The sequence below is a fragment of the Sebastes fasciatus genome, chromosome 2 (assembly GCF_043250625.1).
Source record: "Sebastes fasciatus isolate fSebFas1 chromosome 2, fSebFas1.pri, whole genome shotgun sequence".
Lineage (NCBI taxonomy): Eukaryota > Metazoa > Chordata > Actinopteri > Perciformes > Sebastidae > Sebastes > Sebastes fasciatus.
Window position 1 is genome coordinate 40,927,614 of NC_133796.1, and position 71,773 is coordinate 40,999,386.

The window sequence follows — 71,773 nt, forward strand, 5'->3', positions numbered from 1 at the left end:
AACAGCCTGCCTGTCCCCTGCCTTCTCCAGCGCCCTCACCACCTTTAATTATAATAAATCCACCTGACTTTCAACCACCATCCAGCTGTGTCTGTGTCTGCTTCTGGGTCCTAAACCAAAGCCCTCACAGTTTATTTCCTGTTACAGTGTATGCAAATAACATCAGCTGACAGGAAGTAAGCATCGACCCAAACTGTTGCCTAACAAAGCAATTCCGTTGCAATTTCGTTGAAATGCACTAAAACGGAGCGTTTCAGACAGAGGGTAAATACAGGTATATTCAAGCAGACAGTATGAGGAAAATATATATTTTTTTTACATTACAGCATGTAAACATGTTCTAGTAGAAACGCAAAGTACAAGTATGAACCTGAAAATGAACATAAAATGGGACCTTTAAAATTGTTGGAGGAATGCCTGAGAACAGAAAGTCACTGCTAACGACTGCTCCATTGTGATTGTTGTGCATATGACAAATAAAGACTTGTACTTGAACACCACTGAACACAGTTTACTCCTGTTTGAGTGACTACTTGCTAAAAAGCTACTAGTGAGCCGCTGTTTTGGGAAATTAGTGAGTCTTACTTAAAATTGAAACGTATTTGTGAGCTGTTTTTACAGATTTACATCCTCTGTATAGGAACCAACAGGCTTGGGGATGAGAGCCACAGACAGGGTGATGAGGAAGTCAGAAAGTATTTAGAAGCACACTAACCATTGTTGGTTTCGGCCTTTCATGAATGAACGGACAATAAGAAAAACATAAAATGACGCCAGGTTTATCCTTTAAGTAGTGTTTTACTTATAACCACATCCTGACTCCAGCTCTGCTCTTAACACACACACATGAAATCAGTATCAGTTCAATGTATCAGTTTAAAGCAGGGGTCTGCAACCTGCGGCTCCGGAGCCTCATGCGGCTCTTTAGCTCCTCTCCAGTGGCTCCCTGTGGATTTTTAAAAATGGAAATGTATAACTGTTTTTTGTTTATATTTTCATTTTTTATTTATCATTGTTGTAGGTCTATGGTACGACGGTACGACAGAGTATTAGGGCCACATTGAGGAATAAATAAATAAATATGAAATTTCGAGAATAAAATCATAATATTATGAGAATAAAGTCATACGTTTACGAGAAAAAAGTCGGAATATTATGAAAATAAAGTAATAAGTTAACAAGAAAAAAAGCCGTAGTATTATGAGAATAAAGTCATAATATTATGAAGTAGTAATTTTGCGTGTTATTTTCTTTTTTTCTCATAAAGTTATGACTTTATTCTCGTAATATCACAACTTTATTCTCATAATATTACGACTTTTTTCTTGTAAAGTTGTGACTTTATTCTTGTAATATTACGACTTTTTTCTTGTAAAGTTATGACCTTATTCTCGTAATATTATGACTTTATTCTCATAATATTACGACTTTTTTCTTGTAAAGTTATGACTTTATTCTCGTAATATTATTACTTTTTTCTTGTAAAGTTATGACTTTATTCTCGTAATATTAGGACTTTATTCTCGTCATATTGTGACTTTTTTTCTCGTAATATTACGACTTTGTTTCTCGTAATCTCTAATTTTTTTCCCTCGATGTGGCCCTAATACTCCGTAGTACATTTGCACTTTGGCCCTCACTGCATTAGACTTTAAAACTACGTTTTGCGGCTCCAGACAGATTTTTTGGGTTTTTTTTGCCTAAAATGTCTCTTTTGATAGTAAAGGTTGCTGACCCCTGGTTTAAAGGAATGTACTAAACGTATGGTGGTGGTGATGAGGAGGACTAAACCTTATGTTTCACTTTGCAAATAAAGAAAGACTCTCCCTGGGGTATTACTGATTTCTTTGAACCATTGTCCTGACTAACCCAGCAACAATCTCCCCACAACATGTCGAAATAATATGTTAAACAATATGTTAAATTGGTACTACTTGTTTAATTGTGTACTCCAGTTTAAACCTTAATATCTGCATGGAACTTCGGATGTGCGTCACCAATGCACGCAAAGTTATCTTTTTGATGTATCCAATAACTAAAGTGCAAAGGAAGGCTGAAATAAAATCTACATTTAGGATGAAAACAAGGCGCTCCTCTCTGATTACAGCACCAGACCATGAATGAAGAATGAAAACTATGAAATGTATCAGCAGTCCATAGAAATATGATACCATATAAAACAGGAAAAAGCTTGCACAAAGATTCATTAGAAGCATTTACAGCCTGATCTATCAAAAATAACCCAACAAGGTCCAACTTATAAGTGCAAACCACATTTGGAAATAAGGCTTTGGTCAGTGAACGTCTCCTTTCACAGTGTGCCGGCTTGGCTAGAGAGAATCATCTGCTTCCACTGGTTAATAATCTGCCAGCTGCTTTCCAGGGAAGGGGCTCATTTTCCATCACAGAGCCAAAAGCGCCGCACAACCTTCCATTTCCTCTGTCGCTCATTTCTCATCAACAGTGTCAATTTCTTGGCGGACCATAAACCACATGTTACTTTTTCAAACTGCTGTGGTAGTTTGTTTGGACTGTAAATTGTACTCAGAGGGTGACATTCACATTTCCACTCTCCTCATTTCCTCCCAATGAAAACATGAACAAAGCAAACATTTGCACAACACACATAGAGACACACTCTGCCCTCTAGTTAATGTATTCATTAATACCTCACTTACATTTCATTCCCAAAGTAAAGGACAGCTTCAGAGCTGATGTCAGCTCTCAGTCAATACAGTTTTCCTGCTCCATCTTGTTGTTTTCTTTCAGGGGACATATGAAAAACACTTCTTCAGTACTTGTGCTCATCACAGAGATGCCACTGAATTCATTCAGCAATTCCTTGACTACAACTGTGCCAAAGCAGATTTAAATAACACAAAGCACATTGATTCTACAAAGGTTTTAGTCAGGATAGGAGCAAGCGGACTCTCCATTTGGCCACTTGGATACCCAAAGTGTGCCAAATGGGTTTTCTACTTCTTGAAAGGGAATCTGGCTCTAAAATACTATTGATATCCACCAAAGGAGGCTATGTGCACACAATGGAGCCTTTGGCCATGACATTTACCCTGTGCATCATCACATTCTACCATTGTGCACAGTAAAAAATCAATAAAAAACAACTAAATTGTATAATTTTGACTCCAAATGGAGTAGTTTTATTATAATAATGAAATATGATCAAGAAAAACTTAGATAATAACAAACGAGATCAATAACATTGTAAATAAGATAACAAAAAAGAATCCAAAGTCAAGTATGAACGTTCAATATAAAAACGGTCAAAATTATTACAAAGCAAAAATACAATTTCTCGTGCATCTCGTTGATTTTGTAAGTAATATATTGAAATCATTACCAAACAAACATTGTTTGGACAAAATACACTTGGAGTGTTGTTTTAGTAGCGCTAAGGCCTCGTCTTTTAGAAACTATTCAGAAAAAAGAACAACACAGCATTTGATGAAGTTTTTAAAGGCAGTGTTCTAACACACAGCTCAGCAGAACCCGGTACCTCCGGGTTCGTGGGGTAAACGAGGTTAAAGCTCGGGTAGGTAACATTGGAGAAACCAGCAAGAGTACGCTATTTAAAGATTATCCAACCTAAAAACCCAGCTCGGTGTTGCCAACTCATTTCCAATGAAAGTAGCTAGCAGCATTAGTGCGGTGACGCACGATGGGTGCACGGGTAGAGTGCACACAGGTAGACAGGTAGGTAGGCCATCCAATCATTACATTCTGGTTGAATGAAATGATTGTACTGGTTTATAACAGCCCGGACACACCAGGAACGTCAGGAGCGCGTGGCGGCTGCGTGGCGTGGTAGCTACGTGATTCAGGCGTCGGGCGTTCACACCAGCTGCGTTTCTGCTGCTGCTGTCAGCTCTTTCTTTCTACATAGAGTTTGCCTTTTAATGGACATTTCATTTCATTATAAATATCATTTATATTTATTTTAGACAGAGAAAGGTTAAGAAACGTGTGGTAATTTGTAAATAATAGTATTAATCCACAATTAAAACTCCGTACTATATTCATTCATGGAGTCACTGACTCTCCAAGTCACTGCATGTTCTAGAACACTGTCTGGCATATATTTCAGAATAAAAGCCTCGTGTTAACAGATGAAGGAATTCTGTCCACAGAAAAAATGCTTGAGGGCTTTTATTTTTAAATGAAAGCAGAAAGTGTTGATTTAAAAAGAAGTCTTTACTTTTTTTTCATCTCCGTAACATATTCTACAGATAGACCTCGAAACTGTAGTAATGTAACTGATATGATGTTAATATACAGTCAATAGATCACTTTCACTGTCTGTTGCTGCTGTGAGACGCGCGGCACGCGTCAAAAATAGGCTTTTGAGGTTCAAATATTTTCAGTTCTATATTAGCGTTCTACATCCTTGGTCTCAGAGTGGAGCTGAATCCCAGCTGTGCCGCTGTACTAGTTTTGATGCTCATTAAACTGATGGTTTCTTTCTGTGGTTCCAGATGTTTCTGAACTCCCTGGAGCTGCTGCATGACATGATCATCCCTCCAAACCACAGACACCGACAGGAGCAGGGAAAATATGTACTCAGACATGCATGCAAATACAGCTGCACAAATGCATTAGGAAAACACACACACACGCACGCACGCACGCACGCACACACACACACACACGCACACACACACACACACACACACACACACAGCTGTCAACTCACTGAGCTAATGCAGCAATGAAATTCAAATTTCGAGTGCTTTTAGGAAGTTCATCCGAGTCTGTCGGTGCATTACAGCGCATCAGTAATGCAGACAGTCCAGAGAGCCAGAAACTCAGTATGAAATATCCAAACAGCCTCAGCTGCCACAGTAAGCAGGGATGGTTTTTATAGCTTACTGATTATTTATTTATTTCCTCTTGTCTACCTCCTGGTGTAAATGAGAGGACCGTGACAAATCCCCTGTGATGCAGACAAGAAAGTATCTGAAGCTGTCCTCCCTCTCTACCGGGGCGCCGTTGATCCTGAGGCAGCACAGGAAAAAATGACGGCATTGTACGTTTCAGCAAACCACGGATACGCTGAACATCATCGTTTTTGCATTCAGTCAGAGCAAGTGACAGCAAGCGTTATTGAAGGTATCGTGGTATGAAAGTTACGTAAGAAGCAAGAAAGTCCACAAAGGCTGGGTGGGAGTGTCCCAGCCACGGTCGTGCCCTCGTGTTGCCCTGTGTTCCTTTTCCCTTCTTGTCTTCCATGTCTCCATGTTTGTTTCTGTGTGTGTAGGTGTGTGTCTCCATGTCTATGCCGTCTACCTGGGCCTCAGTCTACCTACACACATTCGTGCTGACCATCACGAAAACAAATTTGAAATTCGTGTCTATGTACACGAATTGGAATAACGGACTGGGTGATGCCTTGTTTATACTCACACGAGACACCGTGGAGGCTCACTACGAGCCCGCACAAAGGCGTTTATGCTCAATGCTTCATTCGTTGCAGTATTCTCCGAAACGCCAGGGGGCGTACACACAAAATATTCAGTGAAGAAGCAAGAAGTCAATGAGTGTTTGCCACAAAATGCCTTAAACCAAACATGCAACTCCTCAGTGCCGGGGAGGAATTGTAATTAACTTCTTTCACCGCAGCATTCTATAAGATTGTGTACTCATTTGTATTCACAAATACAGTTGCTGGGGACTATTTTTGGACACATTTGGTGCTCTAGTGAGTATTTGTGGCAGCAGGACGGTGTATGTGAGATTGAATCCAAATAAAGTACAGTGTGTGTGTTCATGGTGATGAAGGAACATGTCGCCCAGTGCAGCAGTGTGACTCATTGGTGTGTTTTTAATGGATTTTGGTCATCAGTGGAGCTCTATGGCACAGAGGACGAAGATATATCAGGCTTTGAAACAATCACAAGGCTGGACAGGAATTGTTGATAAGAAAAAATATATATCACCAGACTTATATTATATACTGTATATGTTTCACGAAAGAGTCATTTCAGGAAGAAATTCTAAATGCAGCTGTGATTAGACCACATAAACATCAGGAAAACAAAGACACAGACACGGTGAGATTAAAAATGGATGAATTCATTATAAACCGGGAGCCAACACATATAAAACATCGATAACACTGATCCTGGCATAGCAGTAACAGTAGCAGTGAAGTGGTGTGGAAGCATCCCTCTGCTGGATGAATATTGCAGAGGATTTCTATAACAAGGTCACTGTACAACTCTACAGAGCTCTGAGACTACATCCATTCAATTATTAACTCAAGCTGGAAACACGTCATTTTAAGAGAAAGATGTGTGTGTGTGTGTGTGTGTGTGTGTGTGTGTGTGTGTGTGTGTGTGTGTGTGTGTGTGTGTGTGTGTGTGTGGGAGAGTGAGAGAGAGGAACAGTGTGTGAGCAGAGTTTTGAGTTGTAGTCGTCTTCATTCATGGACAGTGAATGTCACAGCAGGGTGAGATACTGTACTTCCAGTATTAATGCTCCACAAAAGGATGCCCACTTCTAGAACAGTAAGTGTGTTTCAGTGTTGCAGGGCAGGGAGGATGGTTCCCATGCAGGGACCGAAGCCCACTCTGTATCCACCTCCTTGACAGTAACCTAGACAGAGGAAAAGATGGGACATTACTAAACATGTGATTATGGACATGATAATCAGTATGATCGTATTATGTAAGCCCATTTGAAGCTTCAGTAGGCAACAATTTTTTGGCATCATTGAGCAAAAATTCCATAATAACCTTTCAGCATATTGTAATTCAAGTGTTCTGAGAGAAAACTAGACTTCTGCACCTCCTCATGGCTCTGTTTTCAGGCTTTGGCCAATCACAGGTCATTTCAGAGAGTTCCTATTGGCTGTGGTCCGGCTGATGGGCGGTGCTTGGTATTTCCTCAACAGATCTCAACATGGCTGCCGGGTCATAACAGAATATTGATTCATATTTGATCAACGCTGCCTAGTTTGACTGTTTAGTCAGAGTTCGAGAGTGATTGACAGCCGTCTCTCATAGACAGAAGCTGGACGGCAGACTCCAGATCAGCTCCGATTGTTTTTTTAATTTCTGTGAAATCTTGCAGATGCCGTTAGGAGCATCGGAGGACACATGTTTTGTTTTTTTCAGACTACCTGTCTCATGCAATATTATCAGGATATAGCAACCGTTTTATAAAAATAACTTTTTTTTAAAAATCATATTTGCTCCAATCTTGCCCACTTCAGCTTTAACTCTCCAAGACTCTGAGTGGGTGGACCAGTGCAGGGCCGGCTCTAGCCATTTTGGTGCCCTAGGCGAAATTTGGGATTTGGTGCCCCTGGGTTCAACCGCCCAGAACCCGTCACCCTTGCCCCGTAAACCGCAACACAACAGACATGGTTTTACACACAATGGTTGTAAGACAAAAATCAAGTTTGTTTTTTTTCATATATAAATGTATTTATTATAATATAAATACACAATTGGTCCCTGATATTGTTGGCTTAAAAGTGTTTAGTCAGTTTCACTACAAGTGCAGCCGGGCAGATGAAAAAGTGTGAGAAAGAGAGTTACAGGGGTTAAAAGTGTATTTCTTTCTTTCTTTCTTTATTTATTTGTTCATTTGTTACCTCAATGCAGGAAATGAGGAAGGCATTTTTTTTTTACAAGAAATGTTATTATTATTTTGTTTTAGACCAGCACCCCCCAGAAGGTGGTGCCCTAGGCGACTGCCTATATGGCCTATGCCCTTAACCATCCCTGGGCCAGTGTTTGAATGATAACTGGGCAGAGAGGGGCATGGAGAGGACTGTAGCTTACAGGCTAAGGACACAACATGTTTAGTTAACTGGCTGAAGGATAACCACATGCAACCCAGTCGCCAGAATGTTGGCGTTGTACGTTCCTGCAAACCACAGACACGTTGAATCTGAACCAAAAATATGCTTCATATCAACATTTCTGCATGTGTATATCAACGTTATAGTGTTTTACCTGCCTGTGGTGCTTTTGCTGCTTCGAAAGTGCATTCTCAGTTACGTTTAGGCAACAAAAGTACTTGGTTAGGTTTTGTAAAATATCATGTTTCGGTTTAAAATAAGTTCACTGGTACTCTGGTTTCACACAGGACACAAACACCAGTCTCATCCACCTATGTCTCCATGACTTCATCTTTTGTAAATTTTCAGTACAAAGTAAAAACTGACATCGCTAATTCTTCCTGCCCGTCATCCGCCACGTTTGTTTACACTAAAGTCACGTTTGATCACGAGAGATTTTGCCTGATTTCCATTTTTTTGGAGTCAGGCCTCTTGTTGTTCATGAATGAATCTGTCAGTGTGAGGTGTACTGTTTTGGCCAAATCGTTGCTCTCCACACATTGAAGGAACAACACTATTACATTTAACAGAACATGTCGTTATGTGTGGGCTCTCTCACATTTTCAACATTTGTTAAGATTTGAAAAATCTTTTAATGTGGGTCAGCCTTTACCAGTCATTGAGGATTCAATGAAAGATGACTTGCATTATAGGAAGTGTAGGATCAAACATATTTGGAGTTTGACCACAAGGGACCAAAAGTCAGGATATCTGCTTATATTCATGGTTTATACACCAGTACACAGACGTGAAAAGCATTTACCAGAAAGCACAATTGAGGTGAAACCAGATATTACCATTACTAGGATTTTGTACTTTTTACTACAAAATGTTATTCCTATAGTGTAGAATTTAGACCAAAAATATCCATAATGAATAAAACTTTTCGCACAAGCTGCTGTTTTTTGTCGTTTTCCTTATTGATAATATAGTTTGAGAGCCAATTTTAAAAGAGAATGATCCAGTTATCTGGCTGCTGTGCTGAAGGTTCAGTCTAACCTGTGATGGTGACTTCATCTCCATCCTTCAGGAAGGTTCTGGTTTCTCCTCCTCCCAGGTCAATGCTCTTAGATCCCCTCCATGACAGCTCCAGCATGGAGCCAAAACTCTCTGGATCCTGTTGGGATACAGAACACACAGTAAGCAGTGAACGCTGCAAAATGTACTGCACATGTAAAACACAAACACAGAGACGTAGACAAACATTTTGTCAACTCTTTTGTAGATAATCTCTTGGCGATCATTTAAAGCCTTCACATCTTATTTGATAACGGCATCTTTTCAGTTAGTCAGATCTTTGCTTGAAGAAAACACAAATTTATTCTTTGTGTCACCAGGGGTTGAACTTAATGCAAGAGGTTACAAAGTGCTTTACAGGAGAAAGAAAAACGAGACAGAGACGACAATATATAAAAGCAAGGAGATAAAAAGCACAAACTCCAGAGTAGACATTCATGGGGTTAGGGGTAAACTAGAGATCACCAAAATCCACAGTTTTAAAATGTTACCTATTTTAATTCAATTTTCAAGATCTGTCTTTCAGTTCAACAAGATTATTCTGCATTCAGTTCAACATTATAAGCATGAAATAACCACACAATTAACCACAGGGCCTCAGTAGAATCAATAGAATATGTATTCACGTGCACAGATACCCAATTAACAAAAATGATATCCATCTAAACTAGTAGTTATCAAGTACTGAGCATACTGTACATGCAGACACTCACAGGTCCACTAATGGTACCAGAAGCCAGCAGGTCTCCTGGTCTGATGTTGCAACCGTTGACTGTGTGATGGGCGAGCTGCTGCTTCATGGTCCAGTACATGTACTAGAGGCAGAGAGACAAATGGTAGAATATGAGTGAAGAGAGGCAGACTGCCAGACTGGAAGAAGAAATTGTTGTAATACAAAATACACAATAGGTATGGCCCTAATTTATCAACCTACCCAGTTTCAAAATAAAGTTAGGGACTTTAGTAAAATTATCAGGGAGGGAAGGAAAAATCAATTTCTTCTTTGAACCCATGTGAGGTGCTATTTGCAGGTGAACTGAGGACTCAGTTGTCTATTGTGCTCATACACTGCAGCTGCAGTATATTTTTGGCATAATTGGGCAAAAATTCCCAAATAACCTTTCAGCATATTGTAATTCAAGTGTTCTGAGAGATAACTAGACTTCTGCTCCTCCTCATGGCTCTGTTTTCAGTCTTTAAAAAACCTAGCCCGTGACAGGAGACTTTGACCAATCACAGGTCATTTCACAGAGAGAGCGTTCCAATTGGCTGTGCTCCGGTCATGTGACCGGTGCTTGGCATTCCTTCAGCAGATCTCAACATGGCTGCTGGGTCACAAACTTTCTCATTTTACAGCTAAACAGTACACTACAAGATGATTATGGCATTAACGTAACAGAATATTGATTCATATTTGATCAGCGCTGCCTAGTTTGACCGTTTGGTTGGAGTTCACGAGTGATTGACAGCCGGCTCTCATCGACAGCAGATGGACAGCAGACCTCAGATCAGCTCTGACTGCTTGTTTTCCTCCGGTCTGTGAAATCTTGCAGATGCCATTAGGAGCACCAGAGGACACAGAGGAACATGATTTTTTTTCAGGTTACCTGTTTCATGTACTACTGTCACGATATAGCGACCGTTTTATAAAAATAACTTTTTTTAAATCATATTTGCTCAAATATGGCCTACTTCAGCTTCAACAAGGTTTGGTTATTGGTTACATTTTTTCTCAAAATTAGCATCCCTAACAGCTCCCCCTTTGCGTTATGATGGTGTTGATGTTTGCTTATTAAAACTTTCAAGTAATTTCACAACTGTCTGCTTTATTTCCTGTTACCAATAGTTCTATCAATAAGCCATACAGGCTTAACAAATGTTCATCTTCAGTCAGATAATGTCACAGTACTAAGCACTATGTAAATAAACATGGACTTACATAGCGCTTTTCTAGTCTTCTGACCACTCAAAGCTCTTTACACTACATGTCAGCATTCACCAATTCACACACACATTCATACACTGATGGCAGAGGCTGCTAAGGAGCCAACTTTGCCCATCAGGATCTAATCTAAATACTCATTCACACACCGATGGCTATATAGCAATTTGAGGTTAAGTGTCTTGCTCGAGGACACGTCGAGCAGCCGGGGATTGAACCACGACCTTCCGATTGGTGGACAACCTGTTCTACCCTCTGAGCCACAGCCGCCCCTGTGACTGTGACCCTGTTATATTGGATCTGGCTCAGCAACACACAAGGTTATTACCTTAAAGTTGGACTTGCAGATGGTGGCTGCTTCTGTCATGCCCTGTCCTTAAAGAGCAAACAGCAAAGAGTAACATATTGAGACAGACATTCACTTCATCACATATTGCAGTATTACTGACACAAAGCAGTGGGTCATAGCAATAGTTACATCAAGGCTTTGAACACCGTGACCCTGGTAGTATTATTCAGCCAAAGTAACGAGGTCGCTCCACCTGGACCAGCTAGAAATATAATAACCAGCTAGCATCAGAAATAATAATCTAATAATATATAGAGATGTATAAGTTGCTAATGACACTTACTGTATGTACTCTTAAGGTGGGCATACACTGTATGATTTTAGAAATGTTTTTGTCTAATTCCTACTCCGACTGTACGAGTAGATGTAGGTGTAGATGAAGGTGCTCACACTGTACGGTCCGATCGTCAGCCATGTCAGCCCAATTGAAAGTACTACAACATAATACTACACATTTTGATCATAACCTGTTAATAGAGGAAGATAAACTCCTCCACATATGTGCTTGTGACATTGTACTGTCTGTGTGCACAGTGTGTCTGATTGGTTACAGGTACAGGTGGAAAGAACAGGTGGTAAAATATTAAGCAACATGGATGAGAGAGGGGGGGGGGGGGGGGGGTTACTCATTACCATGGATCACCTCAGGGCTTTTACTGTTGGGCTGTGTGTGTGTTAAACTGAATACATACACAGCGGAACCATTACAGTTGATTGGATGATAATCACTCGGTGTACAGTACCTTTAAGTGACACAAACAGGTTAATGTTGAGAGTGTAAGCATCAGGGTGTTGCAGGTAGGGGAGGGGCTCCGGGTCCTGCAGAAAGACGACAAACAGAAACAAAATGAACAAGAAACAAATATCCATTACTAAAAGAGAGACAAAACAGAGTTTTTATACTTAAATCTTTAACACTAATGAGACAAAAACATTTTTTTTGTTTGTCCTAGAGGTGGCACCAGAGTTAGGGGCATGTACTATAATAGCTGATGCAAAGGTCTTAAATGTGAAAGCTCGTCAACCCTTTCTGAAAACACAAAGTGAGGCCTGCAAGCAGTTTGGGTGGGCAGTTACTCAGAGCGGCTCTACATCATGGTACGGAAGCCCTGAGAAGCAAGTGAGAAAAAAAAGATTCTGAGGATCCACTTTCTAAGTCTGATCTAAATAGTTTTCTCTCCTGTGTTAATGACTGAAGAACAGATGAATAAAAGGTTTTCCCAGGATAATTTTTCCAAGTTCCTTCATTTTTTTTAATATCTGTGAAACAGGTGGGGAAATATGGAGGACGGAAAATGTGTAAAGAAATGTATAAAGAAAAGAATACATAAATAAATAAGTTTGGGGAAATAAATATGGGGTGAAATGCAAAGGGAAAATCGTGCATAATTAAATGTAACAATCAATAAAATAAATACATAAATAAATAAAAGGGAAAATTAAACAGAAGAGTAAATAAATAAGGGAATTCAGGTAACATATATAATAAGCAAATTAAAACAGAAATATCAATGTCACATTTTATCAATTAATTAATGGCTTCATTCATTTTGAATATTATTTTTGCTACATTTAATGACATTATTTATATATTCATTGAGTTCAGGCAGGTTCCTTCCTCCATAGCAAAAAAGTTTTGCCAAGTGAATTTTAGAAAGATGACCAAAAAAAAAGTTTCACCTGCCAAAATTTTTTTTTTTTCACCTGTTTTCACAGATGAAAAACAAATTAAGGAACTTGGAAAGATTATCCTGGCAAACCTTTTTTTCTTACTGGCCTCTCAGGGCTTCTGTATCATGACCTGTTGACTCAATACAAGATTTAACTCAGTGACTTTGAATTCAGGGTCACTATTGGACACTTCTGTGTAAGTTGTGACCCTTGTACTAACCTGGATGGGGTTGGGCTCTGCAAAGGGTAACAGCGCCTCCATTGGGATGACCCAGGGTGAGATGGTTGTCCCGAAGTTCTTCCCCAGGAAAGGACCAAGAGGAACATACTCCCACGACTGGATGTCCCTGGCTGAGAATAAACACAAACATTACTGCATAAGTAGGCAGGTTATGGTTCAGTGATGGTAATTAGCTACAGTCAGGCAATAACAGTGAGTCCAACAAGTCTACAGGAACGACCGGGAGACACAGAATTGTGGTGACTTTCTGCTCAGCATGGCAAACAAACAAATGACATGATAATGTATAAGCTCTTAGACTCATGTTTTCCATTACCTTGCAGATACAAAGGATTAGAGGATGCTAGAAGAAGAAGGACATTTATTTAATGAAGATCTGGTCCTGTGGGGAAGTAAGTGACAGGTGCAATATCTCATCATAATATTTATATAGAAAATACAGGATTAGAAAAATATTGTCTTTTCTTGTAATCATATAACATTTTTTAAAAGAGGAATTTCTAAACTAACTGCTAAGCGGGAATATGGGGCACCGGGGTCGCTGATAACGAGCCATCCGGTCCTTGTATAACCAAAGTGAGAGCTGTGTCCGTATACTCAGCACAAAGTCAAACACGTTTCCAGTAGATGTTGGCCTCGGTGGAAAGGACGGGGCCTGTGGACCCGTACCATAAGTACATCCAAGTCTTAGGCCATGGTACCCTCTGGGTGGGAGTGAGTCTTTGCCCCAAGCGAGGGAATTTAAGTATCTCGGGGTCTTGTTCACAAGTGAGGGTAAAATGGAGGGGGAGATGGACAGGTGGTTCGGTGTGGCGTCTGCAGGTATGCGGGCGCTGTACCGGACCGTTGTGGTGAAAAGGGAGCTGATCAGGAAGGCGAAGCTCTCGATTTACCAGTCCATCTACGTTCCAACCCTCACCTATGGTCGTGAGCTTTTGGTAGTGACCGAAAGAATAAGATCGCGGATACAAGCCGCTGAAATGAGCTTCCTCCGTAGGGTGGCTGGGCTCAGCCTTAGAGAGAGGGTGAGGAGCTCAGACATCCAGAAGGAGCTCAGAGTAGAGCCGCTGCTCCTTCGCGTCGAAAGGGGGCCAGCTGAGGTGGTTCAGGCATCTGATCAGGATGCCTCCTGGAAGCCTCCCTTTGGAGGTTTTCCGGGCACGTCATACTTGTAAGAGGCCCCGGGGTAGACCCAGAACACGCTGCAGAGATTATACAGACGTAGGCAAAGTTGTTGGTAACGTTCCGTTAAAGAGAGAAAAACCCACAATGGTCACTGAAATAACTTGAAACTGACAAAAGTAATAATAAATAAAAATTCACTGAAAATTAACTAATGAAAATCAGATATTGTTTTTGAATTATGGTTCAGCAGAATCATTTAAAAAAACAAACTAATGAAACTGGCCTAGACAAAAATGATGGTAACATTAACTTAATATTTTGTTGCACACCCTTTTGAGGCAATCACTGCAATCAAGTGATTTCTGTAACTCTCAATGAGACTTCTGCACCTGTCGACAGGTATGTTGGCCCACTCCTCGTGAGCAAACTGCTCCAGCTGTCTCAGGTTTGAAGGGTGCCTTCTCCAGACAGCATGTTTCAGCTCCTTCCAAAGATGTTCAATAGGATTTAGATCAGGGCTCATAGAAGGCCACTTCAGAATAGTCCAATGTTTTGTTCTTAGCCATTCTTGGGTGTTTTTAGCTGTGTTTTGGGTCATTATCCTGTTTGAGGACCCATGACCTGCAACTGAGACCAAGCTTTCTGACACTGGGCAGCACAGAATGCCTTGATAGTCTTGAGATTTCATTGCACCCTGCACAGATTTAAGACACCCTGTGCCAGATGCAACAAAGCAGCCCCATAACATAACCGAGCCTCCTCCATGTTTCACATTAGGTACAGTGTTCTTTTCTTTGGATGCTTCATCTCTTCGTCTGTGAACATAGAGCTGATGTGACTTGCCAAAAAGCTCCAGTTTTGTCTCATCTGTCCAAAGGACATTCTCCCAGAAGCTTTGTGGCTTGTCAATATGCATTTTGGAAAATTCCAGTCTCGCTTTTTTATGATTTGGTGTCCTCCTCGGTTGTCTTCCATTAAGTCCACTTTGGCTCAAACAGTGACGGATGGTGCGATCTGACACTGATGTACCTTGACCTTGGAGTTCACCTCTAATCTCTTTGGAAGTTGTTCTGGGCTCTTTGGTTACCATTCGTATTATCCGTCTCTTCAATATGTCATCAATTTTCCTCTTGCGGCCACGTCCAGGGAGGTAGGCTACAGTCCCGTGGACCTTAAACTTCTGAATAATATGTGCAGCTGTAGTCACAGGAACATCAAGCTGCTTGGAGATGGTCTTATAGCCTTTACCTTTAACATGAAGGTCTATAATGTTCTTTCTGATCTCCTGAGACAACTCTCTCCTTAGCTTTCTGTGGTCCATGTTCAGTGTGGTACACACCATGATACCAAACAGCACAGTGACTACTTTTCACCCTTTAAATAGGCAGACTGACTGATTACAAGTTTGAAGACACCTGTGATGCTAATTACAGGACACACCTTAGTTTAACATGTCCCTATGGTCACATTATTTTACATCTTTTCTAGGGCTACCATCATTTTTGTCTAGGCCAGTTTCATCAGTTTGTTTTTTAAAATGATTCTGTTGAACCACAATTCAAAAGCAACAGCTGATTTTCATTAGTTAATTTTCAGTACATTTTTATTTATTATTACTTTTTCAGTTTCAAGTTATTTCAGTGACCATTGTGGGTTTTTCTCTCTTTAACGGAACGTTACCAACAACTTTGCCTACGTCTGTATCTGGGCTGGCCTGGGAACGCCTCGGGGTCCCCCAGGAAGAGCTGGAAAATGTTGCTGGGGAGAGGGACGTCTGGAATTCCCTGCTAAGCCTGCTGCCCCCGCGACCCGGCCGCGGATAAGTGGAAGAAATGGATGGAATTTCTAAACGTCAAGACAAACCTAGTAGCCACATATATTCAGTTTCTACCTTTGCCTAAGGAAGGTTTGACAACCACCGAAGGGAATTCTTGTAAGTGCATATCTGCAGCTTATCCAGTGTCCAACAAGCTTCAGCCCCGCTTTGCAACAGATATAAAATAATTATGGCAGTTCATAGGAGCAGGCTCGAAAGAGAACAGAAAGGTAAAACAAACTGAGGGGAGTTTTCTTGCATTATCTTTGATGCTTAAGTGTATCTTAGTGGATTATTCTCTGTGCTGGTTAGGAAGGGTTAGTATAACTTATTTTCATTCTCTACCATTTCGCTGATTAATATTAAGTGCTCTCCATCCAATCGTCAAAACATGCAATTCTTGCAGAAATCTCCAAACGGGTTAGGTAAGACAATTGCATGTATGTTTGTATTTATATACTGTATGTATAAGTGTCAGTTACAAACTGAACCGAGGGCTAACTACAACAGAGTGCATCTTCTCATGTTGGTAGGAGGAGAGCTAGTTAGCTGTTAGCATTTAGCAGCCGCTAAGGGGGTTACGCGTCCGTGCCCGCTGGCTCATAATCCGCCTATGAAATTGGAACACACCTCATAGCAATGTGATGTAACTTTGAAAAGCACAATAATGCCAGTATCCTCCTACAGCCGTGTTCCCGTAGGTGTCCTCCACCGAGAGGCTGACGAAGCAACAGTGACCTAATCTTCCAGTGAAAGAGCTTTAATGGTGGTCTGCTTTCAGTATCTGTCCGTCTCTGTCCTCACACGAACACGGCTCATTGGCCGAGCCTTCCTCATCCCACTGTGAGCCTTTAACAAATGACTTCTCAATTAAACCACTGTGCACCACTGAGAACAGAGGGGGAGAGGAAGAAAGGGGAGCATTTAACTTAGCGTGCAGTTGCATGCCAGACATGTTGGATGGCAAATATTCACAGAGAGCCCGCAGTGAACTCTGCACAGACTGATCTCCTGAGGGCTTCAGCAAGTACTAAATGAAACCAATGTCAGTTTCCTTTCAAGCTGCGCATTCAGCAGAAATGTCACTGCCTGAAAAATCTCTCACACTGAGCTGTGGTGAGAAAAATAAAAACCTACTGAACAGAAGTATCCGTACAGAACCAGGGTGACGGGCTGTCCTTGAAATAGTCAGTGTGGAGAATGTGTTGCATTGTGTGCAAAGGCAAAACACTAACTCCCCGTTGATATTTTAGATTCCATTCACAGGTTGTGTGACTTTCCAAAAGTGTTGTACTCCATGCAATTCTCTGTCTGATGAATATCTTTGCCTGTAATGGATTTGTAATCTGTATGTAATGAATCAAAACACAGTTCATGTAACATGATACCCTAAAATATCATGTGAGATTATGAAACTTTTGAAAGCAGAAATAACAATCATTGTCTTAGTGGAGATGAGAAGAGAAAAGATGAATTTGTGAGCAATTAAACACACCCTTGTTTAATTCAATACACTCAAGTAGGGATGCACCAATACTGATACCAGTATCGGGTCCGATACTGTGCTCATGTACTCGTACTCGCAAAACGGCTCTGATACAACGGCACCGATACCACTTTACTTTCACTCCACCTCCCTGATGGTGCGGGCGAGTCGGGCCTAACTTTCATTGCGCCACGGGGTTTTGCTTGCACCTTCTGACTCTCGTGTGTGTTAGACTCCTTGGTCCGTGTTTCCAGACGGGTCGGGTGGGTTGCCGAAATCGGCGCAGACCCCTGGCGCCTTTTACTTGGGCCGAGCGCCGCCCTAGCAGCATGCATTGAGGACAGTTCGCCCCGGGCGACAGTTCGCCCCGGGCGACAGTCGCACCGGGAACCGGCGGGGAGAGAGGGCGCAGCGAGCCCTTTGTCCACGGTGCGGCCAGGTCCGTGTGGGAGCGCTGTAAAGCTGCAGCCGCGAGCCACCTTCGCCGCAAGCCTTTCCAAGCCGACCTAGAGCCGGTCATGGCGCACCGCCTCGTATGCGGAACTCCCCAGCCTGCTGTGTGTCGCTCACATCCTCCAGCTGGCTGTTAACGAGGGTCTTTTGGCACAGAGAAGTACTTGTATTGGTACTCGGTATCGGCGAGTACCCAAATGTAAGTACTTGTACTTGTACTCGGTCTAAAAAGTGGTATCGGTGCATCCCTACACTCAAGGGGTTATCTACTACAGCCTGTCTTGGTCTGGTATGACCAGTAGCTCATAGTAGCTAATGTTAGCTAATGTTGGCAAATCCTAGATACAGTATATTTTACTGTGTAACTGACATTATGTGATTCTGCCTGTGCACTAAAAGCCATATGAGTACAGCTGTGAAGATTTGTTATTGTTTTTCTTGCCCCACTTTTTACAAAAAAGCGTTATGCGAGTATAGTTATAGCTATTTTGAAATAAACCAATCACATTTGTCCAGTCACAGACCTGAAAATATTCCCTGGTGACTTTTAATAATGCATTTGTTTTAGGGCTGTCAATCGATTAAACTATTTAATCGCAATTAATCACATGATTGTCCACGATTAATCACGATTGAGCGCACATTTTTTGTATCTGTTCAAAATGTACAGCGATCTCTTGGGCGAAGGTTCTGTGTTTGTTTGACCCACCCATCACCATCCCACCCCTAGTGGATTTTCTTGCTTGTTATACTCGTTATTATATCATGTAAGTTTCAATGACATTATTATACCAGGTAACTTTCAGTAACGGTCGCTCAATATACTATGTTGCTCTGACCAAAGGCGAAAACGTCACCATTCAACGTATACGTGGTTTGCAGAAACATACAATGCCAACATTTTTCCTGGCGACTGGGCTGATATAAACTATCTTCTAGATGTATAAGTTTATTGAGCTTTCATATTTCCAACAGATACACATTGCATAGGCCTAATAATTTGGATTTGTTCGCTCCAATAATTAAGTTAGACAGGCAAATGTTGGTTTCCATCCAACTAAGAGGTGAGGCTCCTCATTTGAGGGTTTGATGTGAATATTAGGAGTGTTAATGCTCATGTAAAAGGAACATTTTGCTGTGGATATCAACAATCATCTATCTTTGTTATACTGCATATATAGCAGCAGACCCTACACATATCTTTTTCTCTATTTCCAATGTCAGTCCAGTTTCTCAATTCGAAGTTAATTGAGGATGAGTTGCGAGTCTATTTATGTGTGACTCCAGTACAACTTGAGTACCAGTAGCAGGGAGAGCTTTCTAAACAGACTGTAGCTGTAACTCTACTTTTGAAAGGAACAGTGTGTAGGATCTGGCGGTATCTAGCGGTGAGGTTGCAGATTACAACTTCTCCCGTGTTGCAAGCGTGTAGGATTGCTATGGTGGCCACCACGAAAACATGAATGTCCCTCTCTAGAGACAGTTGTTGTAAGAGTAGAGGGCTTGGAGCGTGTGTGTACATGGGAAGTGAGTGGTGAGGCAATAGAGAGAGAAAGCGGCGGCGACGACTGGAGAGTTATCAACTCCGGCCCAAGCAGAAAAGGTTTGGTTTGTCCGTTCTGGGCTACTGTAGAAACATGGCGATGCAACATGGCGGACTCCGTGGGGAGGACGCGCTCCCTATGTAGATATAAACGTCTCATTCTAAGGTAACGAAAACACAACAACTCTCTTTTTCAGGTCACACTAAAGACAATATACTTTTACTTTTATTAATATCATATTCCATTTCTGCCAATAGACCCCCCAGTGTGTAACAACTGGGGGGTCACATATCATGCTCATTTCCAGGTTCAGGAAATACTTTACATCATCATATTACTTGGTATCAAAGAACAGGAGGATAGGATCACTTGTTGAAAAAAAAAAACACAAATTAAGATTTCTCTGATGATATAATTAATATTTTGTTGTAATTGACTACTGCTGGCAGAGATGGTGGAAAGTGTTTGGCAGGCTACAGTATGACTGAAACAGGAGTAAATATTAGAGAGAACGCCAGTCAGAGAGCAGGAGCATCATCATGCTTGTCCTCTCCAGAGATTTCCAGCTGAATCTATAATACATATACCCACTCATGTTCTGATAAGGACTGACTCTGCCATTTAATCTAAAATCATTTCCATCCAACTAAATGTGAAGTGGCATCAACATGTATAATGCAGCTCTAAATTAGGGAACAAGTGTGCTTCTAAGTGAAACGTCACTGCTAATTCGAGCTGCTGATGTGGCAGCATACCTTCATAAGGATGATGCTGGTGTGATGTGTTGTGCGGAGGTTCTTACCACTCCAGTCATTCATGAGCACCATGCCAAAGATGTGTTCGTGGGCTTTCTCGATGGGAATGGGCTCCCCGAGCTGATTCCCTCCTCCAACAAAGAAGGCCTAATCATCAGAGTACAGGAGAAACACAGCAGCAATGAAATATTGATATATTACAATATTGAATATCACACAGACTGGCAGAAGGCAACAGAGAAAGACAACTCAGATGTGGAAATTAAGTTATTTCAACATCTATTCAAACGTTACAAACATACGGGTGATTGGACTAAGTAAACACTGTAATCACCATCTCCAGCTCAATGTCCATCTGCTTAGACGGGCCGAACACTGGAGGCTTTGCTAAGAGAAAGAAGGAAAGAGCAAACATGGTTATCATCAGCTGGATATATACACTATACCAGGGGTCAGCAACCGTTACTATCAAAAGAGACATTTTAGGCAAAAAAAATAAAAAAAATAAAAATCTGTCTGGAGCCGCAAAACATTTGAGCATTGTGATGAAGGTAACACAGTTTATAGTCTAAGTATATAGTATATAAGTCTAATGCAGTGAGGGCCAAAGAGCAAAATGAACTACGGAGTATTAGGGCCACATTGAGGGAAAAGAAAACATAGAGTTTCAGAATAAAGTCGTAATATTACGAAAATAAAAGGCATAACTTTACGAGAATAAAGAAAATAACACGTAAAATTACTACTTTATAATATTATGACTTTACTTTCATAATATTACGACTTTTTTTCTCGTAAACTTCTGACTTTATTCTCGAAATCTCAGATTTTTTTTTTTTTATCAATGTGGCCCTAATACTCCGTCGTACCATAGACCTACAACAATGATAAAGAAAAATGAAAATGTAAACAAAAACAGTTATTCATTTCCATTTTTTAAAAATCCACAGGGAGCCAGTCACCAGTCTTGAAGATATGTTTGTAACAAACTTACTCCTACATAAATGATATGAATAATGTAGCCCACCACTGGTGAATGTAAGGATCTTACTCTGGTCAGGTCTCATCTGGCCTGAGGGGCGGCGGATGGGGGTCCCAGAAACAACCACTGATGATGCCCTACCATGGTATCCCACTGGAAGCCTCAACCTGCATACACAATACTGACTGTTAGCACAGGGACCACAGAATATAAAATTAAGTTCAGTTCGTACATAGATCATTGTCGGTCTAATACATTGAATAGGAATGGGATTTCACTGAACAGCAAGTAAATAAACTAGGGCTATCAATCAATTAAAATATTCAATCATGATTAATCGCATGATTGTCCATAGTTAATCGCGATTAATCACAAATTAATGACACATTTATTATCTGTTCTAAATGTACCTTAAAGGCAGATTAGTCAAGTACTTAATCCTCTTATCAACATGGGAGTAGATAAATATGCTGCTTTATGCAAATGTATGTATATATTTATTATTGTAAATCAATTACCAACACAAAACAATGACAGATATTGTCCAGAAACCCTCACAGGTACTGCATTTAGCATAAAACAATATGATCCAATCATAACATGGCAAACTGCAGCCCAACAGGCAACAACAGCTGTCAGTGTGTCAGTGTGCTGACTTGACTATGACTTGCCCCAAACTGCATGTGATTATCATAAAGTGGGCATGTCTGTAAAGGGGAGACTCGTGGGTACCCACAGAACCCATTTACATTGACATATCTAGAGGTCAGAGGTCAAGGGACCCCTTTGAAAATGGCTATGACAGTTTTTCCTAGTCAAAATTTAGCATAAGTTTGGAGCGTTACTTAACCTCCTTCACGACCAGCTAGTATGACATGGTTGGTACCGATAGATTCTTTAGGTTTTATAATTTCAAAACTGAGCCCGTTACAACCTAAAAATTGCAAGTTGCGTTAATGCGTTAAAGAAATGAGTGCCGTTAAAATGAATCTGCATTAACACGTTATTATCGCGTTAACCTGAAATAATTACATTCCTGTTTCTGTTTTTTGATCACTTTCTGCCATTGAACCTCTACTGTATAGGGTACAAATATGATAAGATAGAACCAAAACAGTTAAATAAAGACACTGTAACCCAGTATATATAGTGGTGTTATCTATAATGCAAAGATTAAAAAACATTCAGTCCATCATTAAAGAACTATTGCTCAAAGCTATCCTGATCCCTGAAATGTGACATGGGGAGCAGGAAGAACAGGCCGCCAAACACCTGCTTACCCAAAGTGCATTGTGTCAGTTTCACCTTAGCGCTCCTCCCATGAGGGCCCGAGAACAAATGAAGGCTGTCTGTGCTGTGTGACTGAGGCGTGCTGCGGGGGGATGCTCACAGCGCTCTGCTGCACTGTTCAAATGCACACTGACGTTCTAGGTCCCAAATCAATTAGAGAAACCTTGTAGTGTCCCTCCACATATCACTGTTTGCAGAGAGCCTTGAACAATTTGTTGTAAGCTGCCTCTCAATATTTGCCCCCAATCCTGTGAATGTATCAAGGCCTTTTTGTTCATGCTACCAACTGCTGTTAGTCTCTTCTGCTGGTTTTGAGTGATAGCGTACCAGTTTGGCATCAGAGCATTCTCCTTCCCCCGGAACATGGTGCCAACGTTGGTGGCGTGGTCTCTGGAGGAGTAGAAGTCGGTGTAATCGCCTGTGAAAAACAGATAAGAGGAACAGGCTGAAATACTCTCATGTCTTAACCTGTACCCTTCTTTTATTAGTGAAGTCTATGAGCACAATCCTGACTGAATGAGCCAAGTAATAGAAATAGAATATGTTGTTAAACAGTGCCCCCTGGTGCTGATGTGCCTCAAATCCATTTATCTATACCAGGGGTCAGCAACCTTTACTATCAAAAGAACCATTTTAGGGGGAAAAAAACAAACAAAATCTGTCTGGAGCCGCAAAGCGTAGTTTTAAGTATTAGGGCCACATTGAGGGGGGAAAAAATCGGAGATTTCCAGAATAAAGTCATAATATTACAAGAAAAAGAGTTGTAATATTACGAGAATAAAGTCATAACTTTAAGAGAAAAAAAGTCATAATATTATGAGAATAAAGTCGTAATATTACAAGAATAAAGTCATAACTTAACGAGAAAAAGTCATAATATTACGAGTATAAAGTCATAACTTTACGAGAAAAAAAAGTATGAATTTATTCTCATAATATTACAACTTTTTTTCTCGTTAACTTATGACTTTATTCTCATAATATTATGACTTTATTCTCGAAATCTCAGATTTATTTTTTTCCCTCAATGTGGCCCTAATACTCCGTCGTACCGTCGTACCATAGACCTACAACAACGATAAATAAAAATGAAAATGTAAACAAAAAACAGTTCCACAGGGAGCCACTGGAGAGGGGCTAAAGAGACGCATGTGGCTCCGGAGCCGCAGGTTGCAGACCCCTGCTCTATACGAATTCTATTTCCTGCATTTATATCTATTTAGCAAGTGAGCAAATTACTATAAAACGCCCATTGTGCCTTCCATTATGAGTCAAAAATATTACCAGAAATCCAGATCTAGTGGGTCTCAGAACTCCTGCTGGAGGGAGTGTGGATCGGTTTCAGCGGACCATGCAGATACTGTATTTGTTGGTCTGTCTATATAAATAAGCCTTTTGGAAAGGAGTGTGTTTAGTCTCAGGGGTTCTGAACCTGAAATTTAATTTCTCTTTCAACTTTTTGTATCTTGGGAATATTATCAAGGTCTCAGTAAAAGGAATAAATATTGGGGGAAAATGGGGTTATTATAACCATCTAGACTTTTAACACATTGAACCCTTTTACAGTATATGCATTATAAAATGCAACTGTACCTGTGCCTTTCTTTTTTCTGTGAGAAGGACTGAAGTGGGATTTTGAAAAACTAGAGGGGAGTGTCCCTTTTCCCAGCTGACATTACACCCTTGGCCGACTGTTCACATTAACCCAGAGTGACGTGTAAAAAAGGATCTGTGGATGTTAAAAAGTGAGGCAAGTCTTTCAAATGAGAAGCTGCACTGACTCAAAGAAATGCATTATTCAGGATGTGTGATGGGACATCACTGCTGGAGGTGAGGAGGTCCCATCTCTGAGTGGACGCTGAAGGAATGGCCATTGATGAAGCAAACATTTCTGATGTGAGAGACTCACCAATGTCTGCAGGAAGGTGCATGGTGGCTGCACTCTGATGGACAAATGCTCTGCAGAGACAAGGACAGAAAGACAAAAATCTCAGATGAAAAAAGCTGTCCCAAGAATCAGCCAGCAATTATAAAAGACTTAAATATAAGGCTGGGTTCCACCACTCTATAAGAAATTATTTTTCCAGAGCATTTCCAATGACATTAACTTATGTATAGCTTAGCTGTAAGAGGAGAAAGTTTGTGACCCGGCAGCCATGTTGAGACCAGTTGAGGAAATACCAAGCACCGCCCACCAGCCGGAGCACAGCCAATAGGAACGCTCTCTCGATAAAATGTACTGTGATTGGTCAAAGTCTCCCGTCACGGTCTAGATTTTCTAAAGCCTGTAAACAGAGCCATGAGGAGGAGCAGAAGTCTAGTTTTCTCTCAGAACACTTGAATTACAATATGCTGAAAGGTTATTATGGGATTTTTGGCCAACGATGCCAAAAACATACTGCCTACTGAAGCTTTGAGTGACAGGAAATTAATAGCCACAGAGACGTGTTCCTAGATCGGTCAAATCACTTTGTTTACCACAATAATTATGTCGGCATGGAAGAAATGGGTTTTGTTTTTTGCACAACCAGGTTTCCACTTTGTGTTTAAAACAGACTTGACAATATGATGGCATCCATATTTACTACGGCCAAAGTGTCCCAAACTTTTGGAATCGCAATCCCCAAATAGCAAACACTTTCATTATCTGTAACTGCTTTTCCTTTAAAGGGCCGCAGTGGACTGGAGCTGATCAGCCCAGCTGACATTGGGTGAGAGGCGGGGTACACCCTGGACAGGTCGCTGTCAATCACAGGGCTGATACATAGAGAGAGACAACCAGTCACACTCACATTCCTGCCTACAGGGGAGCCAGTATTAACAGTTTCATCTTATCTTATCTTATCTTATCTCTGCTCTTGATCTGTCGATATTGCATGTAAATGGCTTGTTATCAAGAATTTTGAGAAGATGTTTAGCATTTTTACACCAGAATATTTATAAACCAAAATATGATTAAATGTCCTCTGAGATTTTATTTTTGCCAGGGTAAAAAACCTATGTATGACCATTTTTATTTTAATATTTTTGTATTGTATTTCCATAATAACATAACATAACCACAGAAAGCAATACTCTGATGAAGACTATGTAAGCCAGTGGAGTACTACCTAGACCTCTGCATGTACGGACTACACAGACTGACCTGCTCCGAAGGCTGACATCATCTCTCAGTGTGCTCTCATTGGCTGACAGCAACGCCTGCAAGGTCCTCCTGGCCTCCCTCCAGGCCTCATAACCAAGAGCCATGAAAGCATTCAGTGTGGGCTTGAAGGGAGACACAGACAACAAGTCAATTATGATACATAAAGCAGATCTTCCTATAATCACTTGACGTATTTCTAGAATGCAAAATGACAGGTAGTATTATCATTCTGCATAGGGATGCTCATTTTGAAAAATTTTCTTAACCGATAACCGACCCTCGTTAACCGATTATTAACCGTTAACCGACAAGATTTGTGCCTCGCATGCAGCGGTGTACCAGCTGCAGGAGCACAACAGATATTGGTTGACGGGAGTCCCCAGTTCACCGTCCGGGAGCGTTAACTTAGCAGCTACGTGTCATCACTGCCGTGATGAACTAGCAGTAAAGTATCAGACGGCAGCATATCAGGAAATTAATTATAACGTGCACATTGTGAACTACATTTAAACGCATAACAAAACAAATCCTTTTTATTTACGTCTGTTTATTGAGCTGTAGCTAGCTACTAGTGTTAGCTAACGCAACAGTTATCTTGTTGGAGCAGCCCTGAAGGACCCGTACAGCAGTCCGTCGATGCGCGGGTAGAGGGGACGCGCTGCACTCCGGTATCCGGAATGCAGCGCGTCCCCTCTACCCCTTCACTCAACCCCAACATCTTAAAGCCTCTGAATCAAAGTCAAAAAGTGGCAGGAACGTTAAGGCCACAAAAACCCGACTCACTGGACTTATTACTATGATAATACTACTAGTTTGATACTATGATGTTGCACATGCAGTACATTTTATTGATGTTAGGTAAAAAGCTGGACTGACTTATGGTGCTTCTTCTCTCATTACTATAAGTGATTCAACTCACCTGGTCAAAGACATCTTGATGTTTGGAAATCACAGGCCCTCGAAACAAAGACTTTATCACACTGAGGTCCAGTATCTGATCTCCAATGGCAACACCGATGCGCCGTTTGGTCTGGGGAAATAAAACACATTCTGACATAAATACAGATGATCCACAGTATAGGCCAACACTTCCACTACCCTGCATCTATCAAGTGCTTCTAAATATGTTCTTTCTTCTTTTTAAATATGTTAGCAATGTTTCACCCAGCAAGCCACAAGTTAACCTGAATCTTTTATTCCTCATCCTACCTATCACCTATTTCACATACAGGGACCACTGTCTGGGGTCCCTTAGAATAAACTACTGTAACAAACAACCATCATAGCAAAATATTAACTTGTTTATACTCAAAACATTGTTAGTTATGTCATTTATGTCCACAATTATTATTTTAGGCAAGTTATAGTTCATTTGCATATTGTGTAAAACAAAAATAGAAAGAACGCATGAGGAGATCTGTGACTGTCTCCTTCAAAATGACTGACAGAGTGCCCCTCAGGAGGTCGTGTTGCTTTGGTTCTACCTATCTGGCGTTGAGAGGAGGTTGTGTTGCTAAGGCTCTACTCTATCTGGTTGGCGTGGAGAGGAGATCGTGTTGCTAAGGCTCTATCTGGTTGGCGTGGAGAGGAAGGTCGTGTTGCTAAGGCTCTATCTGTTTGGAGTGGAGAGGAGGTTGTGGGTTGGCGTGGAGAGGAGGTCGTGTTGCTCTGGCTCTATCTGTTTGGCGACGCCAGGATGCTGCTTGACATCCTCCTGGATCCACCTTCGCACTTATATTCACATTATACATATACATTTTTTGTCATATGGATTATCTATGTAGTATTTTTGTTATGTTGTTACTCTGTACACACAACATCTATTACACGTCTGTCCATCCTAGAAGGGGGATCCCTCCTCTGTTGCTCTTCCTGAGGTTTCTAATGTTTTTTCTCCCTGTTAAAAGTTTTTTTTTAGTTACGTTTTTCCTTATCCGATGTGAGGGTTGCACTGTCAAGGACAGAGGGTGTCGTATCCTGTACAGATTGTAAAGCCCCCCCGAGGCAAATTTGTGATTTGTGATTTTGGGCTATACAAATAAAATTGACTTGACTTGATTTGACCCTTCCCCCCTGGCAAACATGAACTCAATAAACAGTTCCATTGATTAAAACTGCAGAGGCTGCGATTGGGTGCTCTTTGGACTGGGGTCTCACAGGACCCCTATACATCAGTATTTAAAATTGTAATGATAGAATAAAGCACCTGTGAGATATGACACAAAGTAGACATCTGCTGGGCTCTGCTGGCACCCCAGTTGGTAGAATGAGGTTTAAAGTCCGTTCTTCCCTCGTCAACAGCTAATACTTTTTTTTTTGCATTTTCATTTGCATTTGCATTTGCATTTGCATTTGCGGTTATGCAATTTATATTCTGCCTTTAGTCATTTTCTCTCTATTAATTCTGTTTGATGGGTGTAAGATTTGTACTGGCTTTGGTATTTGGGGATGTCATGATGAGAGTGGAGAGGCCCAGGATCCTCAGTGCTCTCACAGCTGCCAGACACAATTCCTATTCCTCAGTACACTTAGACATCTAGACATCATCTTTTTCCCTCATATACCCACATCTATGTAAATATTTTATTTTGAAAACCATGACCAGAAGTCCTCCTCAATGTGTCTGACTTCACAACACTTTATCTGTTTGCAAACCCAGTTGAAAAAAAGCAAACTTCACTTACATGATCAGGTGTAGAGAATATTCCATAAGGGAGGTTGTGGAAGGAGAAATCAGACGATGCATCTACTTTTATGAAGGACATTTTCTCTTTAGCAATGGTGTTCCACTCAACCTTACTGAGTTACTGAATGACTGAGCAGCACTGAGCTCTTCCAGATGTTTAACTTTGGACATGCCCGCCTCCCACTGCAGGGCCAATCACATGCTGCCTATAGTATCCACCCTAATCAGCCCTCTGGAAGTTAATGCAAACCAGTCTGGTAAATGACTAAGCACAATTGTAGTCATGGTGCTGATCAGCCTCATCTGTTGTTAGGAAAAGTTGAGAAAAAAGGGCAGATTCTAAAATAGTAACATCAGTTTAATAATGAAAATCATAATTCGAAACACTCCAACATGAAGGGAAGATGGAGCATAGCAATAGTTTAAGAAAAACAGAAATGTAAAAACATGGGGGGTTGTATAATATGGTATAAAAGGTGTAATATAAGAAAAGTAAGTTTTTCAATTTTTTTTAAAGGAAATAAGAAAGGTTGAAGACATAAAATAATGATGAAATAAAGATATAAATCAAGCTATGTAGAAAATAAATGGGAGAGAATACATCCGTATCATGCGAATAGGAATTGATTTGGAAGATTTGTAGGAAACTTTCTAATTAAGTTATCAACAAAGTGAGACAGTGGTTGAAAGAGATTGCTGATGATGATATAGACTACACAGCGTGAAAAGAAGGAACTGAACTTTTCCTTTTGCATTCACATTTATTTTGCATGAAAGTATTTACTGTGACAATGCCTTCGTATTAGTGTTTTATTTTGTTTGTATTATTGTGAATGCTTAGGTATGCCACTTGATTGTTAGCCTATATGAATGGTCCTAATGTTGACCGATTCCACGAGCAACTGACCTGTGTGATCATTTGATACAGCACATTATATCATGCTCTGTAACATATATGAACATGAATCATATGTTATGGATTTCACAGTAGGTGGATCTTAACCTAACTCGGGTGTTAGCAATCTTTACTATCAAAAGAGCCATTTTAGGCAAAAACAAAACAAAAAAAAATGTGTCTGGATCCGCAAAACATTTGAGCATTGTGATGAAGGTAACACAGCCTATAGTCTAAGTATATAGTATATAAGTCTAATGCAGTGAGGGCCCAAGTGCAAATGTACTTCGGAGTATTAGGGCCACATCGAGGAAAAAAACATCTGAAATTGACAGAATAAAGTCATAACTTTAAGAGAAAAAAAGTCATATTACGAGAATAAAGTCATAACTTTACAATAAAAAAAGAAAATAGCACGTAAAATTACTACTTTATAATATTATGACTTTATTCTCATAATACCACGACTTTTTCTCGTAAACTTATGACATTATTCTCATAATATTACGACTTTCTTTTCTCGTAAACTTCTGACTTTATTCTCATAATATGACAACTTTTTTTCTCATAAACCTATGGTTTTATTTTCGAAATCTCAGATTTATGTTTTTTCCTCAATAATACACCTACAACAATGATAAATAAAAATTAAAATGTATACAAAAAACAGTTATAAATCCACAGGGAGCCACTGGAGAGGAGCTAAAAAGCTGCAGGTTGCTGACCCCTGACCTAACTGAACTCTGTAAAAAGTACAATGCTGTTATTGTTTCTTAATTTCATCAACCTAAAATTGTTTATTTACTTTTTAATTTTAATTTTAAAGTTTGAAAAATGTTTCCACAATTCCATCGTTGTTACACAGTTTATTATTAAATTAAATCATTATTATTATTAAATGCAACTAGACCAGGAGTATCCTAATGTTGTGTGCACGAATGTACAGGGCTGGCAAAAAATACAGATTGGGCCTTTACTTTGGTAGTGGCTTTCTAAACTTCCGGCATGCGGCTGACATCACATACATGCGCAGTAGTGATCCCCGCGGTGTGTGGACCTGGACCATGGGACCATGTGACCATGTCCCTGGTGTGGACTGTTTACTGTAGTGTCTGAGAGTCTCTGTGGGCATTAGTTGTTTTATCAACGCCTGTCCTGAGTTGACAGAGTCTACTGGTTAATGTTTAACTTCTGGAAGGCAGCAGAACTCTCTCTGTGTCGACGTCTCTTCTTCTACAGTAACTCACTGACAACAGATCACACTTCACACAGCTGTCTGTTAAATCATCATCTCATTAAGTTGATATTAAGTGATCCCACCGGACACCATGGCCGCCCTGCGGGCTGCTAAACAAGCTCTGAGGAGAGAGATCAAGCGACGGGTCGCAGCGCTGAGTGACGACGAGAAACACCGACAGTCTCTGGTGCTGTCGAGGCAGGTAAGATAACGGACAGTTACCGCAGACTGGAGGATCTGATGGTGGAGAGCAGCCTGTCAGATCTGCTAGCTATGTGACCAATTAATACTAAAAACCCACCGACACTTTTCCACACGAGAAACAGCTGTTTGATTGTGGCCAAATACTTTTTTTTAATGATTTCATAGGTCCAGTTTTATAATTCTTCGTACACCTTTAGTAACATGAAGCGCTCATTTAGATCAAATGTTGCGATCCTTTGGTCCTCTAACAATAAAACACCTTGGCAGTAAACAATGTCATGTCTAAAGTGGGCTGTGGGTTGAAATAAAATAATGTTAGTGTTGAATCATGCTCAATTGATTATAAGTTTGTCCAGCTCCTCTTACCGAAGTTTGAAGTGACAGTAAGTAACAGTAATGCAACAGCTGATAATCAAATCAACTATTACGTTATCATATTGTTGGCCTTGGTAACTGTAGACTCCCTTTGTATGGAGGACGAAACCTGCCAGAATAAAAAATAAATGAATGAATCAATAAATAAATAAATATGTCATTAAATGTAGCAAAATAATATAAAAAATACATTCAGCGATTCATTAATTCATAAGATATGACATAAACAGATTTTTCTGTTTTAATTTGCTTCTTTATTTATCATTGTATTAATTCCCTCATTTATTTACTCTTCCCGTAATTTCCCTTTTAATTTGTTTATGTATTAATTTTTTTATTAATTTTCAAATATATTTATTTATTTTTGCACTTTTTTTCCATTTATTTAATATTTATTTTTGAAAGTATATATTTATTTATGTATTTATTTTTTTAATGTTTTTATGCACGATTTTCCCTTTGCATTTCACCCCTTATTTATTTTTATATTTATTTATTTATGTATTCTTTTCTTTATACATTTTTTTTTTACATTTCTTTATGCATTTCTGCCTCATTATGCACTCCAGTCTTCATTCCCGTCTCTGTACAGCGGGTCGACGGCCTGCTGCTCCCCCCCCCCCCCCCCCCCCCGGCCGCTGCCTCATACCGGTACAGGAGTGCAGATCAGCCGTCTGAAGTTGAACTGTTTCGCAGACCTACCGCCAGTCCACTACCCGAGGATTAGCTTGAGTGGGAACCTCCAGGCCGACGTCGCTGGGAACCGCTGCGCCTTTCAGTGACACCGGCATCCAGACTCTGCTCGAGCCCGGATCGGTATGGCAAAGGCTAGACTGCTGGGCGCTCTGCACGGCACTGAGTTTCATGATAGAGACATCGAGCTCAGCGGCGTGTCCGATGGTGAGGGTGCCGTTGTCGCTGCACGGTGCGTTTTCTGCCGTTTCCGGAGACTGACGTTGTGTCTGCACAACAGCTTCAGAGGGGGATCTGCACACCTGTACCGGTATGAAGCAGCAGCAGGGGGAGTAGCAGCAGGCTAACGACTCGCTGGACGGAGTCGGGAATGAAGACAGGTAGATAAGCAGAAGCAGGCGCTGTTAGCTAGCTAACTAGCATATAGTCATGCATCCTGACCCCATGATGACACACGCTGAGTGACAGCCCCCTCATTTACATAATGAGGCAGAAATGCATAAAGAAAAGAATACGGAAATAAATAAGTTTGGGGGAAATAAATAAGGGGTGAAATGCAAAGGGATAATTGTGCAGAAATAAATAAATAAATAAATACATAAATAAATTCATACATTTAAAAATAAATAAAATATAAGTGCAAAAATAAATAAAAATAAATGCATAAATAAATAAAAGGGAAAATAAACAATAAACAAGAGTAAATAAATAAGGGAATTAAAACAGAAATATAAATTGATGTCACATTTTATCAGTTAAAGCTGAAGTAGGTGAGATTGGAGCAAATATGATTAAAAAACGGTTGCTATATCGTGACAGTAGTACATGAGACAGGTAACATGAAAAAAATCATGTTCCTCTATGTTCTCCGGTGTTCTCCTGTGTCCTCCGGTGCTCCTAACGGCATCTGCAAGATTTTCACATACCGGAGGAAAACAAGCAGTCAGAGCTGATCTTGAGGTCTGCTGTACATCTGCTGTCTATGAGAGCCGACCAAACGGTCAAACTAGGCAGCGCTGATCAAATATGAATCAATATTCTGTTACGTTAATGCCTATTTCTCTCTTCAGATGTTCTCTGAATCATCTTGTAGTGTATTGTTTAGCTGTAAAATGAGAAAGTTTGTGACGCCGCCGCCATTGTGAAATCTGGTGAAGGAACGGCAAGTTCCGGTCACATGACCGTAGCACAGCCAATAGGAACGCTCTCTCAATGAAATGACCTGTGATTGGTCAAAGTCTCCCGTCACGGGCTAGATGTTCTAAAGCCTGAAAACAGAGCCATGAGGAGGAGCAGAAGTCTAGTTATCTCTCAGAACACTTGAATTACAATATGCTGAAAGGTTATTATAGAATTTTTGCCCAATGATGCCAAAAATATACTGCCTACTGAAGCTTTAATTAATGGCTACATTTATTTTTAATATTATTTTTGCTACATTTATCGACATATATATTTATTTATTGAGTCATTTATTTATTCATTTATTTTTTATTTTGGCAGGTTCCGTCCTCCATACCTATCGCCACTATTTGGTGTGGGACATATAGACCTTGTTCACAACATGGCTCGTTCGAGGTGACCAAGGTCTGCAGACAATCGATCAGCGCCTATCGGCGCTCAATGCACACCGATTAGATTTCTGTCTGACTTGATCCCTGGCTGCAGCCCTACGTCAGTCGTGCTTCGTTCAGGACACGTAGGAACTACGCCAACTGAATAGTATCCATTAAAACTCATCGGCATACAAACACCGGTTTCAACAAAAGGTCATAGCCAACGTTTTTTTCACTGTTAACACACCTTTCCAGTATGTCCACTATTCACAGTATTATAATAGGAATAATGCTCTAAATTACAAACATGTTATAGAGTTGTACCTAACAACAAATGTTTGGAAATAACATGTTTCTATAATTACAGTAAGACCTATTGTAGAAGTGCTCTATCTCATATCTGATATTTGACTTTACAACATAGAAAACCTTCCAGCACGACATCTGGCAGCTGTTGCCCCTTTTGGATGTCTGCAGGTCCATATTCAGGAAGTGTTTGGTCTATAAAAGTCAGTTTTGCCCCCTGCAAAGTAAATGTGTTTGAGAAATGACAACTAAATATAAGGACATCTTACTACTTTAATACACAGACAAATTGATGTAAAATCTGCTCCAGTAATAGTTCAATAGAAAAGTAGTATAATCCATTTTGGTCACCTTAATCAATGCAACAAGATAACGAGAATATATATATATATATATGATTTGACTAACTGTATAGGATTTGACTAACTGACTTATCGTTACAGCTCTAATATAGCGCATTCACTGCGGAGGAACTATAATGTTTGTTACACACAATATTGAAACTTTAATATTTACGAATCAATCATGGAAGATAAGAATCTTCATTTCATTTATTTATTTTGACCCCCATGCTCCTGGGCGCTGACGATTTTAAATTTCTCTTACTCTGCATTTTCTTTTAGCTGTTCAGACACCCCAAGTATGTGTCCTGTAAGAGGATCGCAGTGTTTCTCAGCATGGACGATGAGGTGCGCACCGAGGAAATCCTCAAAGACGTGTTTAAACGGGGTAAAAGCTGCTTCATTCCCAGATATGAGAGCAGCGGCAGCAGCCATATGGACATGTTGATGCTCAACAGCCTGCAGGACATGGAGACGCTGCCTCTGACATCATGGAACATCCGACAGCCTGCTGAAGGGGACAACAGCAGAGAGGAAGCACTGGCTGCAGGTCAGCATGTACACACACATCATCATCATCATCTACACAGTCTACAAATGAATCTGCATATTGCTGGTAAAGGACCAGTGTGTAACAATTAGGGTGATTGGCAGAAATGTAATATAATATTAATAAGTATATGTTTTCTTTAGTGTATAATCACCTGATAATAAGAATCGTTGTGTTTTTGTTACCTTACAATGAGCCGTTTACCTCTACATAGGGAGCGGGTCCTCTTCACTGAGTCCTCCATGTTGCACCGCCATGTTTCTACAGTAGCCCAGAACGGACAAACCAAACTCTGTTAACTTTTCCTGCTTTGGCCGAAGTCGATAACGTTACTCGCTGCCGTCACCGCAGCTCTCTCTCTCTCTCTCTCTCTCGTGCTTCATCACTCACTTCCTACCTCTGCTCCAAGTGACCTTCCGTAAAACTTCAATTAAAAGCAGAGCCCCAATTGGACGTCGAATCCCTTTTCCTCGCCGGTGTGGCGACACGTTTTGACAATCGTTAGATCGGTTAGATTCTCCACAATTTCATCGCACAGTTCATTTTACAGAAACCATGACCAATAAAGTATAATTCCTTCAGATTTATGGTGCTGTTGATTGCTGACTGCCCTGTTAGGTGTGTTCCTCCCTTTCAGCGAAAGGAATTAAAGGCCCGTCCCATATAGACGCCTGTCCCAAGTTCAAATCGGGTTGAGTTAAGTGATTGAAGCAAATAAAATCCCGGGTTATTAATTGCAGTTTTATGGTACGCTACTCTTACAACAACTGGCTCTAGAGAGGGCCATTCACATTTTTGCGTTGGCCACCGTGGTTCTGCAACATGCTTGGCACACGGGAGAGGCTCCAATTGGCTGCAATCCACAACCTCACCGATAGATACCACCAGATCCTACATACTGAACCTCTAACAGGTCACACACCTCTTCTCCACTGATGTTTATTCTCAAGACGACTCCAGCTTTTAGCTATAATACAGCTGATTCGTTTTAACACCACTAATTTCTATAAAACGCCTTTTCGCAACTTGCAATTTTGAGGTTGTAGCTGGTTGTTGCTGAGTTTTAAAGCTAGAGTGAAGATACTGGTATCATATGATACAGAAAAGGTAAGGAATCCATTGGTACCAACTCTGAAAATGGGTTCTATGGGTACCCACGAGTCTCCCCTTTACAGACATGCCCACTTTATGATAATCACATGCAGTTTGGGGCAAGTCATAGTCAAGTCAGCACACTGACACACTGACAGCTGTTGTTGCCTGTTGGGCTGCAGTTTGTCATGTTATGATTGGAGCATATTTTTTTAATGCTAAATGCAGTACCTGTGTCATTATTTATGAAACCTATGCCAAAAATAACAAAACGTGAATCATTTGACTCAAATCATATGAATCTACTGAATCATTCATTCATTATCCGTAACCGCTTATGCCAGCCGGATTTGAACCTGCGACCCTCTTGCTTTAACATTTAACATTCTACTGAATCAATTCAACTAAAAGCGCAATGTAAATAAAGATAATTCATTAATTCGTTCATTCATTAAGCCCATAAACGTCTGTATGGGTATATGGAAAATGCAGCGCTGTTAGTGGACTTTTTGAAAATCAGCGTTCTGAGTAACAAGTACCGGGATGAGTGTGAGTAATAGTCCACCTCCTCTCCCCTTGTCTCTGTCTCTCTCTCTCTCTCTCTCTCAAACATACACACACACACACACACACCAGCTGTGGTGGCGGCACGTCAAGAAGTCGTGGTCATTTCACGATTTTATGTTATCTTGTATCTGTCCTTGACTGTCTTACAATTCATTGCGATTTTTGTTATCTTTTTTAACACTAGACCATGGGGAAAAGTTGAATCATACACTTGTAGGGTCTTTAACTTTTGAAAATATCTAAATTAATACAGTAAGATTGTTTGATTTTCAGCATGTATGTAGTCAGAGATGTCCTGAAGTCAAATATATCAGTCATTGTCAGGCATTATTTAATTTTTTTTCTCAGCAACCCACAAATCAAAGAATAAAGACATTTCCCTCACAAATTAGTGGTATTTTATTTTTAATTTATAAGGGACATGTAATGTTTCATACCTCTGGTGAATATAATCCAATCAATCTTATTTCCATAGATGTATTTTGTATATACTAGGGGTGTGACGATTCACTCAGCTCACGATACGATACACAGTATTGGGTTCACCATCTCAATACGATACGATACCAACGCGCTGTCAGCCGCCGAGGGAACGGCTGTTAGCCAGCCGCCGAGCTAACAGCTGTCAGCCACCGAGCTAACGCGCTGTCTTGTGTAAACTTAGCAGCGGAGGATGAGAGACAGCAGACAGAGCAGATTGAAACGTTGCTTTCCTCCATGTTTAACCGTTTCATCGTGTTTGTGCTTGTTGAACAGGTGTAATAACGTATCTTGGCTTTACACTCGCAAAGTTTTATTGCACTTACTAACAGCAACGAGCGTAGCGTCAACTCGTCTCTCCACCGCGGCCTCTCTGATCAGCTGTTCACTGACTGCGCTGTGTGTGTGTTGATGTGTGTGGAGCGCCAACACAGAAGCCTGCGATTGGTTCAATTTCGGCGAGGGCAGACCAGATTTTACTGCGCATGTGTTGATCACCAAGAGGCTGCAGCTTCAGCCCCGGAGCCGCTACGTACGTACTACCTATTACGCCGTGATATCGCGATTCAGTTTTTCATCTTGACGATGCATATCGTCACGTTTTTATATCGCGATATTTAGTGGCACAATATTTCGTCACACCCGTAGTATATACAGTTCCCTTTGTTAACACCTTATTTTGAAAGCTGAGCGTAGGAGTTGAGCCCGTCGGCTCTGTTTGAATGCATTTAACATAAATGTCAGTACTGTATATGGGTGATCTACAGTTGTAGCGTCGGCCCATTTGACCACGGAGATGAGAGCGACGGCCGGCTCGACTGCAACGTTACCGCGATACGATAACGTTTCCTGTCCATGACAGAGTTAGCATGCAGCTTTAGCTCTGCTCTGTCTAGCTCTGCTTTTCCTGCAATGTGTGAAACCCAAAGTGTTTCCATACTTTACTGGATGTGTAGTGTTTACCACGCTGGGTGCAAGTCGTATCCACGCCGACCCTCCGCCGTTTTCTGCTCTTTTGTATCTTCCGGTTTCTGCTCACTATGGCCGGCCAGCTACCGTTTGTTTTGAGTGACGGCATTTTCCAGACCTTTATCACTGATTAGACTGTCTGCTCTCATTCTCAAGGAGGTCTGGACCTGATCTTGATGCCTGGCCTGGGTTTTGACCGCTTGGGGAAGCGTCTGGGACGAGGGAAGGGCTTCTATGACACCTACTTGGAGCGCTGCATGAGACACCCCAAAGGAAAGCCCTACACTATCGCCTTGGCCTTCAAAGAGCAGCTGTGTCAGGACGTCCCTGTGGACGACAACGATGTGCTCATAGATGAAGTCCTGTATGAAGATGATGAGTAGCTAATCAATCACCAGTGGTGGTCCATGAACTCAATACTGGCTATATTTACATGCCAAAGTCAGCCAACAGTTTAACCCGGCCTTTCTAATAGTCCTTCCACTGCAGACACTTTGACTTGTTATAGCAGGAATAGCCCAGGTGGAACTAATAAGACTAATGATGTCCCATTGGAATACAGCCATCATTAATGTTAACAATATAACCGGTGGTATTCGTGCTATGACTTGTCAAAATATCATCTGTTATGACATTATACCGGTTAAGCTACTAATTCAGTGGCTGTATCAATAGTTGTAATGAAGGTGCTGGAATAGTTTGTGCCAGTATTCTGCTCTATATGTCATGCTGATGTTGCCATAAAGAGCTATTTTTGGTTTTGCTAACCACTAACTCTTTAAAATTAAGAATTACTTACAACATTAATGGACAGTTAAATGACAAGAAATGTAAATAAAGTTGTATTGGAAAAGGCACAGTGCTCTTAATGGCTGATGGACCCTGATTGCTGTTCTATAGGCCTCCAACAGTCTGCTCTACTGCTCTCTCGTTGTTTCACATCTGTCCACCACACATTGTGACTGATATCGCCACAGTAGTGATTGCTCTTGCCTTGTTTGAGCAAGATGTTGGTGACTAATGATCATCACTGCTGGAGCACAGAGGAGATTTACTATGTTATTACTATACAACAGTAATACATGCAGGTTTAACAGCCTGTTGACCACCTGTTATCACGGGACTCAAGTTCCATAATTAGGTAGGGGTGTAAAAAAATATAGAAAAAAATTGAATAATGCAATATTTTATTTTGTGATACTGTATCAATTTTTAATTAATAGTTTACATGCAAAGATTAACTCAGTCAATACTTTATTATATTTGCAAAGCTATGCACCCTCTCAAAGTAGTGCTACGATGTTGATGCTACAGAGACTGATAAATGCAGATGCAGATCCCACTGTTCTGATTGCATAAAAAAAGTACACTTTTTTTTTACTCAGAAGTTATGCATATGGCGGTGTATTCTTTATACTATTACAGTATTCCTAAAAAATGTATTTAAAAAAATCGCATATCACCTTGCTTACAGTATCGCAATTTATTACACGGCTGTGCTGAATACTCTATTCTGATTGGTCAATCACAGCATTCTGCGGTCTGTAATTTCTGTATAACAGACCGTTGCTATGTATAGCAGACCGTTGCTATGGAAGCAGTTCAGATGTCGGACTCTGGAGGACCGTTTTTGTGTCAAAATATTGATTTCTTCAGTAAGTAGCCGTGTAATAAGCGGGATAATGTACAGCTAGCGGGTCATTGTTGTGAAAGAATCCCCGACAGGGCGTTGCTTCACATCGCTGTACATTATCCCTCACATATTGAATCGTTACCCCTGTAGCATGATACGTATCGTATCGCCAGATTCTTGACAATACACAGCCATATAATTAGGTCACATGATGACAACTGAGCAATCTTCTGCGTATCCGGGGTCGGGTCATGGTGGCACTCCAAACTCCATCTGCTGATTAGGACCATCAAATGCAGTTGAACGCTCGGGGTTGGGGGGGAAACAAGTAAATTAAGATTATTTTAGCTAACACACTAGCTTTGTTGCTTCAACTGAAAGTCCCCCTCCACTCAAAAATGTATTTGCTTATTGTTACTTCACCTGGATGATTGTCTTTCCCTGTGCAGAATGATGAATGTGTGACTGTCGAGTTCTTTGGGCTTTTCTTCTGTTCAACATCTGCCTGAACCCGAAAATGGCTTAGAGTACCACAGAGGACGCACGGGACGACTCACTCCTTTCTTTTGCATTTATTAAAGTCATTAGCAATGCAAACAGTGAATTTCTTTGATGTTGAACTTTGTTTGAAGATTGCTAGGTTGATATCCTTTAAAGAAAACAAAAAACTAAATGAGGGAGAAATTAAACCATACTGTCATTATGAACAAAAATTGCTGGATAATTTCGATTCCCTTCATCTACTTCACATTTCATCAGCATCATCACAATTCTTACTTTTGTTACCTCCAAACAAACCAAAATCAACAGTAATTTAGCAATAGGTATTATTATTAATCACGCTCAAACAAATCAGGTTAATTGTCAGTACAATTAAGAAATAATAAATCTCGACTATAATATATCCCCTAAAGCATACATGCAATTTATACTGATAATAATCAGCACAAAACACACTATTACCTAACTGCATTATATATTAACCATCTGATTAAATGCCATAATAATGTCAAATACAACCAGTTAACACCATAAAATGTCCAAAATATTAACACAACTCCAGCCGAATAAATTAAATCATTAAATTAAATCATTTATCGGCGCATTTAACATACAAGCGCGCAGCGCTTCCAAACATCGCTGACCATAAATAAATCACCGGCAACCTGCGCACCCCCACAGTTCTTAAACAGATTATTAATAATAAGCATCTATCATGTTGTTTACAAATTATCATTATCACTCTTATACATACCAATAGCGTCTCTGAGGTCATCTATATGCTGATGCAAGCCCTATTTTCCTGCAGCTTTACACATTTTCCCTGCAGAAATGTCTACCAAGTCACACACCAAAGAGACCCAGCAGGTCTGAATCCTGTTTAGAGCTTCCACACCTGGATCCCTGGAAGTTCGAATTGCGATCAATGAACCTGGCATCTCCTCCTCCATCTCAGGTGAACTCAGCTGCTTAGCACTGCCCTCTTGTGCAATATTTCATTATTGACCTACCAATACACACATGATATTTAAAGAGCAGCTTAGATATGAAAAATTAAATAATAATCACTTATCTTAACATTTTGGCTTTTGCCTTAACAGTGACACACTATCTACCAGACTGCCTTTCATCTCAGCAGCCCACCACAGCACTACACACTGGGTAGACCGTGTACATGGGAGAAAGTTGACATGACTTTTAGTCTGGCTTTAAATAATGACCATGATGTCAACCATCATCAGAAGTAAAATGCTCTGAAATCAATTCCTCAAATAAAAAGCTGGGTCGAGAAAAACGCTGTGCGTTGTGTGTGTCTGGTTTGCAGCAGTGGAATAAGTATTCAGATCTTTTACTGCAGTAAACATAGTAATACCACAGAGTAGAAATACTCTGTTACAAGTAAAAGTTGTAATAAAGTCAAATTTTACTTTAAGGGGAAGAGCACCTAAATGTAATTTCCATGGCCTAGGAAAGTTCATTTGATATGTGAACATGAGCTACTCTCTCTCAAAGCCAGAAACAAGAGAAGTAAGTCTAAAACTTATGTCATAAGGTATAAACTCTGGAGCTGCTCCATAGACAATGACTGGGTAATCTAATCTCTATGAAAAGACTGTATTCACATGTAGAAGTCTCAAGTTGCTAGTCGGACTGTAAACAATGAGCAGAAAAGGAAGTCTTGCCAGATATCCGTTGGCTACACCTGAACCCCAGAAATACTGTATAGCCCCTTGCTCCCAGAGGCTTATCCATCATCGGACCGACTGCTGATAGGTTCCCAGATTGATGAACGGGAGACTGATTTTATGGACCCACAGAATGTTTTTATACCCAAATGAGCTTTATTCTATTGTAGTGTTGTCAGTTGTGAAACAGAAAATGCACCCACATACTCAGAACATCCCCCTGGGTGCTCTCAGTGTCATTTAGAACAATTCATTGTCTATGGAGCAGCTCCACACTTTATATACTAGGACATCACAAATTTGAGTTTTAGCACTCTAGTTTTTGGATTTGGGAGAGAGTTGTTCATGTTTACTGATACTTTTTGTACTCTTAGACCATATAGGAATAACATGGATGAATTTTGAAAATGGGCATAGTGACCATCTAAAGGTACAAAGTATGAGTACTAAAAGTGAAAGTATGCATTATGCAGAATGGCCCATTTCAGTAAAATATATATTTGATCATTGAATTATAATTAGTGAGGCTTTAATGTGTCCATCACTTTAATGTTGTAGCTGGTAAAGTTGGGGCTCATTTTTCCCTGTATATATATTGCTCGGTAGCATGTGAATTTCGCCAAGGGATCAATAAAGTCGTATCTTTATCCATAATGATACATCATAATGTATTTGTTGATTACAGTTTGTATTATTGATCTGAAGCTGCAAAGTAACTACTAACTGAAGGTATCAAATAAACGTAATGGGTAAAACGTGAGATGTAGTGGAGTAGAAGTATGAAGTAGCAGAAAATAAAAAATACTCAAGTGTATTGCAAGTACCTCAAAATTATACTTAAGTACAGCACTTGAGTAAATGTACTTAAATACATTCCACCACTGATCAAATATGACAAATTGAGTCCCCATAAAACGGTTTGTTTGTCTGATTTGTGTCCATGTACATTCTACTAAGTGGTTCTAATCTTGACTCCAGTCCTCAGGACCCACCTGACTGGTTGTATTTGTTTCAAATATTTTTATTAAGAAGCATGTGTATGTCAGTGATACAAACTTTGTGGGGTGTTTATCATGCCTCACTTTTTATACATAACAACAAAAACAGACAAAACTAGGAACTAAGGGCAAACAAAATGGAGACAAGCAAATACAAAAAACATACGTAATGATAGGAAAACAAAACAAAACAGAAAAACAAAAAAAACACAGACAGCACCCTAAGGCAAACAAATCAGGGAGACATTGGCGACATACAGTATATACATAAACCGGTGTAACCCACCCCCCCTCCCGAACCCTCCCATCCCTGAGCAGTGCTACCTCGGGTACTAAAGACTATGTGTCTATTGCGTCTTAATTGTCTGTTCCTCCTATAAAGGAGATCATCGGTCTCCAAATCCTTTCAAATACCTCCAGTCTGTCTTTAAGGGTGTATCGGATCCTTTCTAGGTGGAGGGTATCAGTCAGTGTTGTTATCCAGGATTTAAATGTTGGCACATCTGTCCCTTTCCAGAACAAGAGAATCAGTTTCTTTGCACAAAGGAGACCATAGGACAGGAGATGATATTGTGTGTTCTGTAGGATTTTAGAGCTTTCGGAAGCTCCTAGTATAACCAAAAGTGGATCAGGTTTTAATTGGACTTTAAAAATCTTAGAAAAGAATGAAAATATTGCAACCCAAAAGTCCTGTATTTTAGGGCATAGTGCATAGCTATGAAGTAAATCTGCATCTGCTTGGGCACACTTCTCACATCTTGGTGACGTTTCTGGAAAGATTTTATGTAGCTTTACTTTAGAGTAATGTAGCCTGTGCAGAATCTTAAACTGTATCAAACAGTGTCTGGCATTCAAAGAACAGATGTGAACATACTTCAAGATCTTGTCCCAAATGTTCTCCGTTATTTCTATCCCGAGGTCTTTTTCCCAGCCCTTTTTTATAGAGCTCACATCTACTTGTTGAAGGTCTTGCAATGTATTGTATACAAATGAAACTGGATGGTTATCTACTATACAGTCTCTCAGACACTGGTCTAGTTTATCAGGTGTTGCAACCTCAAAATTGTGAAGATGAGTTTTCACAAAGTGTCTAATCTGGAGATATCTGAAAAAATCTGTTTTTGACAGCCCATACCTCTCCTGAAGCTGCTGAAAGGAAGCAAACATACCCCGAATGTATAAGTCCCCAACACTACTCAGTCCTGACTCTTTCCATTGATCAAAGGCTCCATCTAGGGTTGAAGGGGTAAAAGACGGGTTTGCCGATATCGGAAGTGTAAAGGATAGAGCTCTAAGTTTAAAGTGTTTGGTTATTTGTTTCCAAATTTGAGTAGTGCTATGAATAATCGGATTGTAATTATAACATGCTTTTTTGAGACGAATGGGAGACATTACAATAGCACCAAGTGAGCTGGGTAGACAGTCCTCTCGCTCCATATCCAGCCAGCTGTCGAGAACAATCGTTTCATCCAGCCAATAGGAAACACATCGAATGTTTGTTGCCCAATAATATAGCCTGAAATCTGGTAGAGCCAGTCCCCCATCCCCCTTAGGCTTGCACAGGTGGTCTTTCCTAATTCTATGGGATTTATAATTCCAGATAAATGGTAGAATTATGGAGTCGAGTTTTTTAAAAAGCTCTTAGTAAGATATATAGGTATGTTTTGAAAGAGGTATAACAGTTGAGGGAGACAGATCATTTTAATTGCATTCACTCTACCTATCAGAGAAATTGGAAGGGTTTTCCAAAACTCTAATTTGGTTTTAAACTTGTCTAACATAGCCATAAAATTAGCTTCAAATAGGGAGTTATATTTCTTCGTGATCTCTACCCCCAAATATGTAAATTTTTCCAAAGCCAGTTTAAATGGAATCTGTTCGAGCATACTTGGGTCTTTACACCGCACCGGCATCAGTTCGCTCTTGCTCCAATTTATCTTATATCCCGAAAAGGAGCTAAATAAGTCAATCGTCTCCAATATGATAGGAATAGAAGTCAGTGGCCTCGTTATGTACATCAAAATATCGTCCGCATACAGCGAAATTTTATTTGAAGTATATTCCGTGTTATAACCAAAAATCTCAGTGTGAGCCCTGATTGTTTCTGCAAGAGGCTCCAATGCTAGAGCAAACAGCAAGGGACTCAGAGCACAACCCTGCCTAGTGCCCCTACAAAGGTTGAATGCATCTGAAACTGTCCGGTTAGTAAGGATTCTAGCACTGGGATTGTTATACAATATCTTAACCCATGCAATAAATTTTGTGCCAAATTCGTATTTTTCTAGTACTGCATATAGGTAGGGCCATTCCACACAGTCAAAGGCCTTTTCCGCATCTAAGCTCAAGATGAACAAATCTTCCTTAGGATGTCTGGGAGAGTACATAATATTAAAAAGGCGTCTGAAGTTATTAAACGAATGTCTTTTCGGAATGAACCCTGTCTGATCCGGGTGTATCAATTTAGCCATATAAGGACCGAGTCTGTTAGCTAAGGATTTGGCCAAGATTTTTTGGTCTGTGTTTAATAGTGACACTGGCCTATATGAACCTACCTGCTCTAAATCTTTCCCTTTCTTTGGAATAACTGTTATAGTAGCTTCATTTAGTGTTGGTGGTAGTGTGCCAACCTCAAACGCCTTTCTGTACATCCTCAACAGGTATGGGGCTAGCATATTATCAAACTTTTTATAAAACTCATTGCAAAACCCATCTGGTCCTGGGCTTTTACCACTTTTTAAAGACTTGATCGTCTTCTTTATTTCTTCACATGTAATTTCTGTCTCCAAGGAATTTTGATCCCTCGGTGATAATGTGGGCAAATCACATGCCTGTAAAAAATGGTCCATAACCTCGGGTGGTGCCTGGGCTTGGGAGGTGTACAACTTTTCATAGAATTGCCGAAAGGTACTGTTTATGTCACTATGTGAGGTAATATGAGTTCCAGAGTCCGATTTTATCTTATGAATGGTCCTATCGCTTTCCCTTTTCCGTAGCTGCCTTGCCAGCAACTTGTGCGGTTTATCGCCAAATTCAAAAAATGTCTGTTTAGTAAATATGAAAGCTCTCGAGATTTTTTCAGAGAGTAATTGATTGAGCTTGTATTTGAGGGCTGACATTTTATTATGCGCCTCAGTGGACGGTTGGGCAGCGTTTTCTGCGTCTAATTTTCGTATTTGGTCCTCCAACTGTGATCTTTCAAAACGGTCGCGCTTTTTTTGTGAGGATTGAAAGGAAATGACACATCCTCTTGTATATGCTTTAAAAGTTTACCACAACAAAGTCGGTGAAATATCATCTTTATTATTCGTCTCAAAAAACAACTTCATCTGAGTCTCTAAGTACTCACAAAAACGTTTTTTCGTAAGCAGTTGGGGATCAAACCTCCAGGATCTATAGGTCTTTTCAGCCTCGAGCAGCCTCAATGAGAGAGAGACGGGACAGTGGTCAGAAATGACAATGTCGTGGTATTTCGCATTCTGAACTCCAGGCAGGAGTTTGGCATCCAACAAGAAGTAGTCTATTCTGGTGTATACATTGTGAACTTGAGAATGAAATGAGTATTCTCTACCTGTTGCATTTAAAATTCTCCACACATCCAATAAGTTTGTATTTTTAATATATGAATTCAGAAAATTAGAAGCGTTAGATGATGCCATTCTTCGCGTAGATGATCTGTCCAAATAAGTGTCCAGGACTAGATTAAAATCCCCCCCCAATCAGCAAATTTGTGGTAGAAATGTCCGGTATCACACTAAAGACTTTCCTAAAAAATTCAGGATCGTCCCAATTTGGCCCATATATGTTCAGCAATGTAATTGGTGTGGACTGAATCTCACCCGTAACCAAAATATATCTTCCCTCTTTATCTGCAATTGTAGACTGATGTAAGAATGGAACATTTTTGCGAATTAGGATAGCCACCCCCCTAGCCTTGGCTGAAAACTTGGAATGGTATACTTGACTTATCCATCCAGCCTTAATTCTACCATGATCTTCATTTTTCAAATGCGTCTCTTGTAAGAAAATCACATCGGCCCGTAACTCTCTCAGGTGCGACAGTACCTTGCCCCTTTTTACTGGTTCATTTATTCCATTCACATTCCATGTGCAAAAAGTTAAATTTCGTCCCGTTCCTATATCTCCGTCCTTATCTATCGGTGCAACCATAAGGAAATATCATTCCCCTGTAATGATTCTGACGCATTGCCATTTGTCGTTAAATGATACAGCCTATGTAGCACTGCTCCCCACCCCGCCCCCCTTCCTACCCTTAAACAAAACAACAAAAACACAAAAACACTCACCTTCCCCTTGGTGCACCCACATTTAGACCTCTGGGAGCGGGACCAGCCCTCTCTCCCCGAAGTCCAAACTCTGCATCAACTACCTAACAACCAATTCTTAATCACTACCATACTGACCTTCCGGTGTAGCCCCACAGTTATATAGTGAACCCAAAATTCTAGAATTAACATAAGGTATATTATTTATTATTCAAGGGGATAGGTCTGGCTCAACTGCAAAAAAAAGGGTGAGTAAGGATTTTAGAGAGAGTATGTTTAACTTGACCTCCTCTTTAAGTATTTCCGTCATAATTAGGTAACATTTGTCTTGGCCAGTTCCCCTCAGGCTCAGAATGTAAACATAGAAAACGTGCTCTATCCAATAGCACCCACTACAAAAATACTGGAAGAAAAATAGCAGCAGTTGTTAATCAATTGTCTGCTTAATATAAGCCCAACTGTATACAACGGATCAGTAGCAGAACTACATCAGTAAACTTAGACTTAAACACTTTGAACAAAATGGGCTGTGGCACTTTAGAACGAATGTAAACAGTGGCAGAATGTGCACTTTAACCTTCAATATAACAAGAATAACATTCTGCAAAAGCCACCCTGACGTTCACCTGTAAGAGGCTCCTGTTGGAGTCCTCAACTCAGTCTCTCTTTGGAGATCCTAAACGGAAAGTCCTCTCAGTAATTCTCTGAAGTTCAAAGTGGAGGGCCCTCGTTATCTGGTCCTCATACCCCGTCCCCTGGAGGTCCGAAATGGCGCTCCGCATAACGACGAGCCTCCTCCGGGTCGGTGAAAAACCTCTCTGATCCGTTGTGCGACACTCGTAGCTTGGCTGGGTACAAAAGTCCAAATCTGACTCCAGGTTTGTCGCGTAGCATCCTCCTGGCTGGAGTGAACGCAGCTCGGCGTTTAACTACTTCAGGAGGGAAGTCTCTGAAGATTCGGATCCGTTGTCCTTGAAATGTTAAATCCTTGATGGACATCACTTTCTGCATTATGTCTTCATAAACATGACAGTAATGTACCCTCGCGATCAGCTGCCGTGGTGGCTCGTTGTCTCCAGGACGTCTCCTCAGGGCCCTGTGGGCTCGGTCTATCTCCGGTGTTTCTGCTAGGTTTAGCACCTCCGCTAGCATCTGAGCCACAAACTCCCTGGTCTGCTTCCCAGTTTCTTTCCCTTCTTTTATTCCGACCACTCTCAAGTTCTGTCTTTTCGAGCGCCCCTCTAAGTCTAGGCATTTTTCTGAGAGAGTTTCAACTTGCCCAGAAAGTTTCTTGACCTTGTCCTCCAAGTCCTGCAGCGTGTCCGAGGAGCCGCTAGCCGAGTCTGCTAACTCTTTCAGAGTTTGGTTTTGCGCGTCCATCCTGGCCTTCAGCGCTGTTATCGCCGCGTCATTTTCGGCCTTCAGTTGTGCTATTTCCCCTCTCAATGTAGTCGTAACCTCTGAGATCTCGGTTTCAATCTTCTTACAAATCTCCGACTTGATAAGGAACAGTTCTGCGTGTAGCGCTGCTATGGCCCCCAGCACGTCGCTGTTACCCGCCGTCCGGGCGACCCCTCCGGCGTTATCGTCTCTAGTTGAGCCCGAGGCTTCATTCGGGCCTGTTCCCTCGCTCGGGTCCAGCTTTGTGTTGGCCTTTTTCGGCATTTTCACACGGATTTCTTCCTCTCTTACCTTCCCCAGAGGCTTCGATTATATTCTTGATGACCTTCCTGAATTATTTTCGAGTGGTTTTGGTAAAAAAATGGAATTTTAAACGTAAATCTGCTGGAGCTACAGGTGGCTGCGTCCTATCCGCTCATCGCTCGACAGCGCCCCCCGACTGGTTGTATTTGTAGGATGAAACTCAGATTTAACCACTGAGGGCTCTTGATTAGTTGAATCAAGCATATGATTTCCTTTTCTGTACAACAAAAACCTCCTAGATGGTTGATCCTTAGAACTGGAGTTTAGAAACTTTTACGTTAGTAACAACAACGACCACCTGGGGGAGCTAGCTAGCTAGCAACAAAAACAAACCAAAGGTTAAAGGTGCTCTATACAATATCCAGAGCTTTAATATAGCAGCAAACAACTATCATCTACGTAAAGATGGAGAGGAGTAATGGCTACCTGAGCAGAGAATGAAGTCTCTCTCCCCCTGTGTGTTGTAATCTGAGCTTCTCCTCGCTTTGTTGACATAGCTGGGCCGGCCGCATGTGCTTTTAGTGCATGTTAGTGCATGTGAGCGTGCCCCACCGGCTAGCTAGCGGCAGCCGCTCTACACTGCTCTCATGCGGCGGTTACAGCTGATAACGCCGTCCCGACCGACGGCGCTGTCATGGACGTGTAGCACCCAGCCTCTGGTTTCCCCTCAAGTAAACACGGTTATCTCTGTCAACACTTTCTCTGTTTTTCGCACTGTTTAGCGTTGTTAGCACCGTTAGCTGCGGCTCGTCGTCGCCATGTTGAGTGCCAAGAGATGCTCCCAATCCGGTATTTAAAGCTGCAGTGGGTAGAAATGGAGCAAATATGATTAAAAAAAAGTTGTTTTTATAAAACAGTTGCTATAACGTGACAGTAGTGCATGAGACAGGTAATCTGAAAAAAGTCAGGTGCCTCTCTGTGTCCTCCGGTGCTCCTAACGGCATCTGTAGGATTTCACAGATCGGAGGAAAACAAGCAGTCAGAGCTGATCTGGGGTCTGCTGTCCATCTGCCGTCTCTGAGCAGCTGTCAATCACTCGCGAACTCCGATCAAACGGTCAAATTAGGCATCGCTGATCAAATATGAATCAATATGCTGTTACTGTAATGCCTATTTCTCTCCTCAGATGTTTTCAGAAACATCTTGAAGTGTACTGTTTAGCTGTAGAATGAGAAAGGCTGTATTCAAAACCGCCTACTACATACTACTGACGAACGCAGTATACAGTACATACTACATACTGCATCCTGCGTTCCTCAGTAGTATGCAGTATGTGACGGTTAAAGTGATGTATTTAGCAGTATGCTAGACCAGAGTGTAGCCTTTAAACCAGCTCTTAAAGCACTGGACCAAAAAAAGAACTCGTACCAACATTACAATATTATCGTAAAATACAACTTTGATTTAGTTGTTTCTGTTCTGTTAGTTTACTTTATAAGATACTGCAGGTTTAAACTATTTATTCTAACAGCTCATAATGAAGTTAGACAAACAGGATCATCAACGAGGGGAGACGGGAAATATAAAATATTGATCCACAAAATTTACATTACTCAAACTGCTTTTTCAGTTACAGCAACTAAACAGTGGACTGATCTCCCTCCAGATATTAGAGGAATGTTAAAAAGGGTCATGTTGTCTCAGCAGGAATCTCTCTGCCCCCGTCTTTCCCTCTCCACTCTGCTGCTCTGTGGCCGTCTCTCCAGCGAGCTACGCCTGCGGGCGATTGTGGAGCTTTTCAACTCCAAAAAGGCAGATAAAAACATGTTCCTGTTAATTTATAATGAACATCTGTGTTGTGATATTTAAACAAACTATCCGTCAACAAGGAAATAAAAGCCTCTCGTCTACAGACCGGTCTCTAGAGAGCTCCAGCTCATAGCGGTCTGTGAGCGTGACTACCCGGCTGGCTGGCAGCGACTCCGGCAGGCGCTAGCTAGCTGTCATGGCATTTTGTGGAGCTTCTAAAGTCCGACAACGGTGGAACAAATGTTCAATTCGCCATCTAATATCATAAAACTGTCAACATTCAAAATCTACACAGTTGACTTCAGAAGTGAATTTAGTGATGAAATAGCTACAAAAAATGTTAAAAACAAGCCGTTTTTGGCTGCTGTTGTTATAACCGTAACTTGTAGCGGTCCAGCGCTTTGCATTGTGGGATACAGTAGGCGAGGTAGACTGGTCCGATGCATACTGGAGATTTTTCCGAATCAGTACGACATCCAGGTATTTTTGGCATACTGGAGATTTTGCTTTTGTTCACATACTACATACTACATACTACATACTAGATTTTGGCCAAATCAGTACGTACTACTAGTATAGTATGAGGTTTCGAATACAGCCAGAGTTTGTCAACCGGCAGCCATGTTGAGATCTGTTGAGGAAATATCAAGCACCGCCCACCCGCCGGAGCACATCCAATAGGAACGCTCTCTCTCTTAAATGATGATCGATTTTTTAAAGCCTGAAAACAGAGCCATGAGGAGGTGCAGAAGTCTAGTTTTCTCAATTATTATATTTCTGAATTACAATATGCTGAAAGGTTATTATGGAATCTTTGCCCAATGATGGCAAAACCTTTCTGCCTACTATAGATTTAACACCTTTAAAATTTACTTGTTCAAGGGTCAAGGCAATCATTGTCAAGTCTTCTCTTACGGTTGTGGCTGTCGACCGGTTTTCTCATATTGTTGGCGTAATATAAAGAAGTGTCAGGCTAAAAGCAGTGAGAAGGAGTTGGAGGCTCCGTATTAATAGATTTTTTGGCCAAGTGATTATCAAAGTTATCAATTAATGTTCAGTTAATTGAACAACCATACATTACTACAGTGTGCTACAGGGATGACATATTTTTGTAGGCCAACCCAGCAGTTAGCATCGCCCTGGATCCCTCGACACAACGCCAATGGGATTGTTCCATTGGGTTTTGGATTATTGCAGAAAATCAACTCTGTGGCAAACACACCTTTATGATACTAGAAGATACTACAAGATAATCTCCACGAATGAACACCACTCTTATGATTTTTGAGGCGTAAATGCAAACGACAGAAGTAAAAAGCTCACATTATGTTAAACGAACTACACCACGGTTGCATGACTTCACGTCACCACCGCTAAAATAAAGGCAGACTAGTGTTTGGCGTGATGGCATTTGGTAGTCTCACTTAGCCACCGCCTTTTTGAAGACACAAATGCTACAAAATTCACAAGTGGGGTATTTATTGCTGTATTTTATGTCGTAGGACAAAACGTTAAAATCTCTTCAGCTTGTGTTAAAGGTCCCATATTGTGCTCATTTTCAGGTTCATACTTGTATTTTGGGTTTCTACTAGAACATGTTTACATACTTTAATGTTTAAAAAACATTATTTTCCTCATACTGTCTGTCTGAATATACCTGTATTTACCCTCTGTCTGAAACACTCTGTTTTAGCGCATTTCAACTGAATGGCAACGGAATTGCGTTGCTAGGAAACAGCTTGGGTCCATGTTTACTTCCTGTCAGCTGATGTCATTCACATACACTGCAACAGGAAATAAACTGGGACACATTTAGAATGTTTACGTTTAAAACTGAAATGGTCTCAATATTGTAGATTTGTGACATCACAAATGGACAGAAATCCTGAAAGCTTGTTTCAAACACAGTTTCTGAATACAGGCTGTGTGTGTTTCTCCATGGATTGAGTGGTTTGATACTTTCACAGTATTTATATATCACTCAAACCTGTTTTATAATATAAAAGACATGAAAATCTCACTTTTTACAATATGGGACCTTTAAAAACCCATGCAAAAACCCATTGACTTCCAGACGAGGGAACTGGAAGTGCTAAAATGCTAACTCAATTCCAGGTTTTAGGACTCATTTCTACAGCAATCTATAGCTCATGTTTGTGCATTATTCTTCTTCTTCTTTTAAGTCACTTCACAAAACATCTATTATACATCTTTATCATTTATTGAAATGTACCAGAGGTGATTGCTAGGAACAGTTCTCTACTTGTGCTAAGAGCTTTAAGAGTGAAGACGGGTTGTATGGGAAGAGTTTCTTTGTCTGCAGCCTCGTCACCACCAGTCTGAGCTCTGACATGCAGAGGACTGCTCTGACTAATGTCTCACAGGTCACCTGTCCTGACATGTTTGGACATGATGTTTGCTCACTCTGTAACACCGGCAGTGATGGCCCTTCTGGTCTTCTTTCCAGTGGGGTGTTAGGTTCAGAGTCAGATGACTCGTATTGTTTCTGCCTGATAGTTACTGGTGGTACAGACAGCCCCGGTTCGTCCTGAGAAACATCCATGTCCTCTGGATCAGACTGGTCAGAACTGTCATACTCTACGAGGTGAAACCCAGCAGCCAAACTGACTGGTGAAAGAACACCTGTGGGCTGGACAAAGGAGCTGTATTCAACTGGATCTGGCTCACCTTTATTTGTCACCTTTATCATATCACCAGCACATGAGGCGGGAAGTGACTGCTGCAGTGAAAGATGACAGTCTGGCGAGCCAATTCTTCCACATGCTGCAGTGAAGCCTCGCCAGTCAGCTGTGAGGTACTTGAGGTACCGCACAAAGTACTCCAGAAAGCAGGTTTCCGTGGAGATGAGGAAGTCGAGTAGGATGCTGTGGTCGAAGGAGATGCTCTGAAGCAGCAGCAGGAAGTGGCAGTGAGGGTTACAGCCAGAGGCGCAGGCTGCCTCCGACAAAGCAAAGTCATCCAACCCAGAGCACAGTCTGTGGGGAGAAACAAGCAGTTCAGTTAGCATGACACGACACCTGCCTTCACCTGGACTGCAACCAGCTGATTTCACAGATTTCCGTGTTACTCTTCTCTGGTTGAAGGGAGTGTTAAAGTTACCTTGCACAACAGCTGGATTCTCGCGATGTCACGGGATCACACATCACACGCATACACATAACCTTAAGAGAAATAAGTTGTAATATTACGAGAATAAAGTCATAACTATACGAGAAAAAGAGAAAATAACACGTAAAATTACTACTTGATAATATTATGACTTTATTCCCGGAATCTCAGATTTTTCTTTTTTCCTCAGTGTGGCCCTAATACTCCGTCGTACCGTCGTACCATAGACCTACAACATTGATAAATAAAAATGAAAATGTAAACAAAAAACTGTTATTTCCATTTTTAAAAACCTACAGGGAGTCACTGGAGAGGAGCTAAAGAGACGCATGAGGCTCTAGAGCTGCAGGTTGCTGACCCCTGGTCTAGTCAGAGAAAAACCATATGGTTCTTCTCTCTGTACTGCATGAAGTAAAGAGATTTGATACATCACACAGAGTCTGTTATTTCTAAGAGAAATAGCAACTGTCAATATTTTGGAAGAATTGTATCTACACTCCCCATTACATTTGAAAACTAGAATGGCACTCGTAGAGCTCATACCTCCGCCAAGGTGCCTGATCACAGCTGGCTGTACCTTGTTATGTCTGTATAACGTTACACTACGTTGTCTCTCATCCCGTCAGCTACTGCTTTTTTCTTTCTCACCGCGGACGGCCAGCAGCTCCCGCCGCACCTCGGAGTCTCGCCACACATCCACATATCCACACACACGTATCTCTCTGCTCTCAGAAGGAGGAAGAAGGCGGGGTCATGCGTCATCAACGCGTCATCAACGCGTCATCAGCTACACTGCGAATGTTATACCCTGAGGTCTTAAAGGTCCCATATCGTGCTCATTTTCAGGTTCATACTTGTATTTTGTGTTTCTACTAGAACATGTTTACATGCCGTAATGTAAAAAAAAACCACATTATTTTCCTCATTCTGTCTGTCTGAATATACCTGTATTCATGCTCTGTCTGAAACGCTCCGTTTTAGTACATTTCAACGGAATTGCGTTGCTAAGCAACAGTTTGGGTCGATGTTTACCTCCTGTCAGCTGATGTCATTCACATACACTGCAACAAGAAATAAACTGAGACACATTTAGAATTTTCACATTTAAAACTGTGTAAAGGTCTAAATATTGTATATTTGTGACATCACAAACAGAACAGAAATCCTGACGGCTTGTTTCAAACGCACAATTTCTGAAAGCGAGTTGTGTGTGTTTCTCTGTATATTGAGCATTTCTATACTTTCACAGTATTTATAAAGCACTTCAACTTGCTTTATAATATAAAAGCCATGAAAATGTCACTTTTTATAATATGGGACCTTTAATGTTCTGGCTGATCGAAATCCTTAAAAAAATTCCTGACTCCGGATCATGATCCGTATCGCCACTAAAATCTAATGGATTGTTCATTGTGCCACACCCCACCCCTCAAAAAAATTTCATTCAAATCCATCCAGCGGACTTTTGGAGTAATCCTGCTAACGGACAAACAAACAAACCAACAAACCAACTAACCAACGGCGGTGAAAACATAACCTCCTTCCTAGGCCTTTGGCCTTAGCGGAGGTAATAATATCAGCCGAACCCTTGTTCCTATTAATTTTGTTTGCATGTCATGTGGATGAAAACAGATGAAACATGCGTCTGCATATGTGTTGTACCTGTGATGGAGGAATATGGAAAACAAAGCTTTGGCTGCCTCCATCATGTCGTCGTCCTGTTCTCCAAACAGCAGGCTGACCCAGCAGCAGCCGTGAGTGACCTCGGTCAGCTGGACACTGCACCGCCTCAGGAAGCCCCACAGACTCTGCAGATACCTATAAACCTCTTTGGCACTGTCCGCCCCTGCTGAGAGAGGACACAGGGACGTATCAGCATGACCACTCAACTCATATTGAGAGGAGTGTGGCCCCTGCTGTGGTAATACAGCCAGGTTGTCCACAATTCCTCTTCTTACTGCATTACTGACCCTTAAGGACGCTGGTGCTTGAGGGCAACCAAAAGAAGTTGTGAACAGAACATCGACATATGGTCAGCTTTTCAGCAAACAGTTGCTTATTTGCACATCCAGCAGTTACAAAGCAACGTGGTAATTAATGTGGAATGATGGGGTGGGTTGCCAACATCGCCGCAGACCCCTGGCGCAGCTTTACAGCGCTCCCCGCCCGGACCTCGCCGCACCGTGGACAAAGGGGCCCCCTGCTCCCGGTGCGACTGTCGACCGGGGCGGACTGTCCTCAGCGCGCCCCAACCGTGTCGTGCCGCCAGATAGGGGCACGGCCCACGTAAAAGGCGCTAGGGGTCTGCGGTGATGTCTGCAACCCGCCCGACCCGTCTTGAAACACGGACCAAGGAGTCTAACGCACATGCGAGTCAGAGGGTGCAAGCAAAACCCCGTGGTGCAATGAAAGTGATGGCCGGTGCGCGCCGGATGAAGTGGGATCCCGGCCCGGCGGGGTCGGGCACACCACCGTAAAGTGGTATCGGTGCTGTTGTATCGGAGCCGTTTTGCGAGTATGAGTACACAGTATCGGACACGATACCGATGTGCATCCCTGATATATACTGTATGTGCACTAGTGTTGAGATTTTCCTCACCTGTTCTCCCAGCTGTTTGGATGTGGAGCTCCATGGACTTGAGAAGAAGCAGGCTGACAGCTCTCAGCATCACACAGTCTGGTTTCTGACCCTCCTCATCTCGGACGTGTCTGGTCCCCCCAAAGAAAGAGGCGGACTCTACTTGAACACTCTGCAACCAGTCAGTAGCCACCGCTGTTAACACACTCTGAGCCAGCGTGCTCATATCAGAGTTGAAGTGCTCGTATTTCAGCCCGGTGAACGGCACTTCTCCTAAAGCCCAGTCCTCTCCGGCCTTCTGGAGCACCGCTCTCTTCAGAAGCAGCAGCGCTCGCTTTTTGACAAAATACTGTGAGGAGCCGCTGATTGTTGTCAGGAGTGCTGAGGAGCGAAGGTGGGTTATTCTCTGACTCTTCAGACAGACACCAGCTCCACACATCAAACTGGATGCAGTCAGCACCTCCAGCAGGTCCAGCAGGAGACAGAATGTTGTTCCCCAGCGTCTGCTGCTGCTGGTAAGATCCACCGAACACTGCCCTACCTCTTCTCTCTCTTCAGGGAGAAACTTTGAACATACAGCACTTAGGCTGGAGTCAAGAGCTGCCAGAAGTTTCACAAGGATCTCTGATGGAAGAAAACACATGCATTCAAAATGAAAGATTAGGCACAACAACACAACAATGATCAAACTGCGAGCAACCAGGGCCCTGTACTATGAAGCAGGAGGTGGGGTTAGCGAGGTAACCTCAAATCTGAAGTCAATGGGTTTCTAGTTAGATGCCTGAAATAAGGTCCGTGGTTAACACAAGCTCAAGACATGTTAACGTTTTGTTCTACGACATAAAACTAATCTCTACCTGATTTGTTAGGTTCATTCAAGTCAGGTTTTGGACTTGAAGCCCCACTTTTCTTAGCTCTCTTTATGGAACAGGCCCCAGCTAACACAGCACCTTGTTATTTTTAAACTCATCTCCATCAGTAAAATCCCAGTATTAACCAGGCTATAGTTTGCATTCTCAATATTCGTCCTGTAACAAATTTTTCGAGCCACTCAGTGCAGATAGCAATGAATGAAAAAACTAAGTGGTCTTACCTTGATGAGCTCCTTTAAGAAGTCTTTTTAAGACTTCAGTCAGTGACCACAGACAGCAATCCAACTCAGGACCGGGGGCTGAGCTGTAAAGTACCTGCACACATTTCTGCTGCCAGACAGGACTGACTAAACCCTGGGAGAGGAAAGTAGATATTATACACATATACTGCTGGAACATAGTACAGCATGTCAGATACTATGAAGTTAGTATTGGTCAAATTACCACTGCTAATCACTGCAGGGTTGTTTTATTTTTGCATGCGTTTAATGACACTGTGTCATTTACTTCATGCAGTTTTCTATGACAATAAACAGTGAAGAGGCTGTTTGAATGTACAGAGCTTTACTTTCCTATCATTTTCTAGAAAGGAGCTGATATGACTGTAAATTCATGTACTTTGGTAAAGGCTAGGGAATGTGGAGACAGTGTTGACAGTGGAGATACTACGCTCCCAGTTACGGAATTCCAATGAACTGCCAGCGTAACTTAGACAGTTCTTCTATTGTATGACAGTTTTAGGGCTGCACAATTAATCCAAATCTTATCGAAATCACAACATGGCCCACTGCAGTCTTTGTTAAAAATCTCAATATTTGTTAAAGTTGTTTAAGTTTTCGAAGCAAACTTGGCTAAAACCTCAGTGACTCTAAAAACACACAGTACATCCCTCACAACTCACAGATCTGTAGAGCTGATAGAAAACACACGTGGATAACGTCTTTGCAGCCAGATGTGAGATGATCTGGTCCTCAGTCTGGAACAGGAGGATCTGTGGAACAGTGAGAGGTCACTGGAGAACTCACGCACGATGTCAACATGTGGTGGTGTTTTCAGTCAGCCTGAGGAGAGGGGGGGAACTTACAAGTTGTGACATGAGATCCATGTCCTGAAACAACACCGTCAGGATGTCCACGCAGTATGACGTCACTGCTGGAGACAGGCTCCGGGACGTCAGGGTGGAGGTCATCTTGTCCACCAGAGTCACGCTGATGCAGCTCAGCTCCACGCTGCTGGCATACTCTCTGTCCTCCTCCTCGCCGGGGACAGGTCCACACACACCGGACAATATCACGCAAGCCAGATCCGCAGCGCTTCGGCTGGGACACGATCCCATCAGGAAACATCTGTAAGCATCTGTCAGGCAGTCAAAGCGCTCTCTCCGGGTGGACCGGTCTCTGCTGCAGCCCGCTGTCTGCTCCATGATGCTGCTGTCTCTCAGGGTGGCCCGGTCCCCTCTGTCTCCTCTGTCTCCTCTACAGCCCGCTGTCTGCTCCATGATGCTGCTGTCTGTCAGGGTGGCCCGGTCCCCTCTGTCTCCTCTGTCTCCTCTACAGCCCGCTGTCTGCTCCATGATGCTGCTGTCTCTCCGGGTGGACCGGTCTCATCTGTCTCCTCTGTCTCCTCTACAGCTCGATGTCTGCTCCATGATGCTGTCTCTTCCGGGAGGACCGGCCACGTGATGCACGCGGAAGCAGCGCTCCAACAAATAACAAGCGGAGTCCCATGGCTGGGTCAAGTTAGCAGGAGTTAACACAATAAGACCGGATGTATGCTACATGAGCCTTCAAAATAAAATCTATTTCAGCTCGTTTCATTCTGGTGGACTAGATATCAGTGAGGATCATATTAGCATTAACGTTACTTGAATCATGACATTTCAACATGGACTGACTGCTGTCAGTCATCCTATAGATGTTTTACAGTTTCGACGCCTATAGCTGTGCCTTTGTATGACATGTAATTGAAAATCAACTTTTATTGTCACACATTGTACAGAACAGTACACAGTTACATTAAGTCTCTGCATTTTACCCATCCTAGTATTAAGAGCAGTGGGCAGCTCACGTTACTATACAGCGTCAAATGTTAAAACTCAGTGAGGCTTTTATTTTGATATAAATGTTCTTCAATAGGAATTTATAACTGTGACCAGAAGTCTTAACCTTGTTTCGCATTTTCCAAACAGTAGCCTACAACAGCATGGGGAACATCATAATATATTGTTAACCATATAGTCATAAAGACCAAATAGAAATAAAGAATAACTGACGAGGCTTAAAAATATGCAAAATAACAATAGAATGAAATAAGGGCTCATTCCTATGTTCCCCAGATTTATAAGGCACAAAATGGTTACATGACAAAGGATCCTAGATGTTCCCAAGGTCCTGTGTTCCCCAACCTGTTCTATTTCCCACCTCGTTACCTGGCCAGGACCCCTTGGCGTCACGGTTTAGGCAACAGAACTACAGGGTGGAGTCAGGTCAAATATGGGCCATCGTGCAAAATGGGCCAGAAAAGGTTGTTGCATCATAGCTCTTTAAAACTTTACAGCCAATCACAATAACTGATCTGGCATTGTTGCTACAACACTAGTTGACATGTTACAATAGTTTTGATTGGTCTGGGGTTGCTATTATGGGCTATTAGATCTTGAGGTTTCGGTTGTGAATAAACTAGTGGAGTTGGGGGTGATTGTTTTGTTGGCGCCTACAGAGTCCAGTGTTCAGGATGATGGCGCCCTGGCCGAGGGTAGTTCTCAACCTGAGGGAGGAACTCTGCGGCTGAGCTAGGGCCGAAAGTAGCCCCGGGTATCGTCTTCGAGGCGGAGGGCCAGGTTAAGACGCCGGTTACTCTCCCTCGCTATGATCCCTTATCACCTGGTTCTTCAGGGTCTCGAGACGAGGCACACTTAAAGGTACGCCTAGCTCGTCTCCACCTGGAGGCTCAGAAACATGCACAGGAACGTCAGGCAGAGCTTGACTTCCGCCTGCAAGCCAAGAAGCTGGAAATAGAGGCAGACAAAGCCGTGAGGCTACATCAGCTGGAGCTTGACTTGCAGAAGGAGACTCTCACTGCAGAGGCAGCTTCTGCGTCAGCTGACACACCCTCAGTGCTCGCTAGTTCCTCACATAGAGCCTTTGATATCAGTAAATATATCGCTTTAGTTCCAAATATCCGTGAAACTGAAGTGGATTCCTACTTCAGCACCTTTGAGCGCATTGCTCTGGCTCTTAAGTGGCCTTCAGATGTGTGGTCCCTACTGTTACACTGTAGATTACATGGTAAAGCCCAAGAGCCCAGAGGATTATAGGCACAAATTTAGAACCCATAAAAAGTCTCTTTGACAAATGGTGTTCTGCCGTTTATTTTAGAGTGCTTAGTGTCGCTGACCTGCGAGCCAGGTGATCAGCGTCCTATTCAGATACTGGGGGTTCCCAGTCTGTCATTCTTGCCAAAGCGTCACCATTTTCCGAGCAGTGTGCTTGTGGCTACAGTACGATGCTCAGTGATATTGAAATGGGGTGCGTTCTGTGGCCAGTGCATAGGGTTCATGTGCAGTCTAAATTAATAAGCGGCTTCTTCCCTGTAGTGGTCTGCCCGGCGTTGCTGATCCGTGGCATCGTAATGTTGATAGGGAATGATATTGCTGGGGGTAAGGTGACGGTAAGGTGACGCCTGCATTTGAGGTGTTAGATACTACTGCCACACTCTCCAACATCCCAAAATTCTCCGCTAACAGCGATGATTCGGCACTGCCTGCTTTGTTTCCCTCATGCATAATTACACGCGCACAGACACAGAAGCTTTCTGCAGAAGCAGAGACTGAGAAGATGAATGATGTTGATCTAACGGTGTGTTGTTGAAAGTTTTCACAGGTAAGAGTAAACTAGACGCCACGTGACGCCCGATTCTCCTCCTAAGGGGGTAAAGGAACCGGTAACTATTACCACCGCATCTTCTGAGCTCCGGCTGCCTGTAACTCGGGAGCGGCTCATCGCTGCTCAACAAGCCGATAAAAGCCTTAGAAAATGTTTTTCTGCCACGGTAAGAAGTGAATCAAGTACCCTGAAGCCCAGGATTTTGTTGAAAATGACATTCTCTTGCGTAAATGGTCTCCAACGATAACTGCTGGATTTGATTGGAATGTCATTCACCAAATTGTTGTTCCTACCAGTTATCTTGAGCATGTGTTAACTCTGGCACACGAAAGCCCGTGGGCTAGGCATTTGGGTGTTAATAAAACCATCAATCTCATTTTGAAACACTTCTTCTGGCCAGTTTTAAAATCTGATGTTGTTAACCATTGTCGCACGTGTCATGTCTGTCAATTAGCAGGTAACCCGGTACTTTCGGCGATCAGAGGAAGGGAAATAACTCTGGATTCAGTTATTAGTGCATTTTACAGCCTTTAAGACCTTGTGATTTAAATAAGAGCTATTCAAGTGTTCGTACTGGGAAGTTGATTTACTTAAAAAAATCATCCTCTAAGTTACAGACGTCTCTTTCCCAATGTAAGTCTATGGGGAAAAGTCTTTTTGAGCCCAATGGCATCACGCGACGGACACGGAAGTTGCGTTTGGCCACTACGAAAATTGGGATCAACGACCGGCGCTCTTCCTGAGGACTTGCTTAGTCCCCTTCAAGACAACCTGATCCTGGAGGAAGACCTCGACTTCGCGGGGCTGGAATGGCACCACATTTACATCATCACGGTCAGCACCGATGGACACGATGGCAGCATCTCTTAATGGCAGGAGCTTTTTTAATTTTTTTATTATCGCACAAATCTATCACAGAATAATTTTTTTTGTTGCTCCGGGGCAATTTTTTCTGCCCCTGAGTGCCATTTTGGATGATTTCCTTGTCTACTACCAGTTTCCTGGTGGTTCTGCTCAGAATAAATATGTTTTGGTTCATATTTTCATGTTCAGTTCAATATACACATAGAGTCACTTAAAATAGATTGGTTGCAGTGTAATGGTGAGCATGTGGTTTACTTTGAGTACAACCTACATTGTTTAATTTGATTACATGTAATTGGTTGTTTATGTGTCATGTCACTTTACCTGGTTGTGATTGGCTGTGGGGCGGGACTAGCGAGGAGCAGGTGGTCGAGCAAGAGAAGTGAGGGAGCGGCAGGAAGGAGGAGTTGGAGAGAAGAGAGTGGAGCAGAAAGAAGACTGAGAGACGTAGAGATTAGAGATTTACGGTGTAAAGTTTGTTTGCAAGTTATAGTGCTGTAGAAACTGGAGCATAAGACTGCAAGCCAGTGAAACGCCGTATGTGTAGATTGCGAGTAGTTAAGTGACTATTGACACCGTAGCTGATATTGCGCCGTTAGCCTTTCTAGCTAACTAGTCAAGCTAACTACCGCAGAGGGCCACTCTGGACTGCCCAGAAAGCGCTCCAGGCAGTGGCGGCCGGCCAATAGAGGGCCACGGGGCCTGACCCCACCCACCTTGAGCCACCAAAAAAAAAAAAAAAAAATTATAAAATTATTAATTATAAAAATTATAAAAAATTATAAAAATTGTCAATATGTGTGTTTTTGACCTATGGAATATACCCGTAATATTTGTAAAATAGGATAACTGCGCCAAATATCTGCTTTCCTCCTTGAACTCTCTGCTAGTGCACCTCTCAGCTGCTCTGCTGCACATGCACTTTCTGGGGCCAAATGGATTTGGCCCAAGGAAGGCGGGTCTAATAAGCAGTACAGCCAATCACTGATTAAAGATATATGATTACAAGCATGAATGACATACAATTCATCCAATCAGCGCCGTAAAAAAGACTTCCAGGAGGGCCAAACTGATTTGGCCCATGGTGTGCGCGCACAAGTTCACTTCTCTTCTCTCACAGCCCATTTTAACGGCATGACAATGGAACAGCCAAGCACTAGTAGCGCTACTCTTGCAAGACTCAACCCTAACTCAATCAAATCTCTCCTCCAAGACCCGTTTGAGAGAAGGACTTTGGCGGAGAAACTCCTGGTGAAACAACTGGGCCCAGATAAACCTCCTGGACTCAGCATAAAACAACAGACCGGCGTACAAGGCAAGCCACACATGCGGAGCTTCTGTAAAGACTGGTACACGAGGAAGTCCTGGCTAGCTGGATGCAGTCAAGCTAATGCTGTATTTTGCTTCCCATGCGTGCTTTTTAAGTCGACAGGGTCAGATTCAGCATGGGCAGAGACGGGAGTAAGAGACATGAAACACTTGTCTGAAAAAATAAGAAAACACAAGAACACCAGGATGCACATAGATAACTCCATGAAGCTAGCTATGCTAGGCAGAGTGAACATTGCAATGCAGCTGGACGAAGGACACAGGCTTGCGGTAAAGAAGCACAATGAGGAGGTGGATAAAAACCGGCACATTTTATCAAAAATAATTGATTGTGTCAAGTTTTGCGGGGCTTTTGAGTTAGCCTTGCGTGGGCATGACGAGACTGACTCCTCGGACAACCCCGGCGTGTTCAAGGGACTTGTGGACTTTGTAGCGTCCCTCGACAGTGTGCTGGAGGAGCACCTCGAGACAGCCAGCGTTTTCAAAGGCACGTCGAAGACGGTACAGAACGAGCTGCTGGACTGCATGCTGTCGGTTGTAAGGGATTACATTCTGGAGGAAGTCAAAAACGCGGATTTTATCGCCATTCAAGCGGACGAGACGACGGACATTTCCACCCACTGCCAGCTGGTGCTCGTGCTACGCTACATAGATGCTAGCGGTAATGTACAAGAGCGGTTCTTCGAGTACATCACCATCCAGAACGCGACCGCTGACACCATCGCTACAGCGCTTATGGAGAGGCTGAGCACCATACTCCCACCCGGACAAACAGACAAACTTATTGCCCAGGCGTACGACGGGGCTGCCGTCATGAGGGGAGCTACCGGCGGTGTGCAGCGTAAGATACTGGATGTCTACAACAACGCTCACTACGTCCACTGCTACGCGCATCAGCTGAACCTAATCATGCAAAAGGCAACAGCACGCATCCCCAGGATCCACACTTTCTTTTCTGAGCTTGGTGGATTCTCTGCCTTCTTCTCCAGGTCACCCAAGCGAACCACCGTGCTGGACCAGGTGGTAGCGCATAGACTTCCTCGAGCCTGCGTAACACGGTGGAACTTCCAGAGTCGCGTTGTAAACACTGTGTACGAGCACAAGGATGACCTCCTGAAGTGTTTCCAGACCATCATAGACTCTGCGGAATTTGATCCCACAACTGTCAGAGAGGCCGGGAGCTATGTGAGGCTGCTTGAAGACGAGACTTTCTGTTTTTTCCTGGCATTGTTCCACAAGATCATGCCAAATGTGGACGTGCTGTTCAACCAGCTGCAGAACAGGAACATCGACCCTGTCTTCATCAAAGGACTTGTCCAGAGGTTCACAGACAGCATTAAAAAAATCAGGTAAATAACTATATTTACTACTAGCTGATAAAGCTGTTGTTGTTAGAAAGATGAGTTGCTCATGTCCAACAATCTGTAAAACCCTAAATGGGCTTAGTCATCAAAGTGAATGATTATGATAGAAAACATCACAATGATATTTGTTTAAATATTTTAAAAGGAAAAAGAATGCAGTTAGTTATTAAACACAATTTGCAATAACATGCTTATTCAGGTGTCCACCAAGTCAATTTCTAGAAGAGGCCTAGTTGTTTTTGAAGATGGCAAGTTAGCAACTTAAACTTTATTTTTTGGACCAGGGCCTCCATTTCCTCTCTGTGTGCGGACAGTGGAACTGACCAGCAGCCCAGAAAGCGCAGGATGCTGGGACCAGGAGAGCTACAGAGGCTGGCTACAGAGGTAAGTTGTGATGTAGTTGTCAATATAAATACTTTATACACACATGCATATACTATGTGGGTGTGTATGCACAGCACATGCTAATTACAGGAAGTAGTCAAATATTCAATAACAGTCGATTGTCTCCTGAAAAGGGGAGGACACGTTGGTAACTGACCATCTGATACAGTTTGATGATGTAGTTATAAATTTCCCATCATCTAAAGTTATTTATAAGATTTTACATACATTGTATTTTTGAAATACTTGACTTGGACATAAGCATGTGTTCAATCAGAATCACTTTCATCAAAATAGCTTTATTGCAAATTTAAGTTGATTTTATCTTTTACAGGTATGTGATACTATCCTGATGCAAGCTAAGGAGCGGTTCTCCTTCACCCAGCACCTCGTCAGCGCAACACTGTTGCATGGGAGTTGTTCCCACAACACAGTGAGACGTTCCCTGAGTCAGTGCTTGAAACAACAGTGCAGGCTTACCCCATGTTGAACCAGGACAAGCTCAAAACAGAACTATCCCATATCTATGAGAACAGTGAGTTCAAGGCTTGCAGTGGTGCAGTGCCCATGTACCAGCTTTTCATGGAGAACAACCTTCAGAGCACCTTCACAGAGACTGTCAGTCTCCTCAGCATCCTCATCACCACACCCATGACAACAGCTGAATCCGAGAGGTGCTTCTCTACATTGAAGAGGATCAAGACCTTCCTGAGAAACACCATGACACAGGATCGCCTTAATGCTCTGGCTATGCTCTCCATGGAGAAGAAACTTGTCAGGAACATGCCTGACTTCAATAAGAAGGTCATTGAGAGGTTTGCCACTCAGAAGGACAGAAGAGCAAAGTTCCTTTATAAATGATCTGTCGTATATTATATTAACATACTGAATTGTATGAATAAGATGTCCTTATGTCAGTGTTGGAATAAATGATAAAAATGTAACTGCAAAGTAGTAATGCGTTTTTGATACCTTTTTTTGCATTGAATCGTACTAGGATGTTTGTTGAAATTGATTGGCCCTACCCAAAAAAAAATCCACCAGCCGCCACTGGCTCCAGGAGACCCGGATAAAGCCTAGTAGCTCCTCTGGCAACGAGGGAGAAAGAAGATTTCACCCGCCGGCCTGCCACGGTCAGCTATCAGCCTTTCTAGCTTTTTGCACTACTCTTGGAGGTGCAACATTAGGACTCTGTGACACAAACTCTGCTACGCTACCGTGAGTACTCAGTTCTTATCGTTTTGGCTAGGTTAGAGCGAAACGTCTCAGATGGTTTTGGCCACCACGTTCCCAAGGCAACGGGTATTTTTCATTAATGGTCCTTTTCTGTGTGTGTGTGTGTGTGTGTGCGTGCGCGTGCGTGCGTGCCTGTGTGTGAGTGTGTGTGGGCCCACCAGGTTATTTTTGGTGAAGTAAAATAAACCATAAGAGTTCATTTCATATTCTTTGGTACTGCTTTATGGTATTTTGGGCTAGACCAAGTACATTTAAGGGTAACCTATATGCTAGTGACCCCAGAAGGTTAAAGGAGCATAGAAGATTGATTTGGGTTAATACTGACTTGTTTATCTCTGTGAAAGGTCAAAGTGATATTTTCTTTGTATACTATTATTGAGAGTATTGTGAACCTTTTTTTATTTGATATATTTTGATATTATCATTCCCTTTTAGTTAATAAATGTTGAGTAAATTGTTGGGGACATAGTTGTTCTGTGATTTTTGTTAGGTATAAACATAACCACGGTGAAGAAATAGGGAGGAAATAATTATGGGTTATTAAAATAAAGTAACAACAGGAATAAGGGTTTAACTAGAGCCAACCTGGGAATAAGGCTGGGGCGATTGGTCGACGTAGTCGACGTAATCGATTACGTAAATACGTCGATTTACGTAACGTGCGTCGACGCATCGGATGACGTAATGAAAATGCGCTGCGCCCGGTCCGAGCATGGATTCTAATTCCCCCAGAGCGCAAGAAGCGTCAAAAAACCTCTACAACATTCATCAAAGGTGTGGGAATACTTCAAACAGAGACCCAACAATGTGGTGCTCTGTAAGTTGTGCAGGATGGAGATGGCGTACTACAGCAGAACAAGTGCAATGCACGAGCACCTGACAAGAAGGCATCCAGAGCGCTGAGTGAAGAAGACAGCAGCAGGACACCGCCGTAAGTTCGGTTTACTTTTTCATCACCCAGGCATGATCTATTAAGATTGTAAAAGCGCGGGCGTGTTTCTGTTAACAGTAGTCATTTAAAGTTTGTTTTTAAAATGTTTCTTTATCCCCACCATGTTAAAAGTATTTTATGGACCACTGTTATAGTAACGTAACGTAACGTAACGTTACACCACGCGTCAACTAATGTTGTTATTCTGCCTTTTATTTTTTCTGTTTACTTTAACGGCGATGTATAAGTGAGAAAAATGTCTGTGACTGTTAGTCTATAAATAGTTTCAATTATTTCTCTCTTGCTCCACACTGATGCAAAAGTACATTTGCTAGTGTTTATCTTAACTGCATATTATTACAGTGATGAAATAAATCCATGTCTAAACCGTTTTAAGTTTTAAGTTAAGTACTTAAGTAAAAATACTGATGATAATTATTATTATTATTATTAGCCTAATGTCATAACACAACAGTGCTGTGGAAATTAGACCTGTTTTAAAATGTGCCACTATTATCATTATTCTAATGGGCTTTCTGTGTCTCTTTTTCAGGACGAGACAAAGCAGAGTGGAGGACTTTTTCTACAAAAAGAACATTGCACTTTATTCCTTTTACATGAATTTACAATACAAGCTCTTGTTTTAATTTTATTTTGGAGAAATTTTATGTTGGTGTGAAAACAAATTACCTGCAAAGACTGGGATATTTTTTGTTGTAAAATAATGCCATAATAATATTCTTGTTTTATGTATATGTTTATAAGAGAAGATATTTGAATAAAGTATTGAAATAATAATGAGTCAAGTTTTTGATATTTATTTATTTATAAAAAAAATATTTCTACTAAAAAACTTCCTGCTCCGGAGCAGGTTATGTTTCAGATAACAGATCAACTTGTATAAAAGCACCGCCCACTGACCAATCAGAGCTCGGTGTGCAGATCGAATGATAATATTATAATTATTATTTATTATTAGTTATTTAGGAGTAAGCACTAATTCAGAGTTCAGGATCCCATATCGTGCTCATTTTCAGGTTCATACTTGTATTTTGTGTTTCTACTAGAACATGTTTACATGCTGTAATGTTCCTCATACTGTCTGCTTGAATATACCTGTATTTAGCCTCTGTCTGAAATGCTCTGTTTTAGTACATTTCAACGGAATTGCGTTGCCTGGCAACAGTTTGGGTCCATGTTTACTTCCTGTCAACTGATGTCATTAACATACATTGCAACAGGAAATATACTGGGACACATTTAGAATGTGTACGTTTAAAACCGTGTAATGGTCTAAATATTGTATATTTGTGAAATCACAAACGGACAGAATATTTATAATATAAAAGACATGAAAATTTCACTTTTTACAATATGGGACCTTTAATGAATTCAATATATATTCAATATATACATTCAAATATATACACATACACAACTTATTCTAAACACACTCATTTGCATATTCCGGAAAGAACTTGGCTGTGATGCCCTTATGACATCATAATGACAACATTCCAACACTCCTTAGAAGCTCAGGACACAGACACAGTGACACATTTAGACACACTCAGACACATCTCGTTGCTCTGAGAGTTGTGCTGTTAGAAACGTCTTAGAAACTTTATCATTGACAGCCTCGGCAGAGGACACTAACTCTCTCTCTTCTCCAGCTCTTGGAACAAGTTGAGGTAAGTGAAAAATCCAGTCACTCACGTTAATATGACTTATTTAGGAGTAAACACTACTTCAGAGTTAATACCTGGAAATACATTTAAAAATATATATTTTCCATTTGTTCCACTGTGTTTTTCTGATTCGTAGAGCTCCGTCAGAAATGAGTTCAGCGCCTGCAATGAATAGGACTAGGAAGACTAGGAGGCTTCAAAGGAGGACATGTCCTTACACAAAGACTGACTGGCAGCACAGGACAAGGGTCTCAGAAGATGAACACCCAGACACCTCTCTGCACGATGTCCTTGTGAGACTATTGAAGAGGACAGCCAGAGAAGACAAAGCAGGACCGTCCTCTTCAGTGGACGTTCACAGAGGTAAGCTGATCATGTGAAACTGCTGTTGGGAGTGTATACCATCATCATCTACTGAACACCAGGTTTACACAGAGGTGGAAGTTGATATATAGATAGATAGATAGATAGATAGAATACACTATAAATATGCCAGACTACTACAACTAGCTTAGAAAATATAGAATATGAACATAAAATAACAATATCATACTATAAACAATAGCAAAGTGTAAAAAGAAATGACGAGCTATTCCTTTAAAGGTCCCATAACGGCTCATTTTCAGGTTCATACTTGTATTTTGTGTTTCTAATAGACCATGTTTACATGTTGTAATGTTTAAAAAAAACTTTATTTTTCTCATACTGTCTGCCTGAATATGCCTGTATTTACCCTCTGTCTGAAACGCTCCGTTTTAGTACATTTCAACGGATTGCGTTGCTAGGCAACAGTTTGGGTCCATGTGTACTTCCTGTCAGCTGGTGTCATTCACATACACTGTAACAGTAAATTAACTGGGACACATTTAGAATGTTTACGTTTAAAACCGTGTAATGGTCTAAATATTGTATACTTGTGACATCACAAATGGACAGAAATCCTAACGGCTTGTTTCAAATGCACAATTTCTGAATACGGGCTGTGTGTATTTCTCTGTATATTGAGCGTTTTGATAGTTTAACAGTATTTATATAGCACTTAAACCTGCTTTATAATATAAAAGACCTAAAAATCTCACTTTTTTACTATATGGGACCTTTAACTGAGATGCAGCAGAGCAGAAAAGACTCATATTTGTCATATTGGAAGTCACAGAATGACGGTCTGTGTTGTCATTTAGTTTGGAGGACTTATTGTCCACGTTAGGTCCTGTGATTGTCAACAATCTGATGTTCCTCTGTTTTTTTTCTCATCTGTAGAAAACCTCATCTCATCTGCAGAGGACGACAGACTACTGACAGAGACGAAGGACAACAAACTGAACACCGCACAAAATGTGCCCGCACAAGTGCAAAGAGGTCAGTAGATAGTGATACATGTCGAGTTTGGCTTTATGTTAAGTGTAAGCACTAATTCAGAGTTAATACCTTGAAATACATTTTTAAAAATTACAATTTCAATTTGTTCCACTGTGTTTTTCTAATTCGTAGAGCTCCGTAGCACGTCAGAACCAAGTTCAACGCCTGCAATGGATAGGACTAGGACGACTAGCAGGCTTAAAAGAAGAACCTGTCCTTACACAAAGACTGACTGGCAGCACAGGACAAGGGTCTCTGAAGGTGAACACCCAGACACCTCTCTGCACGATGTCCTTGTGAGACTATTGAAGAGGACAGCCAGAGAAGACGAAGCAGGACCGTCCTCTTCAGTGGACGTTCACAGAGGTAAGCTGATCATGTGAAACTGCTGTTGGGAGTGTATACCATCATCATCTACTGAACACCAGGTTCACACAGAGGTGGAAGTTGATAGATAGATAGATAGATAGATAGATAAATAGATAGATAGAATACACTATAAATATGCCAGACTACTACAACTAGCTTAGAAAATATAGAATATGAACATAAAATAGTAGTATAGTATAGTAGTTTTTGAGCTGGGGTAGGCCAATCATCTAAAAGAAAAAACAAAATGTTAATTATTTAATTTATGAAGAGAGGTTATTATGGTCTTATCAATAATTTTTTTATTTCTGTTTTTGTCTGCAAGCAGAGGCACAGTAATGCTGTCGCTTTCTGCACAATCTGAAAGTATATGGCTTGGTGCTTGTAGAAGTACACAGAAGAAGAGCATTATTGTCCACAGGAAGATTTCTAACTTGCTCTGTAGATCTTGTTTAGATGCGCTAAATCTTATTATATTATTCTTTTCAAATTACTATAAAATTGGGAGTGTATACCATCATCTACTGAACACCAGGTTCACACAGAGGTGGAAGTTGATATATAGATGGATAGATAGATAGATAGACATATAGATAGATAGATAGATAGATGGACAGACATATAGATAGATAGATAGATAGATAGATAGATAGATGGACAGATAGATGGACAGATATAATGAATATGTTAGAATACACTATAAATATGCCAGACTACTACAACTAGCTTAGAAAATATAAAATATGAACATAGAATAACAATATCATACTATATGCAATAGCAAAGTGGGAAAATAAATGATGAGCTATTCCTTTAAAGTCCCATATTGTAAAAAGTGAGATTTTCAGGTCTTTTACGTTATAAAGCAGGTTTAAGTGTTATATAAATACTGTTAAACTATCAAAACGCTCAATATAGGGAGAAATACACACAGCTCGTATTCAGAAATTGTGCGTTTGAAACAAGCCGTCAGGACTGTGTCCATTTGTGATGTCACAAATCTACAATATTGAGACCATTTCAAAGTTTTAAACGTAAACATTCTAAATGTGTCCCAGTTTATTTCCTGTTGCAGTGTATGTGAATGACATCAGCTGACAGGAAGTAAACATGGACCGAAACTGTTGCCTAGCAACGCAATTCCGTTGCAATTCCATGGAAATGCACTAAAACGGAGCGTTTCAGACAGAAAGTAATTGCAGGTATATTCAGTCTGACAGTACGAGGAAAATAATGTGTTTCTTGAACATTACAGCATGTAGACATGTTCTAGTAGAAACACAAAATACAAGTATGAACCTGAAAATGAGCATGATATGGGACCTTTAACTAAGAGAAAGCAGAGCAGAAAAGACTCAAATGTGTCATTTTGGAAGTCACAGAATGACGGTCAGTGTTGTCATTTAGTTTGGAGGACTTATTGTCCACGTTAGGTCTTGTGACTGTCAACAAGCTGATGTCCCTCTGTTTTTTTCTCATCTGTAGAGAACCTCATCTCATCTGTGGAGAATGAGAGCAAGAGAGTCGGTAAGAGAAAGCTTACCGACGATGAAGAGAAGAGGAAGCCAGACCTGGACCTGACAGAGACCAGAGACGACAAAC

At 41.4% G+C, this 71,773-nt stretch overlaps 4 protein-coding genes across 9 annotated transcripts in view; 2 read left to right on the forward strand and 2 right to left on the reverse strand.

The window, feature by feature from the left end:
* Positions 1 to 6,069: 6,069 nt before the first annotated feature.
* Positions 6,070 to 28,524, reverse strand: fah (fumarylacetoacetate hydrolase (fumarylacetoacetase)). Its single transcript, XM_074624727.1, has 14 exons — positions 28,365 to 28,524; positions 26,600 to 26,710; positions 25,681 to 25,802; positions 24,445 to 24,494; positions 22,863 to 22,953; positions 21,315 to 21,412; positions 20,598 to 20,650; positions 20,311 to 20,410; positions 13,064 to 13,194; positions 11,916 to 11,991; positions 11,152 to 11,198; positions 9,595 to 9,696; positions 8,864 to 8,981; positions 6,070 to 6,612 (listed from the first exon to the last, which is right to left on the reverse strand). The coding sequence occupies exons 1-14, from the start codon at positions 28,443 to 28,445 to the stop codon at positions 6,536 to 6,538; spliced, it is 1,257 nt and encodes a 418-aa protein (XP_074480828.1). The 5' UTR covers positions 28,446 to 28,524; the 3' UTR covers positions 6,070 to 6,535.
* A 1,782-nt stretch (positions 28,525 to 30,306) lies between these two features.
* On the forward strand, positions 30,307 to 38,486 carry mthfs (5,10-methenyltetrahydrofolate synthetase (5-formyltetrahydrofolate cyclo-ligase)). The gene is made up of 3 exons (XM_074623896.1): positions 30,307 to 30,700; positions 34,256 to 34,523; positions 37,788 to 38,486. Exons 1-3 carry the CDS (start codon positions 30,590 to 30,592, stop codon positions 38,012 to 38,014), a joined length of 606 nt encoding a protein of 201 aa, XP_074479997.1. The 5' UTR covers positions 30,307 to 30,589; the 3' UTR covers positions 38,015 to 38,486.
* Positions 38,487 to 52,386: 13,900 nt separating this feature from the next.
* On the reverse strand, positions 52,387 to 58,481 carry lins1 (lines homolog 1). Of its 2 annotated transcripts, none has more exons than XM_074624630.1 (6): positions 57,848 to 58,481; positions 57,665 to 57,754; positions 56,985 to 57,117; positions 55,913 to 56,515; positions 54,976 to 55,159; positions 52,387 to 53,180 (listed from the first exon to the last, which is right to left on the reverse strand). In XM_074624630.1, the coding sequence occupies exons 1-6, from the start codon at positions 58,334 to 58,336 to the stop codon at positions 52,430 to 52,432; spliced, it is 2,250 nt and encodes a 749-aa protein (XP_074480731.1). In that variant the 5' UTR covers positions 58,337 to 58,481; the 3' UTR covers positions 52,387 to 52,429. The 2 variants fall into 2 exon arrangements, with proteins under 2 accessions (XP_074480731.1, XP_074480724.1); XM_074624623.1 differs by having other exon boundaries at positions 54,976 to 55,162.
* A 9,812-nt stretch (positions 58,482 to 68,293) lies between these two features.
* Positions 68,294 to 71,773, forward strand: part of LOC141760814 (uncharacterized) — a 9,072-nt gene continuing 5,592 nt past the window's right edge. For all 5 annotated transcript variants that reach the window (XM_074623904.1, XM_074623926.1, XM_074623918.1 and 2 more), the window contains exons 1-5: positions 68,294 to 68,446; positions 68,580 to 68,806; positions 69,704 to 69,802; positions 69,935 to 70,168; positions 71,657 to 71,773. The exon at positions 71,657 to 71,773 is cut by the window's right edge and continues 39 nt beyond it. In XM_074623904.1, the coding sequence (XP_074480005.1) occupies positions 68,593 to 68,806; positions 69,704 to 69,802; positions 69,935 to 70,168; positions 71,657 to 71,773 (664 nt within the window). In that variant the 5' untranslated portion in view covers positions 68,294 to 68,446; positions 68,580 to 68,592. The remainder of the gene's footprint in view (positions 68,447 to 68,579; positions 68,807 to 69,703; positions 69,803 to 69,934; positions 70,169 to 71,656) is intronic.

Excerpts from the sequence above, each read along its gene's own strand:
- fah (XM_074624727.1), bottom strand. The coding sequence starts at position 28,445 with ATGTCCTTCATAAAAGTAGATGCATCGTCTGATTTCTCCTTCCACAAC. Across the intron at positions 21,413-22,862 it reads AATGCTCTGATGCCAAACTG|GTTGAGGCTTCCAGTGGGAT; the intron begins GTACGCTATCAC and ends TTGTGTATGCAG. Across the intron at positions 20,411-20,597 it reads TGGACATTGAGCTGGAGATG|GCCTTCTTTGTTGGAGGAGG; the intron begins GTGATTACAGTG and ends TCTGATGATTAG.
- mthfs (XM_074623896.1), top strand. The coding sequence starts at position 30,590 with ATGGCCGCCCTGCGGGCTGCTAAACAAGCTCTGAGGAGAGAGATCAAG. Across the intron at positions 30,701-34,255 it reads CTCTGGTGCTGTCGAGGCAG|CTGTTCAGACACCCCAAGTA; the intron begins GTAAGATAACGG and ends ATTTTCTTTTAG. Across the intron at positions 34,524-37,787 it reads AGAGGAAGCACTGGCTGCAG|GAGGTCTGGACCTGATCTTG; the intron begins GTCAGCATGTAC and ends CTCATTCTCAAG.
- lins1 (XM_074624623.1), bottom strand. The coding sequence starts at position 58,336 with ATGGAGCAGACAGCGGGCTGTAGAGGAGACAGAGGAGACAGAGGGGAC. Across the intron at positions 57,118-57,664 it reads TCTATCAGCTCTACAGATCT|GGTTTAGTCAGTCCTGTCTG; the intron begins GTGAGTTGTGAG and ends TTCCTCTCCCAG. Across the intron at positions 56,516-56,984 it reads TCTTAAAGGAGCTCATCAAG|AGATCCTTGTGAAACTTCTG; the intron begins GTAAGACCACTT and ends TTCTTCCATCAG.